Genomic DNA, 61,733 nt, shown 5'->3' with positions numbered 1-61,733 from the left:
AGAGGAAGGCGTGTGTCAGTGAAACCGGCGCCATGAATATCCGGAACGCACGGGTAACCGGGCAATACGGGGGTCACTATGGTGGGGTGAACGTCATGGGAGTGAGTTTAACGCTTAGCTGGTGGGCAGGCTATGGTAGTAAAGCACGCTTCACCCTCTCTCCTGTCTGCCAATTGTAATGGCTTCCCTTCCCATAATGCAATGGGTCGCAGTTGGTAAGCATGGTTCCTGTTAGCTATAACTCACTAGGGTGACATCGGTGTTCTGCTTCTCGCTGTGATGCGCGTTACACGATTTCTATCTCACTGATTGGTTTCATTCATTTGGATGCTGTTACTGGTTCTCATGATATTCACTTAGTTTGGAAATGGCACATGTTTGCCCCACATGTACCCCTGGAACTGTCCCTAGGAATGTCCCTCTTTAGGAGAAACACTTCTTTTTTTGAGGCCCAAATCCCTCTTTTTCCTCCCCTGATCTCCCCTTTCTAGGAGCTCATAACATTTGCTGGGTGTGTTTGTTATAAAAGCTCTAGAAGTTGCCATATCTGTAAAAACAAATAACTTTTGGGTGGAAGCTGGCCTAAAACCTACCTTGACAGTTGCCGTCTTCTCTAATGGGATATGATGTCATTTCCTGCACCCCATCTCAGAGGTGCGTTTGGTACCGGGTGCATGGGGGCCTATTCACTAAAGGTAGCTTTGCTTCATCTCCTATACATTATAAAGGCCCATCCCTCTTTTGCTTCTGCAAGCTAGCTCTCAATCATATTGTGCCGATCCAGCCCAGTCATTCCACCTGGAAAAACCTGTTTTTTTTATTATTTTCACATTTCATTATAGTGAACTGAGATTTAATAATAATAATAATAAACAATGCTCCCTTTAGAGTTATTAATGTCTGAGACTGTAGGTGAAATGAGGTTGTTAGAATACTTTTGTAATGGTCCTTGGGGTTTGTTGTTTGGTTTGTTAATGACCAAGCCCTCGATATTTTTCCGACTGTGCAGGTGACATAGGCTTGACAAGTCGGACCAGATCCAGCTGCTCAAGAGTAAAGGACAGCAGCAAGTCTTTGTGTAGGGCTGTCAGACCAAATGATTGAAAGAGAATTTGTCGTCTCAACAGTGTCTGTTTTGTATCAAATGATGATAATGCTGTAAAATCCGATACACTGAGCAATAATTGAGTAAACAATAGTACGAAAACAAAGATTGAAACAAAGTTTCCGGGTGATGTTGCGGGCAGTGGAAAGCTGTAGGATCTGCTTCTATTGGGACTGGCATAAATAAAAACCTATTTTGCATGGAGACACCTGGAGGTTAATATTCTGTAGGATATCCCTTGATAAGTGCCTTGCGTTCTTTAAGGGAGATAAAGTCTGCATATTGTTTACGGATCCCTCACTGCGCTTGGACTAGTCAGTTCACACATCACACACGTCCCAAAAGATTTCTTTCCTCTATTACCGGCATAAGCTTGATCTTGCCTCATCTTCCTACCTGAGATTTTAGTGTTGATATTCTGATGCAGAACTCTCTGCCTGCTCCATATTTACCGTTCATACCAATTAAAGCTTTTGACAAAAACCAAAATCTCTCAAAAACCAATAGTATGACTTGTTATCCAAGTTAAACGGGTGGCTTTGTGATGCATTTTCATGGCTTTAATGTGAGCCTTTTAGATTTGCTGTCATGGTAAAGAACATCTGAAATATTTTTTGATCCTGGTCTAATCCGCTCTCCGTTCTCTTGCAGCCCGAGGATCTAATGAATATGCAGCACTGCAACTTGCTGTGTTTGCCAGAGAACTACCAGATGAAGTATTACTTTTACCATGGACTCTCCTGGCCGCAGGTATGCGTCGGCTAACCTAAATGTAATGACAGCCAATGTTTTCAAAACGTTTTAGGACTTTAAAACAGCTGTGAAATAAATCTGCCATTGCTTCTTTTTTTATTTATTGATAAAAGCCATAGCCTAAATAATTTAGACTTTTCATGATCTTGTATTATTATTTACAGCTATCTTACATTGCAGAAGATGAAAATGGTAAAATAGTTGGATATGTCCTTGCAAAAATGTAAGTAGTTTTTTCCGTTCGTGTTTTTTACATGCAAGTTCTCTGAAAGAAAAGATATCCCGTTGTGTAGGATAGTGTAACGTTGCCATTGATACTTACAATTTCTTGATGCTGAAGCTTGACACAAGATCTGATAAAAACAATAAAATACCATCAGTTGTTGAGTAGGACATCTTCAGCGAAGCACCTTTCTAGGGAATGGAATTAAATTTGTCTATTTCTGGCAACGCAACCCCTTGTAGTGTTGGTGGAATTTTGTTTCGCACCCTGTAATGATGTGAATTGTTTTGTTCAGGGAGGAAGATCCAGATGATGTACCCCATGGTCATATCACTTCTCTGGTAAGAGAACATTTTTTTTTCCATATTATTACGCTTGATTCTAGAACTATAATCTCATGCTAACAAATGCCACCAAGAAATTGACCCTTTCTTTCCAAACTGGAGCTGTGACATGTTTTTTGTTTTGTTTTGTAGGCTGTGAAACGTTCTCATAGGCGTCTTGGTTTGGCACAAAAACTGATGGATCAAGCTTCTCGAGCTATGATTGAGAACTTCAATGCAAAATATGTGTCTCTTCATGTGCGGAAAAGGTTTGTGATGTGCGCTATGTACGGACTGGCTTTTCTCTATTGCCTATAGCTTGATACGGCTGTCATGAAAATGTCTTACTTTTATTTTTGTTTTGTAGCAACCGAGCTGCTCTGCATCTTTATTCAAACACTTTAAACTTCCAGTAAGTATTGAAAGTCACAAATGCTTGTCCATATTAGAAATTAGTAAAGCAAAACTTCATATTTGAGTACCTGCTGGGAGGTTGTGATGCTGAAATTAGATATTCTGTAAAATTTCTTGACAGAATAAGCGAGGTGGAACCAAAATATTATGCAGATGGAGAAGACGCGTATGCCATGAAGAGAGACCTTACGCAAATGGCTGATGAGGTTTGTATGATATCTTGCATTATGCACTGTGTGCACAATGACTTTCACAACACTGTTTTGTGAGGCTTTTATGTTCCATAGTCACATGGCCTCTTCTCCACCATGTTTGAGGAGATGTTTATACCAGTCTCTTAGTCCTTTCCACCTTGGCAAAACATTGCTAAGCAGAGGAAGCACACATGCAAGGTTTAAGGGAGTTTATTAATTATCATGGAAATACCTGAATAATTGAATAGCACCTCTTGGTGATCTGATTTCACTTCCACAGCAATTGAGGAAGCATCTGGAAATGAAGGATAAGAGCCGTCCTCAGCCATTGACCTCCATTGAAAATAAGTCTGATAACCGGTCTACACATGGAGAATGTTGCCGAGATGAAAAATGTGCTGGAAATGCCGGGAAAAGAGATGGCACAGAGGATAGTGGTGACAGCAAGGACGTAAGCGAAGTTAGCGAGGCCACTGAAAGCACCGATGTGAAAGACAGTTCCGAGGCGTCAGATTCTGCCTCTTAAAGAGACTCGTTAAGACCTTTCCAATGTCTGAATAGCATCATAAAGGATCAACTCTTTCTGCGTTTTCAGCTCTCACCTCTTTTATGTGGTGCCTCATTGATCAGACTTCGATTTTTAAATTCTACATTCTTTAAACCGTAGGGCTGTCCAACCATAAAGTACTAGACATTTGTGCACTGAAAGTTCTTTTTAAGGACACTTCTGTGGATTTAAATGAGATATTATATAAAAACTAAATCTACAAGAATTCCTTTATTATTTTTAACTCCTTCACAATTTGACAGAAGCCTTGGTTAAGTGAGTTTTAATTTGCCTTTTACGTTATTAGATCAACTCTATGTGAGACAATAGACCCTTTAGAACGTATCGTTCTACATCTAGTTAATTGTGGTGCACTGCCAATTTCATTTTGCTTCAACCTTTTAGGGTGGTGTCAGTCCTGAAAATTGCCAAGACTAAGCTAAGGGTAAATATATTGGAAGTATATGCAGTATAAAGGAGGCAGCGGGTGCTGCTACAGTGCATCAGAGAAGCACTACTCATAGTACAAAAAAAAAAAGCATTTATTGGGGTTAAACACTGAGAAAGTATGCAGTTCATGGGCCCAAAATGGTCAATCAGTTTAGAACAGTGATGTCATATACTTTTATAATGGTGTAATGCAGGTGTTCTAGTACGTTGAGAAAACAGTCTCTCTGAGCCACCTAATCCCTCCATTATATGCAGCCAAAGATTAGAGCTTTCGAAAGGCTAGTGGTTTCGGCAAAATAGTGTGCATGTTCTGTTTCTCACACACACAGTCTTAGTTTTGGCAGTATTCCAATAAACGTATTTGACAATTTCCTGTTTGTTTACTCTATGGTCAAACAATAGGAATATGCGACAATTATTGATGCAGAATATATGTATTTCAGGGTTGTACACAAAAGAAAGATATGTATAACCTACAGACTGACGAGAAAGCCCGCTTCTGCACAGCTGTTTAAAAAGCTTTTAGTCGACCAGCATTACAGCTTAAAAAGAGATCTCTGGGCTGCTGAAAGATTATGTGAGTCTACACCTTCATCATGGTGCACCAAAATCAAGCACAGAAGTAATCAATGCAGATAAATGGCATTGGTACTCCTGAACATCCAAAGAGGCTAGTAAAATTACAACTTGGCCGAGTTCGTTTTATTGTCAGTGGAAACTCTGGTTCTCAGCCAGACTGAAATACGATGAGCCCTCTGCGTGGTACATGTGCTTCGACGTATTGAATATAGGGGTCTGTGAGTAATGGCACCCCTATAAATAAAGACTGTAGTTACTAGGGAAATGGTGTGAAAACATAAAACAAAATAATTGGGACAATGGATAACTGACAATGTTACAGAGTAACACCAGACACCCTGTGTGAAAAATGGCTGAAACCCCATCAGCTGTTTGTGTCCTGGGAAATAATGTAAGAGTGTTTAGGAGATTAATGTAGATACAATGCCAGCATCCCACATAAACATTATTACCAGCTGCACAGATAAGGAAAGTATGACTGGTTTACCCAAGTTTAGAGGGTTCCATCATTACCCAATAAAGGAAGCCCAAGCTTCAGCCGGAAGTGCAAGTTTTGTTTGTAAAAAGCTTCACATCTTAGGGGCGTACCCCCCCTCTCCATTTGCCAGCGTTTTTCCCTGCATACAGAATAATTGACCCCTTGCCAGCTGAATGGGGCATTTAGCAAGGAAATGACCCCGCGGGGTTTTCATTCTGGTGGAAATAAAGACAACCAGCCACAGTGTTAACTTCCCGTCGTATAGGCTGCTTAGTAAGATGTCGCAGGCAGGTGACGCAGCCTAGCACCGCTCGCGGCCCTTTCCATTGGTTGATCCACGTGCGTTCCAGCCCTCGCTCGCATCTCTCGCTTCTGATTGGTTGTACAGTTCCGGCGACAGAGTGCGGTAATCTGCGCATGTGTGTTGGTAGTAGACGAGATTGCGATGGCTCAAGCGGAGCGCACGAACCGGGGACCCCCGGAGGATCGTCCGCGACCCCGGAATGTTACCAGGGAGCAGGCGCTGCAGATGGAAGGGTACAAGCATGCCTGCCATGTGTTGCTCTACGCACCCACCCCGGCTAAGCTGTTCGAGCGTGTCCCCATCAGACATGTGCTACTGGTGAGCTGTCACTTACCCTGCGTATTGGTGTTATTGGCAGGTTGTCTCACATGCATTGGATGTAGCCCTACATGTATGTGCAGCATGTGACTCAACACTTTACTAGCATCAGCTTAGAGTGTTTGACACTATAATATCCCCGGGCAGCTGCATACCGGCTATTTGTATGTGTTCTAGATCTGTTATCTTATCACCATATTATGCTGGTAAACAATAGAATGGCTCGGTGTTAATCACCCAGTCAGCACTATGACATATGAAAGTCTATGGATGAACGGACTCCATTAGCATTGCCATAAAGAATCAGCCTAGTGCTGTGTGTGAGCAGGAAGTGTCACCAAAATATCTTATGACTGACAGCAGCCTTGCAGGAAGGTTATTGGACCATAATAAGAGAGCCAGTTTTTTTCTGGTATGTGAAGCTTTCACGTACAAGATCTGTCAGTCTGCTAGATTGTAAGCTCCTTTGAGCAGGCCCCTCCTTACCTGTTGTTTCTCCAAATTAAAATTGTTATGTTATATACTACTTGTTATGTCTTGTCTAGCCATGTACTTCGCTACGGAATATGCTGGAGCTATATAAATCAAATAATAATAATTCAACTAGAGAATTGGTTGTACCTTTACATTTTCATATTTATCTTTTTTTATTATTATTTGGTGACAGATGATGATGCGTTTCGATGGGCGACTGGGTTTCCCTGGAGGTTTTGTCGATGTCAGAGATGCCACCCTGGAAGAAGGTTTGAACAGAGAGTTATTGGAAGAGATAGGGTGCTCGTTCAGTAAAATGCAGGTGACTGAAAAGGATTATAGGAGTGCGCAAGCCCGGGAACATCCGCAGAAAGTGGTCACGCATTTCTACATCAAGGAACTGGAGTTGGAAGACATACAGCAGGTTGAGGCTGACTCCGTGAAAGCCAAAGATCACGGACTAGAGGTTTGTACCAAATCCCTTGTTTTTATATTTATGAACACTAAATAAACTCATGTAAAACAAAGACCTCATTCTCCATGTAAAATATGTACCCACATTACTTATAAAACAAAGCAATTACAAGGACAGTCAAGGTCACTGCTGTAACTTCACACGTGTCACTGTCTGCCTAAGAGATTCTGGATAAAGAGTTTCCTTCCCTGGAAGTGCTCTATTCTAATATGCGCAACCTCTGTTCTAGGTCATGGGTCTTGTTCGTGTGCCCTTATACACCCTGCGTGACGGAATTGGAGGTCTGCCAGCCTTCCTGAGCAACAACTTTATTGGAAACTCAAAGAGTCAGCTCCTCTATGCACTTCGTACTTTGCGTCTGCTTCGGGAGGATCAGATCCAGGATGCCATCTGGGCTAGTCAGAATATCCAGTACTGATGCTGATCATTAAGGAATGTGTGTCTGGGGGGGGGAATGACTTTTACTTCCTAATTGTACTGTACCAAATAATTCCCCTTAAGTCAGTGGACTGCGGCTGATAATTGCAGATATTATCGCTCAAATGCAGCATCGACACCAAACTATACAGTTAGTAATATGTCTGCGATTCTAAGCACTTAATAGTCTCCCTTAGCGCACATGCCTCGATACCTTTAGGACAGGTATTTAAAACAAACAGGATTATGAGTTATATTCTAACTGCTGGTATCAGTTGTTAAAATCTGCAATGTAGAATATCTATGACCTGATATTAGATTTTTGCAGCCCATGCAATTGAAGTTAATCTTGACTCAATAGGTCACTGTTTGCTTTTGCTGTTTCTAAAGCCCAATGCACTATGATTTAAAACTTTAATGTATGAACTTAATTGTGTAAGTTGTTAAATAACTATGCCTCTATGTACAGGTTTAACCAGGGTGATCTGCCTTCCTGTTTTTTTTTTTTTGTACCATATATATTTTTGAATAGGTACACAGTAGACAAAATTGTAAGGCTCCTCCACTAAACAATAATATCCTTTCTCTGCTTGGTTAGGGTTCTTACTGCTCTTGATTTTTTTATTTCTAAGGAAACTGTAATTACACGCTTCTGTCGCACTAAACACTAAGCATGCTTAGGAATTGCATGTGTGGTTTGTCAAAAAAGAGAAATCAATTTACTTTTTCACACTGAATTGTTTTTTCCTTATCCTTTTAATGTTTAGTGAATAAAGCAAAAGAAAATAGGTTTTCTTGACAGATTCAATTTCTAATATGCCTGCCATACAAAGAAACTAGTATGTTAATATATTTTCACTGTAAAAATCTTGCATTTCCAGCGCAAGACATTCCAATATATTCTTTATTTTTTTTTGTGCTATACAGCTTTTGTGTATATAAAGTATATAATGAACTACTTGGATACAGTGTCTTTCTTTGTTTTACTTGTTTGTTCAGATTCACAAATTTGAAAATCAAGAAAGATGGAACATATTGAGAAAAACAACATTTTGTGTAATTTCTTATGTTAAGGTCTAGGTTTCTAAATGGGAAAATGACAAACCATTAGACAAAATTAATATATAATGCTGCATTTAGGAAATGGTTAATATATCAAATGCTTGTTATTGTTTAATAAAGTCCTATAATACTAATGTCCTTAATCATATCCCCAAAAACAATGATGATAAAAGAAATTAAGCATTTTGAAATTTTTATTATAGGTGATTTATAATGAGCTGAATGGATCTGTTATATTGTGGTTTTGCTCCAGTCCTGATTGTGTTGGGTACAATTTATGATTTTCACTAATCCACCTTATTTTTCTGTTAATTTCATAAACCGTAACTGTTGCATATGTTTTTATAAATTGTAACTGATTAATCTTATATTCCTACTGTTTTGCTTTTGCAAATCCCCAATTTATAGTGGTATTTGGAGCAACATACAAGCGACTGAAGTAAAAACATTTTGGATGGATGGATTTATGGATATTTCCATTTTTTAGCCTCATCTGTCAAACGTCACACACTTTATGTGATTATTAATAATGAACTGAGTTCCCAACTGGCTTCCTGTACAGCACGATCAGTGAATTCTGTTTGAGTAATACAAGATATAGTAATGAATCTATGCCACTGAGATAAGGTTTATTGCACCTAAAACATTGTTGGATTAGGTGTAACCTAAGAGTGCTTGCCCCATACCCTTCTTTACCCCAAAGAAGCTTGTAAAATAAAGCATTTTGCATAATTTAAGGGGAAATGAAAATTAAAAAAATGTGCTTTCTTTTTAATTGGGATGTTCCTTGGGAACAAATACTGGTGCAGTAATGATAGAGATTTGTAAATATAAAAAGTCTAATAAATGGTTGGCCATAATTATAGTATTTTTAATAAATGATCCCCATAGCACCGTATTGAGCACCTGCTCAGCATCCAAACATACCTTGTGTGGGCTGAATGGAATTTGTTTGGCATTTAGCATGGCTACCTGTTTTAAAAGTTATGCTAAATGCCATTGATACCGGTTTATATTTAGTTTCAGCAATTTTATTTCTTAAGTAAGATTTTAATCAATGGATTAGTTGATGAGAACAGAGGCGCATAAACAAATCCATGAAAGTTTGAACGTGAATATTGGACAGTGCTGCAGAATATTATGGTGCTATATAAATCATACTATAATAGTATGGCTGTATACTAAAATTTTACAAGCAATTCTTTTGGAGACTGTCTAAACTACTACACAGTGTCTGGCTCACTTCATGAAATGCCTAGCAAAGGGCTAGTTCTGCAGCCTTTTAGGGTACACCCTGGTTGGGCTCCCTCCGTTCCTATGGTTAAACTCATAATTTTTTTTATTGCACATGGTGACATCTATTTTTAGTCAGTAGCATTAGAAACCACAACAGACAAATACCCATTTAATTAGAGTGCATTTTATTTAATATATAATATATATATACACATTATAACATGAAACCCAGATAGTCCAGCTAATTGGCCATAGTGACAGCTACCTTTGGATTCGCAAAGAGTCACCCTTCAGCACTCAGGAGAGAAAAAAACCTCCACGTGAAGGAAATGTCTGGGGAACCATGGCTTGAAGGATTGTCCTTCCCTCTGGACATTAAGTCGCTCTTACAGATCTTTAACTCCTGGAGTCGGGAGACCAATGGTCTCCCCAGGCCAAGTTGCTCAGAGCAGCGGTTGTCTAGGTCTGAGACACCCGCTCTGAGCAACTTGGCCTCGGAAGATCGGGTGTTTGAGTCCCCCTGGCACCAGAGTCGCTGTTATGAATCTTTAACTCCTGTGTTAAAGATTATTTTTGTCTTAGTGTACGTTTACCCACCTCCATATTAGTTTATTCGGTATTCGGTTTGAACAACAAAAACACACCATTCGTGTTCATTTTCATGTTCTCCAGAATACGAATGAACAAGTCTAATAGAAACCCACTGCAAAGCCATTTAATTCCTTGTAATGCAACAATATAGGAAACATGCCAAGGGGGGGGTGAATACTTTTGCAACTTTGGGGTGAACTGGAACGGAGATTGCGAGCCGGACCTTCTCATCCAACATCAGTGTCTGACCTCAAATATGCTCTACTGCAGGGGTGTCCAACCTGCAGCCCTCCAGCAGCTGCAGGACTACATCTCCCATCCTCCACAGCCAGCCCTTTAGCTGAAAGAGCATTATGGGAGATGTAGTCATGCAGCAGCTGGAGGGCCGCAGGTTGGACGCCCCTGCTCTACTGGATGAATGGGCAAAAATTCCCCAAAAAACGCTCAAAAATCTTGTGGAAAGACTTCCTAGAAGAGTGGAAGCTTATAGCTGGAAAAAAATAAAAATGAAAATAGTATTAGAAAACAAATCGTCTACATTGTTCTACAGGGCGCATCTATCATAAGATCCCCTAGATAAAGACTGACACCTACAGAAAACACAACACAGTTATTTTATTCTTGAAGTAGATAAAAACATGTAATTTCACCACCCATATAAAGCTAAATTATACACTGCACTAATTAAGGATGCGTTTGAAAGTAAATAAGACTGTGACAAGTGTTAATGACTATTTCCTTTTTAAATGTGTAAATGTCTAAGAGACCAGGTGCTCTCACCCACACAATCTTCATGTGACAGCTGGTAAACATACGTGCGTTCGTGTTCCAAAAAAATTGTGATCTCTTGGAAAATATAAGCCGCTCATCAGCATCCTCCAACTTTGTCTTCGCATAAACAAGATTTTCAATGTGGACTGTGTTTAGTGGTTTAAAGGGACATCTTACCATCCGACTGAAGAAGAATGCACGTTAGATTAAACGCTTTAATATGCATTCTTCATAAATGAAAGAACACACATACCTGATGTACAAGTTGCAGCTCCTCCGTGGTCTTTGCTTGGCAGAAAAATGCCCCAGTTGAGATGGTTGGGAGTGTTTTCCGTCTGAATAGATCCCTGCCTGGCGGTAGGTATACCACGTGTTTGGCCAAATCCATCTCCCGCATGGCATTTAGCTTGGGAGTCAGGAAAGTACCAAATGCAAGTGCTAAATCCCTGTACTCGCAGCTATCATAAACATTAAGGTGCACATGATGACCGGAGTGTCCCTTTAAAATATTTAAATGGCATTTATACCAACTGCTTAACAGATCCCCTCCAAAACTAACGCTAAAGTTTGTACTCAGGGGTGACTTTCAGCAGCATACCCACCCAATTCATCACTGGGACCAAATAATGTTGCAGTTGCAGGACATCAGTGTCTGTTTTCAGACCTGTTACAAATTCACATGCCAGAAACTGGATCAGACTAGGGTGACCATGATGACCACGTCTTTTACATAGTGCAGACCAACACAGGTAAAGTCCTTCTCGGCTGTGTTCAGTTCCTATATAACTTAGTTATTGGTTTCCTTTCATGAGTTTATACATTCCATATACTACAGGGGGCAGCACGTTACCTGTGCTTGTCAGCAACGTTGGAAAGTTATTTAAAATAACAGAAACCACTACAATAGTGTTAACAATAATAACTATTCTTTTAAGGTCTGGGCTGGGGATAACGAGGCCGCCCTGGCACTTTAAGGCTGGTTGCTGGAAAAGGCTGTGCTTAGTATTGCAATATATATATATATATATATATATATATATATATATATATATATATATATATATATATATATATATATATATATATATCCTCAGCTTCTCTGGAGGAACTGTAGCTTTAAATCCACTATGGAACTTTCTGTAGGTGGGTATGAAACGGAACTCCCGGTGTTATGTCTGAAGGTGATAATCATGGTGTGAATCTTCATATGTGTTAAAAGCTTTAATGAAATTTTACTTCTACGATGTATATCATGAAACACCGAATCATTTATTTTCAGTTGGTGGTTTTATTTATTTATTTTATTTTTAAAATATAGAAAATCAATAATGTTGGATAAAAAAGCCTATGTTTTGTACACAATATTGTCTAATTGTCCCCCAAAGTAAAAATGACTGCCCCTTATGGCTATATGGAAGAGACCATTGCAGCTATGCACAGTGAAAAGAAACTAATGATGTGAGAATCTCTTTAAAAGTAGATTTTTAATGTTCAAAATCTAAATGTAAAAAAAAAATGTGAAAAGCACGGTCCTTTGTGAATATAAATATCAGTAATAGGTCAGATAATGATCGGGAGCGCACATTATTGTTGAAAACGCGCTGGCTGTTCATTGTTCTGACCCTACGGTACTATCCACGATTATCAGGTTGATGTCACCGAGGCCTAGTGCACGGCTTTGCAGTTTGTTCCCGTCGTATAGAAGCAGGTGGTTAATGAGCCGCAGGTCTGTGTTTAAGTTCAAGGTAACAACGGCAATAAACAGAAGAGCTATCTGCAGAGGAACGAGCTCTGAACGCTGATAAGACCATAAAGCACTCGCAGGCCGGGTTAGAGGATTATGGAGTCATCTGTGTGAATAATGACACGTTTATGTGACAAATGTGCGAGCGTGTGACCTGGAGCTCATTGTGAATCGGTAACTCCTTTGCTGCCATAACTAGATTAAAATATGCCCCGGTGACTTGATCTTTCTAGATCGGAGGTGGCCAATGTCACTCGTCCATCGTCCCAGGATTCGGAAGATCCAACCTGCAACAAGAAATGTAGACTTAATGGAACACAAACCGTGAAATGTAATACATATTATCCGGTATCATGCAGAGAGTTAGTGATGCAGCAGTGATGATGTCACGGTTACATGGCAACTTTAAACAGTCTCATAGCTGCTGTATAGATCAAAGGGGCCCTATGTAGTTGCTTATATGCTAGCGTTCTCATATAACTGATGTCCTTTTAAGAAGCAACCTTTCAGTAGTCCATCGAAAAACATATTGCATTAACATCCTTATGGCGGACTTCGTAGTGGTCCTTATGAAAACCATTACTTGTAAAAAGGTAAAAATATTGTGAATCTAGTCACCTGTTTTCAAGCAGGGAGCTGTGATATACCAATAAGAAATTCAACAACGTGGGATACTAATCAGTCGGTAAATAAGAGCAGGATATGAAGCCCGTCAAGAACTACGGGGCCATGAGACTATGGCCATACACCCTGAATCGGGCGTATAAAGTGAATAATTGAAACCCTTATGGCTCCTGGGTATGTTTATACGGTCGCACTGCTTATAAAAGATATTCTACAAATAGTACAGGGGCAGAATGTATAGATAAAATACGCATTTTGAATAAATGAATAAAGAGGGGGAAAAGGACCTGAAGACGACTGAAAGCATCTGATATTATAATCTCTTTTTGTACACAGGCAATGGAATTGATTCCGCGTTAAACGTGTCTCTTATTAGCAGCCATAACAAAGGAATCTTTATGGATAGAAGATGAGCTGGCAGACCTTTTATTAATACTGTTTATGTGAATTGATAAGGACTTCACAGCTTAGAAAAAAACAGCCTTTGATTCCAAATGCTTTGCTTTTTTTTTTTGTTCCCAGTGAGAAATAACAAGGTTTGTGTTGTCAATAAAGACTACAATTCCCACAATGCACTGGCTCCCACTGTGCTGCTGCTGCTGCTGCTGCCTGCAGACTGCTTTGGAAGAAGCTACAGATGATCAGACCACATTACACAGGGTATGATTGGTGCAGAAATGGGGAAGTGTAAGAGTGATGAAGAAAATCACACTGTGTGTGTGTGAAATCTGGGTGGGGGTGTTATAACCGGGGAAAAGAGGGGGGGGGGAATGCAGGGAGGAGGAGAGGAGGAAAAAGAGAATAATGTGCATAAAGGGAGATGATGAATGAAAAGAGCCAAACAGAACAGTAATAGAGAGGCAGGTACCCTGCTCAGTGACAGATGCAGCTATACTGATGCCTCTCAGCACATGCAGAGACCTACATCTACAGCTAGAGACAGACAGCACTCTCTGAGCTCAGAGACAGCTGGAGGGGAGGAGGGGGCGGCGCCCGGGTGTCCTCTCCAGATCTCAGTGCAACAACTCAGCATCACTGCACTCACTGCAGATAGATGTCAGAGGGCACTGCATGCATCTTCACGCCGCTGGACACTGACTGCAGCGCCCCCAAATCCCTGGACGCTGACTGCAGCGCCCGTAGCTGCGGGCAGTCACTGTAACCCTTAGCACTGGGGAGGCAGCACCTTTGGATCAGGGCACTGCAGCCCATGGACATCTGAGGCTGCACTGGCAGTAGGCGCTGGGGTGTGAACGTAAGGCTTCTCTGGACCCAGAAGCAATGCTCTTGCTGCACCCAGTGACTGGAGTCTCTCCTAGGACACATTAACCCCTGCGCGATCAAGCCTGGACAGTACGTCTTCCCTGTGTCTGGCCATCCACATCATCGGGAGCGCGGCGTTTACAGCGATCACTGGATACTATCCCCGGGATTCTCCCCACTTCTTACATTTCTCCCTCCAGGAAAGTGTCCCATGGCTGCTGGTGGCACTGGCAGTGGTATGACAGTGAAGCTGTGAGTGCCAAGGACCTGGGCATACTATGGCATCTCATGGGAAGCCGAGGAGAGACCGGGGCTCAGACTATGAAAGTCAGATTAAAGGTAATGGAGAGACGTGAACGCTGCGGAGCGCTTGGGGTGTAAGGGTTAAAATCCTTAGTGAATATGTTATTGGAATGAAAAGAAAGACACTACAGTGAGTGCGCTGCAAAACCCAAGTCACTGCAATACAGCTTGCTTACCGTGCAGTTCGCCTGTAGATCTTACACACTATTGTGCATTGCTTTCCTGTCACTGCATTCTGCTTGCCTACAGCTGACTTGGTGCACTGCCGTCTCTCCAGTGCTGGCTGCACTGCACATTTATATCTCCAGTGGTGACTCTATATCTCTAACTAGGCACTGCAGGCTCTGATAGCCCAGTACTGACACAGAATTAACTCAGTGCTTGCATTATGCAGGCATTGTCCAGCACTGGCTTCTACAGCGCAACAATGGTCTGATTCCCATTACACTACACAATAATTCTGGCGCTGATATATTCATGCAGTGGTTTGTTTAGTTAAAGTGCAACATTACTGCATTGCTTTTACATTGCTTTTTAAAGCCACGCACCTTTGTGTAGAGGGTAGTAGATAAATGGAATAGCCTCCCAGCAGAATTGGTAGATGCAAGTATAGCGAGGCAATTTAAATAAACATGGGGCAGGCATATGGCTCCTGAATCTAAGACGAGCGCAAGGACTGGTTTAGGTCTGAGTCAGTCCAGCAGGGCAAAAAGGGCAGACTAGATGGGCCGAACGGTTCTTATCTGTCGTCAGATTCTATCCTTCTGTGTTGGTTTTATGTTCATTTTCAAGCATTGGTCTAATATGTCTCTCTGTTCTGATTCCTGACCTTTTACACTGGTTATTTGTGCTTTATTACCCAGTTGCTTTCCCTGGGGGCATCTTCTGGTATTGCAGAGGTGACCTCTGACACCAGCTATACCATAAGCGCATCTCGCCTCTGGTACAAACAAGTGTGCATTCTTTAAACACCTGGATTTTCCAGTGCCTATAAATACATAAACTGTGTTGTTTGACATCATTGATCTGCTACGATCAATCAAAGAAAATTAGCTGGTTTGGCTATACTGTTGTAGTTTAGGGAAACCTTATTGCCCCTATAGAAATGTATATTGGAAGAATGCATTTAATCATTGCTACCCTGCATGATGCATTTTTTATGAGCTAGTTATCATTTAAAGGGGCCATTCTGTCACTCTATGAACAACAATCCATTGTAATATGTACAGTACCCTCTGCTATTCCATGGGTGGTCATTCAGATTTGTGTTTATGTAGAGAGAGTGGTAGATAAGTGGAATCTCCTACCAGCAGAAGTGGTAGAGACTAATACAGTGAGGGATTTAAACATGTATGGCTCCTGAATCTAAGATGAGACCAAGGACTGATTAAGATTCTTTATATCAGACGGTCTAGACGGCCGAATGGTTCTTATCTGCCATCAAATTCTATGTTTCTGTGTATGGTTACAGTAGAACCTTCCTGTTCCTCTGTGGTCTGCAGATGCACTTGAAATTTACTGGCTTTTGAAATTTCATTGCATCATCTTTGCATTTGCTCAGCTCTGCGTTGCTTATTTGCATCAAATCCAGGGATGCATTGGCGAGTGAGCCAGTTGTACATGCATAGGAAAAAAAATGCGCCCATGGTGGGTATATGTGTCGGCGAACACAGGATATGAGTGGGCTTGAGTAAATGATTCCAATGTGTATATATGTGTGTGTGAATGAATGAGACTGGGGTTGGACATGCTTAGGAAATACGCTTAATTATAAATCATCTAAGGGCTCTGAATCAGTGCATGTGAATGAGTAAGCGTGTGTGTGTTTATGTGTGTGTGTGTGTGTCACTGTGTGTGTATGGCACATAGACCAAATATTTGTGTGTAATTGAATGCATAAAATGTGACTACGTGAGTGATTGAAATAATGTAGCCTATGTCTTATTTGAAGTAATCATCTACCGCACTTGTAAAAATACCTTTACATAAATGTATAGAAATATAAAATGTAGGATTTGGGAGAGAGTGAAAGCTCTATTTTTAAGCAACCCTCTGGCCATGTGATAGTTCCGCAAATAGGAAAACTGTTATTGTGGAAACTCACACCTTTTGTGGAAAGATATTTCTTTGTTGTGTATTTAAGGGACAGTTTAATGTCCTTGACACTCCTACTATAAGTATGCATATAAAGGTACTCTGTGAGTAACCCCAACCCTCTCTAAGTAATTTTTTTCAATATAAATACAGTTTAACCGATGACCTGGAAGTTGCAGCCCTGCTGCTGCAGCTGCCCTCATCCTCTATGTTCTGACATTTCTTGCCAGTGATTGGCTGCTTGAAGCAGCCAATCTGTGGAAGTAAAGCACACCCTTTGAAATCAATTCACCATGCATGCGCTCTGGTTTCTGAGTAGGCCCTTGCATTTGCTCAGCTGGAGGTCCCACTGCAGGCATTCACACTGCCCGTTCTTTAAACTGCCACAAAGGGGTCAGAGAACCAAATATAGTTTCCTTTATTGATCTCTAGCGCTAGGCATTATTACCTGTTGCATTTAGTTCAGCTGGTGTTTGACGTCTGTTCAGCTGCACTCGCTAAGGCCGGACCTGCAACTTGTAGAATTCATAAGCAGGCCTGGATTGGACCTAACTTCACATGACCACATGCTGTAAAAGTATAGTGTGTAGACACACGTATGCAGCAGATGTTATTTATTGGCTACTGACCTTAATGTGCGAGGGCCAAATTTGAATCCCAGTCTGATTCTGTTCATGAATATCTATTAAGAAGGGTCAGTCGGCCCAAAATCGTGACTGTTCTGCACAAACAGGACAGTAAGGAGGTATGGCCATAGGTCAATATACTGTAAGTGTCTGTTAATCATGGTATCTGAGATATTTGGAGTGTAGAGATGGCTTGTATGTATCGACCGGCAAATTTTGTGCATGAATGAACATATTTTTGCACCGGGGGAGGGGAATGTGTTTGTTTTGAACACACCTTTCCTACACAACGATTGTGCCTCTCACCTAGAACTTTGGACTCATTAGAACAAGCATTGTTCATTATCATTATCACGTGGGACATTCAGTTGAAAAAATGTTCCATAATCTTCTGTCTAATAAAAGAAGTGAAATAATTTTTTTTGGCTACAACACTTCTTCATTACAGGAAATGTTGCATAATAATAACTATGTGTCGAGCTGCCATCCTGTTAATGAATTATTAATAATTGTAACAGTTTAAACCACAAAACAAAATGTAGCAAAAATGGAAAGGGAGAACACACAGAGCCACAACAATGAGAGAGGCAACATTGAAAGCTTGGGGAGGGGGTTTAATAAAAAGCATAAATGCGAAAGGGGGTCAATATATTACAAGAGAGAGGAACAATAAAGCACATGGGGGTGATATGCCCCCCCCCCAATCCTTATGAATGCATCATGTTCAGTCCTGCAAACTTCACAGGGTAGGTTACCTGGAGCTTTCCCCCTTACATAAGGGTGGGGCTAGTACGCTTTAGTGCGAGGGAACTGGGCAGGGAGCTGAGAAAAGTGGGTGGTATGGGGGTGGGCACAGAAACACCCCAGTTGGATAAAAGGAGAAACTGCCCTGTAGTTTGGAAGATGCAGCTTTCCACGTATGGCCGTGTGGTATGCTGATAGGCTGTATTATACGCCAGATCCGTCACTTTTCCCAAATCATGCTTCTTTTTCTTGTGTGCTCTAAATAAGCAAATGTAATGGTGTTTGGAATAAAATATATATATTAAAAACCTACTAAAAACGTATAGCATGGGGAAAGGTGCCATTGCTTCCTGCTCGTAGTATCTCTATGACCATTCCTCTTGTTAAATTATCTCTCATATTGTTAAGTTGCTTATTATTGTTAATTGGTTCAAGGAGCCTTTGTAGGAGAAGAGACGGAACGTCTGGATGGGAAATTGATCAGGGAATGCTGGCTCTGCCACCGGCTGCCTGTGGTTTTAGCACCCATGAAGTTAAATGATGAGCATATAGGTATACTCTGGTATGTATTATAGTCAAGATTTATGCACAAGCTCTGACCCTTTTTGCATTACAATTTTGTGGTTGGTTGTTGCTTTAAGGGTAGTAGTGTCAATTAAAGGGTTAAGGTTGCTGAAGCCCTAAGTGTTTAAGTAGACAAAATGTTATTAATCACTCAATCACTGGGGTGCATGGTTACTATTTAAACTCTAAAAGATAACTTGTTGCCAAAATTGCCTACATAAACAGGGCTTTGTCACTCAAGGCAGTAGAAGAAGCCCTATGTTGTCCATCAAGTTTGAGATGACCGGTTCTATGCTAAAAAGCCAATCAGCAGCTGTTGTTTGATTTTCATATTGTGTTTTTTACCATGCCAAACATGAAGGATTTTAATGAGCGTGTAGGGTACACATGTTCATCGTTTGCCTAAGGCTAGCACCGTCAGATTGCTGCTCTAAGACCAAACTCTCCCATGGGGTTTGTTTCACTCCTTGGTGATTGTTTAGTGAATGCACATCTGCTCAACGCCGCTCTTAAGTCCTGGAGCAAAACCATAAAGTAAGCCTTGTGTCTTCTAATGATTTTACAGCTTCCTGGGCCAGTCAGGAAGAATCAGAGGATCTCCCTGACCGGCACATGATTCCCCAAATCATGAGTCCCCAAAAACTAGGACTGTTGGAAGGTATGGAATTTTAGCTAATGTGTATCCACTTGTAGCGTATTACTTGTGGAGTATCTGCAGCGTTCTCCTAGCCAGCACTGGAACTGACTGGAGATAAGTATATCACATGCACGGAGATTAATTTGTCAGTAACTGGTAGGTGAGGTAAAGGGGGCAAATGCATGTAGGGGATTCTGTAGAAGAAGCCAATCAGTGGCAGAAAAGTGGTCCCATTGACCGCACATGCGCATGGGGGTCTAAACAGACAACCGCAGCATTTGCCAAGCCAGTGCTGATTGTGCCAGGAGGTAAGTATATCACATGCATATTCGGCCGACCACATCATGTGAATAGCATGTTCAGTATAAGAGGAATGCTTAATTGCATTACCTTACATTTATTATATTATTATAGCGCCTGCAGATTCTGTAGTGCTGTTACAATAGGTAAAATATTTTACAAACAAAATGTAAAAATGACAATAACTTTAACATTTAAATTGGTGTAGAAGAAGTAGAAGGCCCTGCTCTTGTGAGTTTACAATCCATTAATATACTCTGTATAACTATGTAACTGAAATTATAAATTTATTCTGCAGGGTTTCCTCAATTCAATGTCAAGCAAAAGTCCTACTTACTTTACTTTTTTGGTATGATTGCCTAAATCCCCCAGAGAGGAAGGATGTCAGTGAAGTATATTTCATTGAGTGAGATAACATCAGGAAATGCAACGTGACATTTTTTTATTTTAACCCTTTGTTTGAAAGAGAGCCAGGTTTAACTTATTGCTAAGCAGCTTTTCCCACAAAGCCCTTGATCTTTGATTATTTAGTTTTTAATTCTTTTAGATATAAATTGTAGTAACAAATTAGTATATATAATATATATATATATATATATATAAATATACAAATACATACATATATATCACAGATATATACATACACACACACATGTATATATGTATGGAATATAAATGCATATAGTATTTATTTATTTTTATTAGTAAAAAAGTATTTTTATGACCCGTAGACTGTAAGTTACCAAATTTATACACAACCAATTTGGTGCAATTTGCACAATATATAGTAAAATAAGTGTGGTCACTATCTCATTATAAGGCATTATTGATATTCTTCATTGGAATTTATATTTCAGATTTCCATGTTTCATATTCTAAAAAAAATACAAACAGAAAGCCAAGACTAAATCTCCAGTAGTAAACACAAAGTAAATATTGTTTTAGTATAGTGTTTTAACCAATAATAGCCATTGTATCACCCCTGCTTCTCTGGCTACTCGCTTGCTTTACCCCAACAGTCACCTAGTTAGCTAGTGTAGCAGGGAGGCAAAGTGGGAGCTCCTCAACCAGCCAAAGCTCTCCGCTGCGGGGAGCTGTGGGAAGGCTACCTGGGACATCAGGACAGAGCCCGAAAATTGGGACTGTCATGTGAAAACTGGGACTGGTGGGAAGGTATCATAACTGAAAATGGAACATTCATATTGGGTGGTGATGCTGGTTCTCTTAAGATCAGCCATTGATGATGATACTGGCATCTTCCCTTAGTTTACTCTGCAGAGAGTGTTCTCTGTGGTTTGTGCAGCTTCCGGTTTGATCTGTGTTAACATTGTACCAGAGTATTTGTAGTACACAATTATTCCGTGCTTAGAACATGATATTCACTTGCATGGACCTGTCTGACTTTATGATCGGCCGGTAAAATTGTATCTGAATTATACAAAATTAGCATAAACAAAGGAAACAAAACAAAGCAAAAATCCAGTTCATACCTAGTGAATACCATTAAACACCTATCTAAGGCATAAATATTGGGCATTCCGTCATACTGTATCCATACCTGGGAACTCTCCGGTTCAACACCTTAATCCTCCAGGTTGCGGGAGTGGGGTCTTGACACGGCCTAGCCCCCTCCCATTTGGGATTTGGGTGTTTCCCGTGATGTCAGCGGGAACACCCACTAACGTCACCTGGAATGCCCACTGATAGCAGCGGGAACGCCCCCAATGTCAACCGGACTGCACAACGACGTCAGCGGGACTATCCACTGACATCAATTGGCAGTCCTGGCCGCGTCCCGCAAAGTTAGGCCCTGGGTAGCCGGAGCCCACAAGTTCCCAAGCTATATCAAATTTTTTATGGCTATATTGCTTGCCAAGGTTGCTTACCTTGGTAAGCAAGATAACCATAAAAAATAGATAGGACTCGCCTAACTTGGGGTACTTTGACATTTTTTTGAATGGTATTCACTGGGTATGCGCTGAATTCTTGCTTTGTTTTGTGTATTTATTGCCCATTATTATTCTAGCAGCCACCAGGAATCTGAATGTATATGCCTTTCATGCTCTAAAGGCTGTGCGCTCCTCTAGCTTGTATAGTTTTTGGTGATCAACACTAAATAATAGTATTGTTCCAGAAACCTTTACCAGGATGTCCACGTGGCACTTCTGCCCAGGGATGGGTACGGAAGTTGCATCGTTCGAAGGCAGCAATGTTTTTAGTGGGAGCGTCACGGAAAATAAATGTTTTTTCTCCTCGCATACAGTGTTATTGAGAATAAAGCAGTAAGGGAAATTGGGCTTGACTTCCTTTATCTGCCGGCGTTGAGGTCACCATTGTTGGCAGTCATGTGATGTTTAAGGTGACTTTCTTTATACAAACACCACTGTGCGTTTAATTTATTGCAGTGCTAATGCCCTGTTTATCTAATGAGGTCCTTTCCTCCATAGACTTCCAGCAGTCAGTATGTGTGATTAAAGGAGCGAAATAGTTAATAGTCATTCTTCAGCCTGTTATAAAAGAATCGCCTTAAGGAGATGCTGAAGCCCCAGAGCTGCAGCTACCCACCCCAGGTAATCCAGTTTAAAGCAGCTGATCAAGGGCAAAAAGTCCTAACATTAGCATCAGTAGAGGTGCTTTCCACTCATGTGCATAGGGGGGTCATGAGAACCCAGGAACTCTTGAGCTTACAGGCAGTGTGTACGCCATGTGGGTGCAGGCAGCAGGAGATATGTTTGGCTGACTTGGGAGCGGGGCAATGGGGAAGAGGCACATACATGGCGGGAAGACTCTGCAGAGGGGGAATAGATATTTAAAGGCATCACTTAGCTATCATATGCATTAAATTGATGGATAGTGTGGCCCTTTAAGACCGAGACATTCTGTTGTTTTCCACAAGATGGGACGCTGCCTTTTGGCAAAGATAAAGTGAGTGCCTGTGAGAGAGGGAAAGGTTGGGTCCGAAGACAAAACTAGCACTTGTTTTGTGCACGTTTAGATTCGAAGATTTTTTGGTGGGAGGGATGGTTGAGCTTTTTGGCCACCATCCCTCCTTCAAGTCTTCAGTGGGTCTCCTCTCCGGCACTTCCATGACCACTCCTCTGTCTGGAGAAAAGTAGAAATTAACCCGGAGACCCAAAGAAGCAGGGCTCAACCTCGAGACTCTGGGTCAAACCTGGAGACTGCCCAGGTATGATTATGGAGGATGTATCAGATGAAGTAATTGATTTCCTTTCACAAGGGCTCTGACGGATGGTCAGCAACATGTAAAACTTATACGTGTCCTGAAAAAAAGGCCAATATGACAACTCTATATCCACCAGATGTATAGCTAGGACATGTATGATATGTTACCCTCATCTCCCATGATACCTTAGTGTAAGAGTAACTGTGAGAGGGGGAAAGCTTGGTCCTCTGGCCTTAAGACTTTGAAGCTGGTGGTGTGTTTCGGAGCCCCCAGACTTCATGCATCTGGGCTCACACGGTGGTGTTCTTTATGAGGATGCATTGAGCAGTCATTGCTAATGGAGCTGATAAGCACACTGATAGCATCTTGGATCCTTCTTTGCACTTTTTTTTTTTTCCTTACTGGCATGACCTATGACCCCTTTTCATATGTTTTCACACAACACGTTTTGTTGTTTTTGTTTGTATATGATTCTATTTGATATGGATTCGAAGCACTTTTCTTCTTCCAAGCATTTATATGCTGCAGTGGAGCTGTGTCCCTGAAGATGAGGTTTTGATGGGGGAAACACGTTGGGCTTTTGGTCACCATCTTCCCTTAAAGCCTTCAGGGGTTCCCCATATTCCCACGAAGGTCCATGAAGAAGACCTCTTGGGCTTGAGGAACTTTTTAAGTGACCTGACCCTGAGCTGACTCTTGCAAATATTAACCAATGAATACATTATCACAATGGTGGCAACCAAATTGTTCTAATAAGTTTGTCAGGTGAAGACATTCTTAGGTCACCTGTGTTCCAGCAGGCATAACAACTGTGACCTATTTGTAAGAAAAGCACCGTTTTGGGTTGCTTAGATATCTTCATATGAAAGTAGAATCTAAATGAACTCCAGACCGTGCGAACCTGAGAATTTTCCTATTCACTCTGAAATTTGGGTACAAACTTGTCCTGGCTGCTTACTGTGCTTTTGGCCGGTCCTGGAGTATGTCTTCATTCTAGTCACCCTCATGTAGGCACTTGCAGAGAACAAAGGGCATTCTGTATGCTCTTCTGCGAGGACTCTAGCTGTTTAATCAGTATTCTAATGCATTTGCTCTGTTCCTTGCATAACCTTATAAAACGACACAAGGTCATAAACACATACACAGCTTGGTATCTCCATAAATAAACTTTATATAAATCCAGAGAGCAAGAATAAAGCTATATTTGGTGCGATGATTCATATACATATATATATTATTTATTGTTTTATATAGCGTCATCATATTCCACAGCGCTGTACAATGAGTAAACAGGAGATAACAAGTAGTGTATAAGGAGAGTCCTTACAATTTATATACAGTATACATATATATATATATATATATAAAATAAGAGAGAAAGAGTGGTGCTCTTAACCTGTAAGCGCATGCGTATTTATTAATAGATGCATGTTTCTATGCCGCAGGGTCTGTATGAGTCTCTTTCTTCATTCTCTAGTACATTGTGATTGGATTCTATGCAGACCAAGCCACTGCCTGGCAGTGAAATTGTCAGCACTGAGTCTAACCAGCGACATCTCCGACTGGCTGGGATGTTCTGGACTCTTTCTCCTGATTGGTCCATTCCTAAAGTGCGAGGAGGATGCCCCTATATGTAAATACCAAATATATTACTGGGAAATTATTATTTATGTGTGTGTTATTTCGGTTATGTGTTATTTCGGTTTATATATTCACTGGGTCATAAGAAATGTTTCTACCTATTGTATTTGAGGGGATTATATATATAATATATGATATAGGAAATGATTTTGGCTTCTTAGATTAAGATTTGAAAAGGAAAATTAGGATGTAAGCAGGGCGGGTGAAGCGTTCCCTGTGTCCATAACTCTGCTTATTTATTGTGCTCTGCTAGACAAGCGCGGCTCTGTATGTGTTCTGTAAGGTTTTCTGTGGGATCCACACCACCCAGCACTATGGAAACCTCTTGGCATGCAGCAGTGTGACTACCCAGCGGTACGATGTGCCTGGAATGTTTACAACCGAGGCATCACGCTGCAAATATTTTCAGAATTACTAACCCGAGGGTTCAATAACAATAATATTGCACATGGAGGGTGGGGGCGAGAAGGTACCTTGGGGGGTATTCAACAGCAGGTTGGGGAGTCATTGTGTACGTATGGTTAGTCTTCCCATATCTGCAGTGTATTGTATCCATGTGCAGTGTGACTCCTTAACACCTTCAATGCCACGCCTCTGTGGTGCCACTAAATGGCTTTTCTTTTGGCCTCAACGTTATCACCGTATGCAGTTTCACTGCGTAACCCTTTCCTTGCTAAAGTCTCTGCCAGACTCTGCATCCATATTACCGTATGTAACCCTTTGCCTGCCAAGGTGCGTATGTGTATAATAATTTCCCTGCCGGTGTCACTCTGTAACCATTTCCTTGCTTGAGACCAAAAATGTTACCGTGTATTTATAACCCTTTATTTACCACCTGCGAGGCTATTTTACCTCTTTCATATAGTGTGATTATTTAACCCTATCCCGCTGCTCCGCAGTCATGTATCAGATTTGTAGCTTTGTAGAATGGCAATATTTAGCAGATTCCCTTCCATATAGGGTATCCTTAACAGGTAATCTATCAAGTGGTCCCTAAACAGAAGCCCATGGCCACAGATAACCCTAAGGCAGCAATATTTGGCTTACGCGTTTTTATGTCCAAAAAATGTGGCAACCCCTGCTTCCATATAATATTACCCCTCCAGGACCAGAGAGCAAGGCTGTTTTTCTACCCCCCCTCCTCCCTTCTCGGTTACTACAACTTGTGGGTGATGCCAGAACCGCCGGCCTGTCTAGGCCATCAATGCCTTATTCATGTCGGTGAAAGTGGCTTCCTGTACGCACACACAAGGCCCGGTCTGTATGAGACGGGGAGGATACCTGCCGAAAAAGCACCGCTGGAGCAGCAAAAAACCTGCCAAAGAGCCTCTTAACCCATTCAGTGCCGAGCCGGATGCTTTAGCAGCTCACCTGAATACCGTATCACGTAAAAGTGATGATATGAAGCGTGTCGGCGAAATCCACCGGCTATGGCGGGTACCAGAGACCCCCAGCCAGCGCTCTGTACCTGGACGTGCTGTCTGCTGCGAAGCATAAAGGGGGTCCTTGTCTTCCATGCCTCCACTATACAGTTAGTGTAGGAAATGCATTGGCGTGACCTAAGGGATTAAGTACCCTTCCCCCTCTCCCTTAAGAACAGCCATCTAGTCTCATAAACAATGCTAAAAATCACAGCTCTTTTAGCACTGGATTGTGGAACGACCTCTCTGAAAGTGGTTTTTTTTTATTATTTTGGGGTATATAATATATTTATATATATATAAACAGAGCTACGGAATTTGATGGAGCTATATAAAACAATAAATAATAATAATAATAAACATATATATGAGAGTGGAAAGTACTTGCGATTGCTACCTGCCTTATTATTATTTTTTAAAGAGCACCGACAGATTCTGGAGCGCTGTACAATGCATAAAAAGGAGCACCTAGCTAGCAATTATGATATTTAATATTTTTGCAATTACACTCATAACTTCATCACCCGCTCTAGTGGGGCAAGTTTGAAATGCCTCAGCAAATTTTTTTTTTTATAAATAGCTATTTTTCATACTATAGTAGCCCATTAGATTTATTCTTTTGTGTGAAATAATAAATGTTTTGGGCTTATCACCATAGTAACTCATACAATGGTCTGGTCAGCAGGAAGATTCCATAGGTTACTGTTGTGAAAAGACCACTTTTATGTATATAAACACGCATTATCCCACCATTTTTCTTCTGTGGCGATAAATGTATTATTATATATATTTGGACAAAAGTATAGGGACACCTCTTCTAATTATTGAATTTAGGTGTTTCAGACACACTCATTGCTAACAGGTGTATAGAATCGAGAACACAAGCCAAATATCACTATGAGCAATACCAGGCGTTGTCTGGAGTAGTGTCTGGAGTAGTGTAATGCCACCGCCACTGGACTCTGGAGCAGTGGAACCGTGTTCTCTGGAGTAATCAATCAAGCTTCACCATCCGAAAGTATGATCCATGAATCTGGGTTTGGCGGATTCCAGGAGAACTCTACCTGAAGGAATGTATAGTACCTACCTTGGAGGAAGGATAACGGTCTGGGGCTGTTTTTCAGGTTTTGGGCCCCTTAGTACCAGTGAAGGGTTAATGCTACAGCATAAAAAGATATTTTAGACAGTTGTATGCCTCCAACTTTGTGGCCCCAGTTTTGGGGAAGGTTCTTTCCCATTGCAGCATGAAGCAAGGTCCATGAAGACATGGTTTGGCGAGGTTTGTTGTGGAGGAACTCGAGGGGCCACACAGAGACCTCACAACCCTGCTGAAAACCTTTGGGATGAATGGAGATCGCAAGCCAGGCCTTCTCATCCAACATCAGTGCCTGACCTCACAAACGCTCTACTGGATGACAAAAATTCCCACATTCCCAAGTCCTTGTTGGTGTAATGGTCAGGTGTCCCAATACTTTCGCCCGTATAGTGTATATATTTATATATGTATGTATATATACGATGTCAAAAAATAGAGTATTGCAGAGTATGCGGTGATACCTTTTTTATTGGACTAACATAATATTAAAAAGACAAGCTTTCGAGAGTTATCCTCCCTTCATCAGGTCTGAAGCAATACTAATCAACATGATAGAGGTTACAACTTTAAACAAGTGATGGTATAAGGGGGGGGTTGAGTGGGGTGTCGTAAATAATAGGTCTGGAGGTGAGAAATGCAGAGAGGTAGAGAGATAACCCAGGGACAGAACAAATAAACTTAGGGAACCAATAACCACAGTAAAACATCAAAGATAACAGCAATTAGACATTGGATGACTAGATGAAGTTCATATGAAGTTCTGGTAGTGTGTAAGGAAACCAGAATCCACATTAAGTCCCTCTTTTATGGTGTTAAAATGTGTAATCATTTTCATCTCAAATGTTTTTCTTTCCTGAGAGTCTCTGAAATTTCCTTTGAGTACTTTAATTTTTAGGTTTTGGATGGAGTGATTGTTCTGTGTGAAATGATGTCCTACCGGGGTGCAATATTTTTCTTCCTCATGGTTTTTGATGGAGCTTCGGTGCAGGTTCATTCTAAGATGCAGCTTAAGCCCAGTTTCTCCAATGTAGCCCCCTTTGTCACATGCAGAGCATTGTATGATGTACACCACGTTTGCCGATGTACATGAGTAAGAGTCTTTGATGCTGTATGTTTTGTTGTTGTGACTGGCTGTGTTTCTGTCACATATATGTTGGCAAAGTTTGCAGCGGGATTTGTTGCATGGTACGGTGCCATTCTGTGTATGCTCCTGTTCTGGGGCCAGTTTGCTGCGCACTAATCTTTTCCTCAGGTTTGGTGGTTGTTTGAATGCCAGTATTGGGGGCTGAGGGAATATTTTTTTCAGTATGGGGTCTTCTGAGAATATCGGCTGTAGGTCTTTAATAATTTTGCGGATTTCCTCAAGAGTTGGGTTGTAGGTAAGTACCAGAGGGATCCTGCTTGTGTTATCCTTTTTTTGTATTCTAGAAGCCTTTCCCGTGGTGTCCTTACAGCAGATTTAATTTTTTTGGATATAGTTTTTCCTTGTAGCCCTTCTTCTGAAATGACTCTGCCAGCGCGCCCAGGTGTTTGTCTCAGTCCTGAGTGTCAGAGCAGATACGGTGGTATCTGATGGCTTGGCTGTAAATGACACCTTGTTTAGTGTGTTTGGGATGAAAGCTTGAATTGTGAAGGTAGCCGTACCTGTCTGTGGGTTTTCTATACACGGAAGAGTGAAGAAAGCCAGAGGTGACGGTTATAGTGCAGTCCAGGAAGCTCACACTGTGTTTTGAGAAATTCATTTTGAGTTTTATAGATGGGTGGAATGAATTGAAAGATTCGTGGAATTTTAAAAGGTTTTCTTCTCCTTCTGTCCATATTATGAAGATGTCGTCGATGTAACGGTAATAATTATGCGGTTTGTGGGGGTGAGTGGCTAGGAATCTCTGTTCCAAGTCAGCCATGAAAAGGTTGGCATATTGCGGTGACATTTTGGTGCCCATGGCTGTCCCGGTCATTTGTAGGTAGTTAGTGTCATAGAACTTGAAATAGTTCAAATATATATACAAATACAATATCTAGAAATGGAGATTCACACTAACAGGTCTTTACTTTATTCAACACATAAGAAGAATCAACGTTTTCATGGTTATATATATATATATATATATATATATATATATATATATATATATATATATATATATATATATATATAATATTTTTCATTCCATTGTAAGGCTACCCTCTTTTAACAGCTGCAGAAAATATGAACTTTAAGTTACAAAGCAAGCTGGTAGTTCCCATTTGGGTATTATTACCAGAATTACATTTAGAAGAATTGCAGTTAATTCTACAAAACCACAGGCTGTTATGAAACAGATGAAGCCTAATCAGCATTTTCACTTGATGTTACTTTCTTTTCTTTTTTCATCTTTCTTTCTCAATTCTGAGATTTGGTAGGGGCTTAATTTGGTAACCTTTAAAAGACTTGGGTATTTGCATGACCCCCCCCCCCCAGAACGCCAAAGGAGCTTAGGACTTTTTATGTACTTCTCTGGGGAAATAACGTTATGAAATTTACTTTCACATCCTTTTTCTGAGTTTAATTTATCTCCTCCTTCAATTTAAGTTTACAGTTTTACAATTTAATGTACAATTTAAGTATGACCTACTCGCTAGTTTAAAGAATGTATATTAAGCACTTTTTAAGTACTTTACTTTTTTTTATTTCTTTCTATTCCTACCCCAAAGTACTGTATTGTAAATGAAGCTGTTAACCAAACTAAATCTGTAACGATGGATTTATGGCTTATTTAATATGGTGGGTGCTACCCTTTGCGTGATCGTCAAACAATGCCCATCCTAGAGCAAGAATAAAATTGATTTGGGTACTTACATTCAACTTAAATTGGGGTACACTTCTTTGGTGGTCAAGCAGGGCAAGGAGAAGCTATGTGTTTCTTCTTGCAACGACTTTCATCTCTTGCGTCCTCAAGTGGCTGCATGGTGCAGCTCCCAACTCTCTGCACCATCCATGGGTGGCCACCTTGGACCTCTTTCTTATTGCCTTATCTGGATGCAAGCAGCTGTATTGAACCATAACAGAAGAGGTGAAAGAAGTTTTCCCTCTTTTCTTTAGGTCTCGGTACAGTTCAGTGAAAACATTTATTATATTTGTTTGGTAATATTTTTGGAAATAGTCCTGGGACAGTCCTCCAAGTAAGCAAGGTTGTGAAGGATTAGCCAAGCTCACGTCTTCATCACAGTACTATAGTCTTTAAACAGCATGGTTGACCTGTTTTTCCTATGATAATTTTATTTAGTGATTGGTGCTCGAAGTACCATTTTACTAGTTTTAATACAATTTTAATCTATTTTTTTGGGGGGAGGTCAGGGAAGAGAGCACCATTATTATTTTCCCACTAAGTCTTGTTCCTTGCACATGTCAGAAACAAGCCACAGCAAAATTTACCGTGCAGCAGATTAAATTATACTGTGATATTGTCTCCTAGAAGGGAAGTAATTATTTTATTTTTAGAAGTGACGGGAAATAAACCATACTTGACCAGAGAGGACTGCAAAACCCAGCCATTGACTTCTTATGGACTTTTCTCCGATAAGCATAGATCGAAACTTCCTAGGGTTGCTGTAAGGAATGAATACATGGAGATCTTATTGGCTTGTATTCACATGTTGTTTGGTTCTGAACAAAATATGATATATTATATAAATAGGGTTTTCTTATCATTACCATTTTTCATTAACTATATTAACGGGAAAAAGGCTATGCAGCGCAATGATCAGCTCGGTTCAGACAGTTAAACATGGCCGAATTGTATTGTTTAGAGAACACAGCCATAAAAATATGGAAGGAAACATGGAACAGTATAAGTCATAATGGTAAAGAAAAATTGTCTTGAGAAGGAGAAAGGATGTACGTAAGATTCTGCCATAATGTATCTTGAGATCATAGAGACAAGATATAAAGTAAATCACTGAAACCGATGTAAATTGGTGATCGTCTCCACTGCTTCAGTTAATTAGCTACAGTAAGTTTATTGACATCAGACTCCATTAAGTACAGGTCAGAGGAAAGATGGGGGATGTGGTTTAGAAGTCAATGCCCTAGAGCAGGGGAATCCTGCACTTAAGACAAGATGACATTTATGGCCCAAGGGATTTAAGAGAAATGCTACTGAATACTCACAGTCCTAAATGGGTCAGGCTAAGTCCTTTCTTATCCCTAGAGATGAGCCCTTTCAGCTCTTGGTGAATAGAGTATTTAACCTGATGGAATATAGTGATCAGATGTCAATACTTATTGTCAATTAGCTGATGACTTAATAGAGCGATCTGTTATTATGTAATAAATTCATTATTTGATCAGCCCTTGTGAGTATATAGAATGGTCAAATCCATTGCCGTGGACCAGAAATATTTAGCAGTACCCCTGTAGATTTCCTATGAAGGTTTCCCTGTCTAAGATCTCCTTCTACAGAGCAGTACTTCATGGTGGACCCCACCATTTGTAATGGCAGCTTCATATTCCCCCTCTATCGGGTATATGGTTTTGTTAAACATCCTGGGAGCTCAGGCTAAGCCCTAGAGAACCTTGGATATTTCTTCAGTATTCTAGATCCTGGTGAGGTTCTTAGTTTGCGAATATCACAGCCTCCACTCTTGTGGGAAGGCTTTCCACAAGATTTTGGAGTGTTTCTGTAGGAATTTGTGCCCATTCAACCAAAGACCATTTGTGTGGTCAGGCACTGATGTTGGGTAAAAGGCCTAGCTTGCAATCAGTAGTTAGCGTTCCTTTTGGTATCAGCCAAACCCAGATTCAACAGACTTCCAGATAGTAAAGAGTGCTTCATCGCTTCAGAATCCAGTGGTGGTATGATTTACACCATCACCATACCTAGGCTCTTCTCGGAGAGTGGCTTCATGAAAAGGTAGGGCTGACCCAGACATCTTTTAGTGGGATATAAGTGGGTGGGGGTAGGCAAACTACCCAGGAAATGGGAGTGCCAAACCCTTCTCCCCCTCCTGTAGAAAGAAGAAAACTGACCCGGGGACCTGGGAAAGCTGGACTTCACCCAGAGACTCCAGGTCAAACAGTATGGGCATGACTGTAATCTACACAACTAAAGGTCACAATTATGTGTATGGAAACAGCTTAAAATTTGTTTACAAATCATATTGTGTGGATAAAATACATTCTTGTTCTGGTTCTAAATGCATTGCTCAATTACATAAATACTGTATTTAGTGATGCACCCCTAACCACACTCCTTAAACAAACGTCTACGGCCATTTCTGATGATGGAAGGTGTGCGCCTGTTAATACCCACCTGGTGATGTACCTGTTCAATACTGTACCAAGGAGGCACTGGGGATCAGTATGACAGTGTACTGGTATTCATTTGAATCTTTCCTTCATAGAGAGTCATAAATTATGAATGTGATGCATTAATACAGATGAATGCATTTGCTCTTTTAGTTTTGCTCTTTGTTGAATAATATGAGCCATGGGTTGTGACCATAACCCCTAAGGTGCTCTGTTTTTAAAATCCATCTTGTGTATACATTAAGAGCTGGTAGTGAGATCCGACTGATTGCTTTATGCATGAGTAACCATTTACCCCCTTTGATAATTAATAAACCAAACGTTTCGTTTTATATACAGAATTCTGTTTCCTGCAGCTGTGAAGACCCTGACTTAATAATGCTGAGATATATAAAAAAATGTACTTCTTTGATTCAGGTAGCACCTGAGTTCCAAGGTTATTTCTGTGGGTGAGCTGAATTGTCTAGATGAGTGGCTTCATGTAGGGATGAGTGGGGGGGTAACTGGACGGGGAGCAGGGAGAATATGCGGGGAGAAGATATAATGTGGGTGAGATCACTCGCTTCTTCTCTGCCCGAAAATAGAAGAAACTGACCTGGAGACTCAGGGAAGCAGAGCTTCATTCGGAGACTCTGGGTTAACCGCAGGGAGCTCCGGGTTATGGTGGATTTAAAGAATGGGACCAACCATATGGTTTGGATATGGGTGCTAGGTAGTGATGCGTAATTGGCAACAATACTAACCTGCAATGCTATGGAATATGATGGTGCTATACATAACTTGTTATGGATTGTGCCTCTGATAAAATGGCTCCTTGTTAAAGCCTGAATGGCCAGTGGATGAAATATGGTATGGCACCCCAATCCTGGTGATATATGCCCCTGGGATAGGCATGTAGAGGCAGTGTATTTCATACATACAAAACATGTCGTCTCCTTGCAGCCGTGTTTCTGTGAAAGAGAGCGAAAGAGGCTACATTGTTCCCTGCAGGGTGACACTGCTCTGCTAATCAGCATCTTTATGGCACAGAATAATGGAAAGTGACAAGGGACTTTGCCGAATATGGCCCTGGGTGGATATGGTGTAGGTTCTTAGGATTTAAATTGGTAGAAATGATTTAGGATCTCTACTTAATCTGTAATGTGTATGTCAAACCTTTGTACTGGAAACAATACAGCCGATACCAGATCTGGGGTTACATGTACAAAAAAAGCACAACAGTGAAAAAAACAGTAATAATATTGGGCAATATTTGGTATTACAGATTGATACACACACATTCTCCATAGATTTTGACTGCCTACATAATAAGAAGATCAGTTGAAAAAGTTGGCTGTCAAAGAGGGACTGTCCTTCCTAAAAATGGGATACTTGGGAGATATGCACATATATATTCTTTTGATTCTCACACTTACCTCCTTCTGGAATAGGTTAGAATAAGAAAAAAGCAATATCTATTCAGCTTACCTGGTAAGTGCTAGTATACTGATGGAAAACTTGATCTCTACTGGAAGTGACATTCCTGTAAGTGTGCCAGAGTCCCGACAGCTGGTCGGCGACTTATTGTTGGTGATACCTGGAAACTCTCTGAGTCTGACCCAGAGAACTCTGGGAGAAGTGCCGCAGGGCCCTGGCACGCTCCACTCCCCACCCATTTCCCTTTTAAATGGGGGTGTTTCCTACAACGTCAGCAGGACCGTCCACCATCATCATTGGGACCGCCTGCTGGCGTCAGTGGGCAGTCCTGGCCGCGTCCTTCAAAGGTATTCTCCAGGTAGCCCGAGCCCACAAGTTCACCGGTATGGTGATTGTTGTTGATTGGTTCAGGCAGCCTTTGTAAGGATAGGGAGAGAACTTTGTGATGTGAAATTGATTAGGTAATACTGGCCCTGCCACAGGCTGCCACTGACTTCAGTTTCCAAGAGGTGACCTTTTAAGTGGAATATCTCCAAAACAGTCACGCTGGTTTGCAAAAGAACCACAAGCTATAAGGAACTTAATGAATGAATTTAGTTATGCTAAAAGCAGTGATGCCTCTCTTCCCTGCAGAGATCCGCATTCAGCTTGTGGAGCAAGTCAAGTGCATCGATGGCCAGGTGGATTTCCGTCAGCAGCTTCTGCAGGATATGAGTGAATTCCTGCGCAGGAAAGCAGAGATTAACCTGGAGTACTCCCGTAGCCTGGAAAAGCTGAGCGACCGATTCTCCTCCAAGATTCGCAACTCCAAGGAGCACCACAGTTTCAGGTCGTTAAGGACCCCTTTTATTATTCTGTGTTGGGGCAGACTAGATGAGCCACATGGTTGTTAATCTATTGTCAAATTGTATGTTTCTATGCTCTTAGTTGTACTATAAATATAAGCAATTGGTCTTTTTTTTTACTTTTGTGCTTCTGTGTACTCATCATATAATATCTATTATTGTCCTATTTACAATCATTGCTCCTTTTTTTTCTTCTGCCTCCTTTCTCATTTCTTATTTTCTTGCTGTGCAAGCCTCTTATACCTTTTCTCCTGTCTTCTCTTTAGGAAGGAACAGCACCTGTTATCACCTGTCAATTGTTGGTACATGATTTTAAATCAGACGCGCCAAGAGAGTCGAGATCACGCTTCATTGAGTGATGTGTATACCTCGCACCTTATCCCACGTCTCGCACATATTGGAGAAGACATAACGCGCCTTGCTAAGAAGGTTGGAATCTCTAAATTAACTAAATTTCATGGCAGGATTCAACCTCATTTACCAATCAAGGGATTTGGCTGCTCTGAGCCGGTTCTATGTGAATTGGGATATTTCATATTTTGATACCCCATGTCTGTCTCTCTATTAATAAGATCGTCGGATAATTTTCCCAGCACAGATTATCTATACTGTTCCAGATAGTATACAGATCTATATGCCATTCCGCTACAAGATTCTCTCATCCACATCCTAAATATAGAACCTACTTCCCAATACAGAGAGATAACAAAGTATCACTGATTTACGATAATACTGAGTTCGCTCTTTCTTGTTCTGTTTATTGTGTCTCCCCACAGAGTAAGGAAGTTGGAGTGCAGCAACAAGAAGACTTGCTGAAGTTGGTGTCGGAATTACAAGGGGTGAGTGGTTCCAAATAGACATTCTAAAAGAGTTTCTGCCACCCTGGGTTGGGTTTCATGGTGTTTCAGACAGTATACAGATTACTATATCAGTTAATTTTTTATGTTTTTATTTTATTTTGTATGAAGTCTATCTGTATTCGATCAGCGTGGGAAAGCAAGCAAACAGAAACTGTGCAAGCGTAACGCGTCTCGCGCATCACTGGGCGCTTACTCATACGTCTCCCTGGCCTGTTCAGAACGCTGAAGCATATATATACTAAAATAGATGTTGCCCATTTGTTTCTAAAAACCATATTTTTCATTTCTGTCTCCATACTCCTCATACTCCTACCTATCAGCTCCCCTTCACACCAGGGTCCTCCACAACATTCTCTTCCTTAGCACCAGAGTGCTCCTTCTTCCGTTCTTCACATTAGTCCTCCTCCACCGGACTACCTTCTTCCACTTCATACCGGGGCCCTCCACCTGTTGCCTCCCCTCTCCCACTTCACGTGCATACGAGGGACCTTATACATGTCTTTGGCTAGTGGCTTTGAATTGCAATGCTGGACTGAACCTTTACCTTTTATACCCCGGCCGGCGTGATTGACGGTTTCCATGCTGACAAGGCTTAAATATATATATATATATATTAATATATTTATTTATTACTCCAGTAAAGAAAAATATAGAAAAAATGAAATGTCTTTATTAGTAATACTACTCCCGGATACTGTATGCAGAAGAATACAATTTACACATAAAAATTATAATTAAAAGGACAGTTTACTGTGGCAGGAAAGTGCTCCTGTTGAAATCATTGGGGGGACTTTCCACACAGGCGCACAGTGGTCTTAAGGATATCTGGTCGCTGCAGCTTCCTGGCGCTGGTGGGGTTTACACTTTATAACGGTTTCCCTTTTTTTTGGGTTGCAACAATGGGATGAAATGAGGAAGAAGCAGGGTGAGCAAAAAGACAAGTAACATGGTGATAACTGACGGGGTAATAGCTTGAATGTCGAAGGCTCAGTTTACAGCAATGTGCTGTAATAGGGGACATGGGTTTAACGTTTCCACGCCTCTCGAGTGTCCCTCTTTAGTAGAAACAGTCACGCTTTTGGAACCAAATCGACCCGTCCCACTTTCCTCTCTTTTCTAAAAGCTAAAAAGGTTTGTTAGTGTTCTACAGCCTTAAAAACTCACAGTAATATATGTTTATAGACAAGAAAAAACGTAATGATATATTAAATTGTAATAATAAAAATAAAATACACCATTCTCTTTAGAAATCCATAAGATGTAGCCATCAATATGTCACAACAGGTATGGAGTCTTCATAAAGCCCCGCCCTGGCCACACCTCTAACACACCCACTAAAAGTGCCCCTCTTTGGACATTTAAGATGTTTAGAAAGGTAAGCCTTCCTGGGGAGGACCAAAGTTAAATTGTGTAGCCATTTAAAGAGCCGGAAATGAGTAGGCACCAACAGGCTTTAAGATGGATGGTAAATGCATGACTTGTGACTGACACTAGTGTCTTCATACGGGCACTTTACCTACACCTGGGAAGTAGACAGTCCAACCATCATGTTCCTTCCTTACATTCCATTATTTCCCATCCATCCCCAGGCGATGAAGACGTACCAGTTGTATCACAACGACAGCTTGAATTCTGAACATAAGTTAAAGGAAGCAGAAAAGCAAGAAGAAAAGAGGACAGGAAGAGTCAGCGAACAGACTGCAAGCTCCCCAGTCGCTGATAGAGGACAGAGGCGCAGCTCCCTAAAGAAGACTGAGAGACTTGTAGAGAAGGTAAGGCCTGTGGATAAAGTTTTATGTTTCAGTTGGATCTGCTATGCTCTAAAAAAGTTCTTTGTCAGGGGTTTGCAGGTAACTGGAATAGCCTTCAAATGGGAGTAGCATGGATAAGCACACTTTTAGAAGTTGGGGACAGCTGAAAATGTGCATAAGCTTAGCTTAAGATAAAGACGTGGCACGTTTGGGGAACCCACCGGCACGGAGAAGGAGAATATTTGGGGAATTCATCTTTCTGCAAGGAACTTCCAATGGGAATACCTCTGTTCTCAACAAAAGTTAACCCAAAAGTGGTTATGTAATATGAAATGTTAATGTGATATGAAACCCATTAATTAGACGGAAGGTAAAGTGTTTGAACCCTTACAAATTATGTTCTTTTCTCAGAGACTGAAGAAATATTTGGAGAATAGCCAGAAGTGCAGCAAGGCAAGAAACGAATATCTCATCAACCTGAACACTGTCAACGCCAACATCAATAATTACTATATAAATGACGTCAGTGACCTTATTGATGTAAGTGAACTTTACATTCCATATGGCTTTATGGCAAGAGTAGGCAACCTTCAACTGTTTGGCACTTCACCAACCTACAACCTTAGTATGATGACAGGTGTTAGTAGAAGTTGCTTATCCTAATTATATGTCCAGCAAATGGCATGGTTCCTCAGTGATATATCTTTTTTTTTTTCTACTGCAGTGTTGTGATCTTGGCTTCCATCTCTCCATGGGCAAGACCCTGCGTGTGTACCTCCAGGCTGAGGAACGCGTCCAGGCCTCACGGCAGCAGGGCTTGCAGTCCATTGAGGGGGCTGTTGATAACCTTGATGCCCAGGCAGATAAAAACAAGATGATGGAAATGCGCAGTGATGTGTTTTGTCCCCCACCACGCTTTGAATTCCAGCCACACGAAGGGGATGAGGTACGGGGGGATTTTGGTTTTGTTAATTATCTAGAGGTTAAAGGTCTAAATCTTGGAGTTTATATATAAACATATAATTTTTCCACATTCTGTTCTTTTCCCCAGGTGTCTGAAGTGCGATCGGAACCTTTGTTACACCAAGAGTTAGTTACTCGCTTCCAGCACATTCAGTCCAGATTGTCAAGTGAAAACCTGGAAACTGAAGAGGTGACATTTGAGGCTTTAGCCTCACCACTATTAATGGCAGCAACAAATAGCAAGAATTTGGACCTCACTCACTTTTAAGCTGTGGAATTGAATTTAGTGCAAGGCAGGGGCACCTGTGAGGAAAAGGAACCTTTCAAAGCACCCAGGTTAAGGGAAGACATTTCTCCCTAGAACAAATTTCATAAACAGTTTCCACTCCTTATCCCATGGCCACGTCAGTCTGTAATGCATTACATGGTTAGATATGAGGCTTAAGCCCTATCTAGACAGAAATCCTGAGCAGCCTGGCCTTTAGCTATTGACATTTAAGAAGATGTTCCACTGTCACCCTCTACAGCCAAAGACACATCATAGCCCGTCACCCTTTATAGCTATGGGGACAAGTCACCCTATGACCAATATAGCCATTTTTACCCTGCAGTCTCCATTAGACTTGGAACTTTCCTCCACTCTGTTGACTGTTTTCAGTGTAGCTGTTCTGTTGTCTTATTACCAGGTGAACAAGACCCTTAAGGCTACCCTTCAAGCCCTACTGGACATTATTGGAGCTGATGATTATGATGTGCTGGATGCTTTTCAGTCTAGTCAGTCTACGGAATCGCTTAAGTCAACAGGATCGGACACCAGCAGTAAAACAAGCACAGCAAAGCGACGAGCCAACCAGCAAGACACGGAAAACTTCTATGTCACTGTGAGAAAACTGTGTTCTAGCAGGGAACAGTATGAATGTGTGTGTGATAGAGTATAGTGTACGCCAAATAATGTGGGCGAGAACCATAAAGAGTACAAGAGAATCCCGGAGAAGAAGAAGACACAATGTAGCACAGCGGGGTAGACTATAGCCTCTGTTAGGTAGTATGTGAGTTGGACATTGTGACCACTGAATGTAGTAAGAGCAGAATGCACAGTGGTTTGGTTAGAATGGACTGGGATGTGTTTTTGAGTCTTTTTATCCTTCATACATTAAATATCCCTTAATGCAAATTATATCATTTTCCTCCTTTAGAAATTCCAGAAATATCTCGCTGGGAGAAGCACCATCTGCAAATTGCAGGCAAAGCGCGACCAACTGAAGGAGGCCATAGACAAAGGTCAGTTTAGTACAGAATATGTTAGATTGTTTTAGTGTTTAAGAATGCCTGCACTGTGCACATTTACTTTCGATACGCCAAACAAACTCTTATACAAAGGAACTCCTGTCAATGTGCATGGATTGTGTATATCCAATACCAACAACTCTTAGACGTTACATCACAGACTTACATATCAAAACTATTCAACTGAAGCATCAGTTAGTACGAAGCCTTGATAACGTTCGACCATAACATGGAACTCTCGAAGTTAAAATACAAGAGTTTGGCTCCTTTCCTCTACTTCTTCAGTCCCATCATCCCTAAAGGCAGCATGCAGTTTTCCAGGCAGTGGAAAATTAGATTATTGTATCCGCATCATGAAGGGCAACTATCATGTTTTGGCTTTGCCTTTGTAATGCCTAAACAAAGCAGAATGTTCAGATTAAATACTTTGGAGTCAAGTGAAAATTACACTTTGCCTATAGCATACATGTCTGGAGAAAATAGGGTCCATTTGATATGGTGTAACTGTTTAATCGTGTTAATCGCGTGCACGTTTAATGCTGACATCCTTCTTTCTGTTCCTCTACAGCAGCAATATCGGAGAGTAATGTATCAGGGTATGTACCTCCTGGGATGGGGGGAGTAGATCTTGATGACGTATGTATATATATATATGTGTGTGTGTGTATATATATATATATATATATTGCTGTGAAAAAAGTATTTCTCCCTTCCCAATTTCTTCTATTTTTGCATATTTGTCACACTTAAATGTTTCAGATCATCAAATTAATTTTAATATTAAAGATAAAGCTAACCAGAGTAAACACAAATTGCAGCTTTGAAATGATGGTTTCACGTATAAAAAAGATGTACAAAAAGCAATGCAACTCTGCCTGGCCCTATGTGAAAAGTAATTGCCCCCTTAATTACTAAATCAACCAATTAACCAAATGGAATTGATAATTACATTCAGTTTCACTAGACACACCCAGGCATGATAACTGGCAGCCCTGTTGAATCTAAGCATCAATTAAATAGCAAAGTTTAGCAAAGTGAAGTTGACTAAAAAGTCTCGAAAAGACTTGAAGATGAGAAACACGGTCATTGACAGGTATCAGTCTGGAAAGGCTTACAAACCATTTCTAAGGTTCTGGGACTCCAGTGAACCATGGTGAACCATTACCTACAAATGGAGAAAACTTGGAACAATGGTGAACCTTCCCAGAAGTGGTCAGCCTACCAAAAATCCTCCAAGAGTCCTTCAGCATGTTAAGAACTGCAGGCCACTCTTGTCTCAGTTAAGGTTAGTGTTCACGATTCCGCAATAATGGCATCCATGGGACAGTTGCAAGGAGAAAACCACTGCTGACCAAGAAGAACACAAAGTCTTGTCTCACATTCAAAAACACCTTGACCCTCAAGACTCAGTTGGGTTATGCAGCAGGACAATGATAAGCAGAACACAATCAGGTCCGCCTCTGAATGGCTCAAAAGAAACAAAGTGGAGGTTTTGGGGTGGTCTATTCAAAGTCCTGACTTGAAGCTGATTGAGATGCTGCGGCATGACCTTAAAAAGGCAGTTCATGCGCACAAACCCTCCATTGTGGCTGAATTAAAACAATTGTACCGAGAAGAGTGGGACATAATTCCTCCACAGCGAAGTAAAAGGGTCATTGTCGGTTATTACAAACCTTTCATTGCCTTTTGTTGTCGCCAAGGGTGGAATTCCAGTTATTACATGAGTATACATCATATGCAGTAGGTTTTGATTAACGGTTTACCTTTAATAAATTAAATCATCATTTCAAAGAATAATTTAAAATCATGTGACAAATAAGCAAAGAGAGAGAGAGAAATAGAGAGGGTGAGAGGAGAGGTAGAGATAACTCTGTAAAAGTGGTGTGTGTCCGTCCCTTATATAAAATTTATTTTATTTGATCTCCGACTTTCTAGTTTGTTCCCTCGTTGGGGAAAATGTGTGGCTCGTGGGGGAAATGGATGAAACAAGTCATGCCCATGGAGGCCAAATGGGTGGTATACATGGTAGTTCCACTTATCTCAAATAATTTTTCAAACTTCTTATGGTTTTAAGCGTATGACCAACCAACACATTTTATTTTTTGGGGGGAGTAGATGGCTCCTGTGGGTTTTTTGCCTTGGAGCACCATAATTGTAAATCCAACCCTGGTTTATTATTGTATTTATACTGAGGTCCCTGAGGACTCTACTCATCTCCTGTTTTGACCGTTACAACAAGAATTCATTTGTTGGATCAAATTGTGATTGATAGACAAAGAGACCAAGACATAGCTGTCAATATATTCTTTCAAAATAATCACATAGCAACAGTTTCTGTTCCCATGGCAACAAAACTCAACCGAAGAAATCCTTTCTGTTCTATGCAACAAAGCCGAACCTATCAGCGCATTCCTTTTGTGCCGCATGACTGTAAGATATAATTAAGCATCCCGTACGAAAATAAGAATAGGCCCAAATTTGATGTAAACAGAGAAATATGTTTCTAATGGCCTTGTGCTTCTGAGAGTAATAGTTACAAAAGATAGAAGGGTGGAATGGGTGATACGACACTAGTTTTTAGAATGGTTTTATTGGCACATTATTTCAGTGTTTATACTTAATCATGTCATTTTCTTACTACATAGATCTTACCAAGCTTTCTATGTACCACTTGATTGTCCTGTTAACTATCTTGAACTGCCTAATGTTTTCCAAAGAGGAGAACAAGTTATGTTATTTACTATCCTAGAAGATTACGGAAGAACATTTCATCTCCCTGACATCACTATTATGAAGGACTGATCCTACTGATCTTATGCAAAAAGTGCCCCTGTGCAATGCATAGAGATGAAATATCCCATCTCCTCCTCTCCTTAGCCCTTCTTGCTGGTGAAGCTCACCAAGGTTGAACCTTCGTGTGGTCAGGGGGTTGAAATGTCTCAAATGCAAACTTCAGATCTAATGAACACAGCCGTTATTAAAGCATTACTAAAGTAGAACTGGGTTTTGTGTGAATTGTGTGTCACACGGTTGGTTTCAGGCTGCAGTCAAGCACCAGTAAGTCTCAGCGTGTGAAAAGGCAGCGGTCGTCATCCCAGTATAACTACAAACTGTTTAACGGGGATTTGGAGGAGTTTATTCAGGTACCTCCCCGTGTGCTGCCCCTTCCCTTGCTTTCTGAGCTGGCTTGAGATGAATTGGTGACAGTGTTTTTCCTTTCCCGGAAGCCTCTGATGTGTAAATACTAACGACAAGCTGTGGGAATTCACCTTGGTGCCAGAAGAACTTACAATCTGTTCCGCTTTCTATGTTTTCACGGTGTTCTGATTATACTGTAAGCCTCACAGTTTGCTTCTCAAATAATTATTCTGACTAGAGTTGTGCAAACATCTCCAAGGTTCCCAACAATTTTGATAAAATAATTTTTCCGTTCTCTGTTCAGAACCTCCTGGGTATACCGTAAGTCTATTCACCAAACAACCCATTTTGAACTCTATGGGCTATTAGCTAAAACCTTGATCCCATAAAGCACATCTTAACCCCATTTTATGTCTGATGTACTTTTTAGTTTGTTGAGCTTTGTGAATACGTGTCCAGAGTTGACCCCCCATTTACTTCCATGTGGGCCCAGGAGCTCAAGTACCCGGTAAAATTTGTTTCCTTGATTGACAAAAAGAAGAACCTTTGCATTTATTTAGCTCTGAACTTTGTAGGCACAGTTGGTCCTAATTTATCTTTTGTCTTTCTCCCATTGTCTCATTCTATAGTTTTCCTATACACATAATATACACTATATAGTTTTACCTATGTACACAAAACAGAGCAAGAAGTCAGCGCTCACCTGAGATAGTTTTCCCATAAGGGCTCTCCTACTCCCTGTCTCATCTTCTGATGTTGACTAGCCTCTCAACTTCTCTCTTAAATTTTATTTCAGTTCTTGTTCTAGATGTTCTGCATCTCATTTGTCCTCTCTCTTTACTCCTTTATTGAGTTGCATTTTTTTTAAGACACGCTAGAACTTTGGTGAACATCACCTAACGAGAGACCTTTTTCTCAAAGGTTTGTGGACCTACTCAAGACTTTTGCACAACTCCGCATTAACCATTACTACTGACCATGCTTACTTCTAGAAACCAATACCGGCTTTTGCTCCTCTGTGCCCCCTGTGTTACTTCTCGGGCCAGGCCTGGCCCTGCTGCGTTTGCTTGCTTGTCCACCCTTATAGACCCTTCTTGTTTTGTCTTTTTGTGTTTGGCTCCTCTTCAATGCTGCCAGGAGACGGCGGTATCTTTCCCGTGCTCAGGTACAATTCAATGGTTCTTTTAATGCAAATTGTGCAATATAACCTCATTAGCTACCTAGTTTGGAAAGGTACACCAACGTTTAACTACTGGATCACCAACCCTTTTAAGATGAATGATCGGTAAAGGAATTTCCCATAAAAAAATAAGTATTTTTATAATATTAAATACTTTTTGATATAGCATAGCGTAACACATACCATTCATTTATTGTCACATTAGGTTTTCTTTATTTGCCCTTATGAGTAAACATGATAGGACATGTCCCTTTGTATATATCTGAATTGGAGTGGCATAAGAGCATGGAGTATATTTAGCATATCATTTGTCTCTGTCCCCCACAGAGTTCTGGAGAATCTATTCCCCGGGTTGTGTCCAGCTGTATCCGATTTATCAATCTCCATGGTGAGTAGGTATAGTGATATGACTCTGGGTCTTTGCGTTCCCTTCTGAGATTGCAAGATTTAACAGATCAGAGATTAACGTCAACAAGCTTTGGCGGTAGACTGAATGCCCATAGGCATCAAAATCAAATTGTTATGTTATATGCTACTTGTTATGTCCCGTTTACCCATTGTACAGCGCTGCGGAATGATGGCGCTATATAAAACAATAAATAATTATTTAATAGAAAGAATAAAAGGATCATCAAATATGGGGCTCAGGGGAGAAATCCTTAGAGAATAAGATGTCGTAGACCAGCATTGTAGAAAAACATCTCCTTTGGAACTGGGTTTTCGGATCAACTCTGTTATTAAAAACCACGTCGTCTGAATTGCAGGTTTACAGCATGAGGGTATTTTCCGTGTCCCCGGATCGCAAGCCCAGGTGAATGAAATCCGCAGTGCGTTTGAGAAAGGCGAGTATATCATTTTCTTAAATATATAGGGGTTCCCATGCAAATTTATGGTACAGGACGGTAGAAGAGGCGCTATTACCATAGCAACCAGAAAACAACCGCCAGATCCGTCCTTTATTTATAACCCTCATTGAGTGTAACAAACAGCTGGGTTTGTGATTTCGCTCCTATCCATTACCATGTGCCTGTGTCCATTACATTAATAGGTTTGGCAAGAGAATTGGATGATGGATTGCCATGTTGCATTATAAATATATGATTCAATAAACATGATAGAACACTGAGGCAGTGAACTTTATTGTATGCCCAGTTATAAACTGGAGATCTTTGTCTTTATAAGTCACATATAAGATATGCATATGATATAAAATATGTTTCTTGGTGCTTTGGTGCCCTCTGCTGGTTGAATAGATGATGACTTGCATTGGGAATAAGTGTGGGTATTTGCGTGTGTATACTGTGTATGTATGTAAGTACTGTATGTGTGTGTGTGTGTGTGTGTGTGTATATAATGCAACATTTTTCTCAAAGTGTATATGACCCAGGAGAATAAAAGCAGAGGCAGTTAAGGAGGTGTAATTTGCAGTTGCCCTGTCCTGTAGGTGAGGATCCACTGGATGACAGCTATTCTGGGCACGATGTGGATTCTGTGGCTGGGGTTCTGAAGCTTTATTTCAGAGGTCTAGAGAAGCCGCTCTTCCCAAATGAAATGTTTAACGACCTGCTATCCTGTATCCGTAAGTACACAGACGCGGCTTCGCTATAATATAAAGCAAGCCGTATGTTCTATACATCGTGCTAGTGAAATAACTCAATGGTTGAGTTAGTATTTAACATACATATGTTTACTGTACTGACGATAAGTCCAGAACGGTTGGGAGATCTACAAAATAAAATGTCAAAAATGTTTGTCTCTGGCTTTATGGAGATTTTAGATTGTTATGTTTGGGCAAACCCCAACGAGCTTCTCCTGCTATAAGGGTAAATGCATTTAAAAAAGGGTCACAATCACCTTTTTTATGTTTATGTATCACATTTAAAGGTTTATGCCAACGTATCCATAGTGTTACTGCTACGGTCTAAATAATGTTGCCATTTTAACTTTTGTGCACAACTTTGTGAATAAACTGACAGAAGTGAAAAAAACCCAAACAAAGTGATTAATTCTAGGAATGGTATATATTTTGTACATTTCCCTTACTGCATCTTTGCCAAGTATATTAACTTTTTTTAATCTTTTCCACAGAGCTGGAGACTGCGCAGGAGAGAGTGTTACTTCTCAAGAAACTGGTCGCTCAGCTCCCTCACTCCGTCACTTTAGTTCTCAGATACCTCTTTGCCTTCTTAAATCAGTGAGTAATATATGGATCTGTTAGCCTTTTCAAGACTCTAGCCTGTTGACATCATTGTATTGAGAGACTCTCATACTCTGATTTTTTTGGTATAATAGTGTATTCAGACACGTAAAAAAAATCTTAAATAACATGCTACGTTATCTTCTTGTGCTAGAGAGATGTGTTCTTTCCTATAAGATGCGGCATGCAAAAAAATACACAAATGCCTCTATAGGTATTTCCATACGAATCTTGCTTTAAAATCCAAAACTTGCTAATTTTCCAGTGCACTTTGAGGGTTCTAAGCAGAAACACATGAATAAGGACGCAAAGTCGGATAATTTCACTTTAGCCTGTAACGTTGTATTGAATTTGTCATGTGTTTGCAGTAATTCCGCAGAGTTATCTGTTGATACTGGTCGAGCTTTAATGGCCGATGTTCTAAACCTTTACACTGTGTTCTTCCAGTCTGTCCCACTACAGTGACGAGAACATGATGGACCCTTATAATCTGGCTGTGTGTTTTGGTCCAACCCTGGTTTCCATCCCTGAAGGACAGGACCCTGTTTCTGTTCAGGCCCGTGTGAACGAGGTTGTGAAGACCATCATCATTTACCAGGAGCGGATTTTCCCCGGGCCGGCAGAACTGGAGGGTCCGGTATACGAGAAGTGCATGACTGTGGAGGAAGATGAGGAGTACTGGTGAGGCAAAGCAACGTATGATAGAAAGGGCCTTGTCACTGTGAGATTGCACATATTAAGAACTGCTCGAAATCCAAGTGGCTTTATGGGACCAGTTTGGTCATATAATGGCTGCAAATCTGCCATTGGCTACATATACCTCATCAAATGCTCTTAGATGCATTTTGTCTGGATATTTAGAATTTTGTCTTGGGTTTTGTAAAATATGTTGAGTGTGTAAGGATTGATGTCATTGGTTTCTAAATCCCTTAAGTGTCACTGTCTAACTATAACATGCAGTATTCTGCACAGGTTTGATCGCTGAAGTTATGTCTTTATACTATTAGTGAGGCTCTAGCCCTGGATCCCACAATTGAGGAGTGCGACCAAGAGGTCCATCATGACGCAGCTGGAGGAGAGGAAGGTCGGAAACGTTTTACACTCATGTTTAGCCATGCATGCTAAAAGCTATAGATGATTGTTCTCTCCAAACTCATCTTAGCTCTCTTGTTTCCTGTATATTTCCCAGACTTGGACTTCGTGGAAGGAATTGCAAGGTTTGACTACACAGCTCGGACCCCCCAGGAATTGTCATTTAAAAAGGGGGACACATTGATTCTCTACGGGAAACCATCTGGTGACTGGTGGAGAGGAGAGGCAGCTGGGAATCGAGGTCTCATTCCCCACAAGTACATCAATGTCCCTGAAGGGTGAGTGGATAACTGAATAACTTAATTTAATTTGCAGAGAGTCACACCAAGGGTCACATGGTCACACCAAGGTATTTTACCTTAAAAAAATGGAAAACCAGTGAGGGGGTCACAGAAGAGGGGTCACTGGGTTAGCTACAGGAAAATAGTGTACCAAAAAAGTGAGGCTCTCGAATAGTCTGACATGGGTTCTATGGGTTAAAAGAATGCTCTGAACCGGAAGGGGTACAAAGCGGTGCTCAGGCTAGGAAGGGGCTAAACAGACAATATGTTGATTTTGGAAGAGAACTGATTTCACAAAAAATCCTTGGCCAGATAGGTGTCACACAGGGGAGAGGCAGCTGAGAAGAGGCACTAAGTGGTGATATGATGTTGGCAGTGAACCCGCTGCTGAGCGTATCGCAGGAAAATAGTCACACGGTGATTCTGTGACCTAATTGTAGGGCAGAGAAGCGACTGGAGCAACGAGGATTGAAGAAGGATGGAGAGCCTGGCCCACCACATACCCCAGATGAGCCGACTGTAGAGCCGAGCAGGTAAGAAGGGGATATGCAGGGAGCCAGCAAGTGGATCAAATTGAGTGGTGATTTTTAGTATAATGGCTAAGAAAGGTAGCTCTAGATTGAAGAGCTTCAACCTTCTTTACATACGAACACTTTATAGAACTCAGGTGACTAGGAATGAGTGGGGTGGTGTGCAATCCTTAGGTGGAAATAATCTATTTCTTCTCCTGCATCACCAACATCTTAGATAAAGATAGAATTTAAAAATTAGGGTCATCTGGTCCTTGTGTGTTGAGTGTTAAGATACTGCTCCACTCCCAGAAACATTAAGGCTTTCAACTTTTCATGATGCAGGAATTAGAAGAAAATGATCCTTGCTAGGTTATAGTAACAAGAACCCCACCAGAAAAAGTAAGGTAACATAGCCAGTTGTTTCAGAAGAAGAAAGAATCTCCAACTGTATACAATAAACAGCATTGGTCAACGGATACTGAATAACATTTGATTAAATTGTCAGGGTACGTGTAAACTCAGACAGCGCCTGCTCTCCCCGAAAACGCAGCGAGGGAAGCCCAATCAGGAAATTGAACTACCAAATCATAGAACCGGCTCGTCTTCCATTCGCCATCAGTCACCCTGGACCCATACGGTTCCTGGGGCACATGGAAAGGTAAGTGAGAGCGGGGGTTCTGAAGTCCCAATGGGCTCTTTAAGACAGCTCCAGGTTATAAATATAATAAAAATAGTACAATTTCAGTGGAGGTGATGAAAAAAAATGACTCTGTTTTGATTCCATAGGATTTCCAGCGCAGCAGGGGAAAAGAGGAACACAGACGGCCCGCAAAAGGGGACAAAATCCTGGCAAAGCGACCGTCCGGGGATAGAAGTGGATAGGGTAAGAGATGACAAAATATCCGAACATGTATGCTGTTGATGTAAGGGAAACGACCAGAAGACGTTTATTTTGTCCTATTCTATTCTTTTAGGATGTAACAAAAAACATGGACAGTGTCTTCAAGGAGCTGTTGGGAAAAACGATTCAAAGGCAGGTGGGACTGGAGGAACATGCAGATCCCACAAAAGCAGGGAAGCCACGGGAAACTAAACCCCCTGCACCCAGTTCCTGTGAACCAGTTCGTGGGAGCCCAGCTGGGAAAAAAGGGGCTCAGGGAAGAAGTGGTTTTGGGGCCAGGAAATGAATTTAAACTTCTTATCTTGAGCCTGGGATACAAATGAGCCCCCAACAGATTAATTCTCCGTGGGACCCCACTTTTCTCTCCTTCGGCCTAGAGCACAATGGTTTTGTGGTCAAGAGTTTTAACTGCGCTGACGATATTAGGACGCGTACTGAACATTCGCGCTGTAAAGGATTCGGTGTTTCCCCGAGCTCCCCTAACATGTCCTTTGTTATTATGTGTCCGTGTTTGTTATTGTCATAAATATAAGCACAGCTGTATGACGCCAGCTGGGGCTCCTTATCCTTCCTCTTTACGTCAAAGGAACCAGCAGAGGCCTTTGGCCTAGCCAATCTGAGAGTGAAGGGTACAGGTGTCCTTATTAAAAAAATACATTGACTTGTTGATTGCTGTAAGTGTTGAACATCATTTAAATACCTAATTCATTATGCATCCATCTTTTGTTCTTCTTCTGTTTATTTCCTACAAGCTTTTGACCTTGACTGCTGCGTAGAATGAAGAGTGAACCCAACAAGGTATCCAACATCAAAAGCACAACGCCCTGTGGGTGGGGATCGCCTTAAAGCCAGCATAGAAAGCTCAACATGGATGCAACATACTAGATACCCACTGTGTATCTGTAGTAGGAGTTTGGAATACTTTTCAGCTTATTTTAGCAATGGGCGAAGGAACTCCCCAGGGTTAAATTTTTACCTTACTCCAGGAGTAATTTCCTAGAAGGAAAATAGATAGCTGACAGGCAGGGGCATAACCAGAAACCACAGCTTATAGGTGCCACCTTAACTCCCAAACACCCTTCCTGTGCCATCTTTGCCCCAAACAGCTGGTCTGTGCCGTCATTGTCCTCAAAGAGCAGCATGTGTGCCATTCTTGGCCCAAACAGCTTGTTTGTGCCATCATTGACCCCCAAACAGCTTGTCTGTGCTATCATTGCCCCCAAACAGCTTGTGTGTGCCTTCTTTTGCCCTTGCAACATACACTCGTATAGATAACCATACTTACACAAATTTACACATGCCAGCACAAATACACATACCTACACATACACTCGTACACACTCCCTCTCACACCATTTATATATACACATTTGTGCTTACACACAAACACTTACACACAGATTCATGATAACACACACATACATACACATTCATGTTCACATACACTTATACATAGACATTACTGCTCACATACAATTATACATACAAACATACATACCCCCTCCCTGAATACGTGATAACAACTATATTTGCTACAATTTAACACAGAATGGTGAATGCCCATTCATAGCCTTCCACTAAGCACTTTTAGTGATATCCTGAATGCAACTCTTTGATTGGTGCTCGGCAACGGAAATATTCCATGTGAATTAAGTTGCTGGAAGAGATGTCCGACAATAAACGACTTAGTCATTGAACACTGACTATCCTCACACCATTACTTCCTGGTTATACATTATTAGATAAAGGCTACCTCAACCTGTGTGCCAACATTGCGCGCCAGTCCAGGCTCTAGGTGGCCTCATGACATGGTTCAGCTGCATTGCCCATTTGTAATGTACTCTGTCTCAATGTGTGTTTTAGAACCCAAAATACTTGTGCGATTGTTCTGTTTGCAACATATTGGCTTTGCAGGGCTTCTGTCCTTAGGAAGGGGCACATGGGGTCCTATCTACCTCGTGCTTAGTGCTAAGCACTGAGTGAAACGGAGCATTGGAGTATGATGTCATGTCTTATGCTGTGCTTCATTCAGCAATGCAAACGCAGCAAGTGTGAGGGGGAGAGTAGTAAGCAGCAGCACTTGGGGAATCCTGCTACATATAGGGCTCGAGGTGTAAGGGTGGCCCTGACCCGTTTGGATATGCCATTAAGCTTTGCCAGGGCTCCAGTTGATCCGTGCACACTGAACTCTAGATGGGTTGAGGGAAAAAGACATGTCCTGTCAACGTGAACACAAAGGCAAGATTTTATAGGCTGTTGCCATAGTAATTGACCAATAATTCCTAAAAGTCTTCTTGTCGTTTTTGTGTAACTAAACAACCTCTAAGGGAAAGAATAAAAGCACAGGCATGCTATTTGGCTTATCATACTTATCATTTAATGTTATGTCTAAATGGAACGGCACCTTTAATCAAGTTGAAGAGCTGGGAAAAAAGTTTTTATAATTTATGATGGATACGCATTGCTAGTTAAATTGTTTTAAACCATAGCAAGGTCTAGATTAAAGAAACCTGGAATCGATAAAAAGGCATTGATCAGATTTACTAAGAAAAAGAAAAGTTTGATGGACATAAGTAGATAACGTGTAACAACTCTGGGGAGAAAAAAAATAATATTTTACAGAAATCTAGCATTTGGTATGAGTTTTGCTCAAACATATAAATATGGATCATAGGCTCGTCACACATGAATGGATCTTGGTCCTTTAAGGTTATTAAATTCTGTCCCCCCCAATGGAATTGTGAACGTCTTCACCTTTTACGAAGGTGTAATGCACCATTTGTCCAGAAGGGGTCACCGCAACATCACCAGCAACATCTTAAGAATAGTTGTTTGTTTTTAGAGGAATGAGGTCCGCGGGGCAGCTTATTTTACCACTTTAATGGCACAAAAGGCAACCGAGCTTCCCGCAGATCTTACGTTTGTCTGTTCTTGTGGCTTGCGTCAACCCTCTGCTTTCGTAATAAATATTTTGCTGTTTCTTCTGCTGTCTCCGTGTCAGTGCTGCATCCCTTTGTCACTGCTATAGGTTGAGTTATTCAGAAGCACCCCAGCACTTGGGTTACCTGCTCATCGTGAGACACGTAACCCCCTGCTGCGTGCGACCCTATCTCTCTGTATCAAAGGAGAAAAGCCGTGTATTTCAATTGTCTTTCCTTCTCATGAACTTGATGATTGTGGATAACGTTGAGAAGAAGGGCATGTACATTTGGGCCTACTGGCTCTGTAAAGATTTGGGGGGAACGTTAACCCATTCTAAGCTGATCGCTGCATCCTTGGAATTTCTGCCATTGTAAAATGATCTGATAAAAGGCCGTGTGTTCTTTAATACAGATCCAATTCTCACCAAAATGCAGCTACTGGTGCACACAGAGCCGTGCAAATAAAATGTGGTATTAGTATCTTATTGTTGACCAAGTTTTTATTTGTATCACTGGTGAAGAGACAATGCTCTCACAACCGAGTAATGGTGAAGGCAACCGGTGAACCTAATCCAAGGGGTTTCCATGGCCTTATGGTGCCAGAGGGAGCGGCAATGCTTTGAAGATGAATGCATTGCTGGTCCCTCTGGGGATGATCAGAGAAGCCACCTTCAGTGGACATAGTACACCACCTCAGGGGTTGGACACCGATTAGGAAATAACCGGGATCCTCTGTCTTCAGGCTTCTTTCCTCAGTGCCACTCGTATCCCGCTTAGTGCCTTTCCCACAGCCTCGAAAATAGGATCACAGAATGTACGGACGCAAAGAGAATAGAACTGGCCCACGCACTGCACCTCCATCAGATAGCTCTTAACGCAGGGAACCACCGCCCAGATGTGGCAGAACGATAGGCAAGCAAACAAGAAGCCCCAGAGCAACGCAAGAGGCAGGCCAAGAACTGCAGAAAGGATGCGGTAGCACCAGTACTTTGTGACTGTAAAAGTGGTGCTGCTGGCTTTCCACACCCCGTCGAAGCTGTGAGTGCCATCTGGTTCAGCGATCACATCCTCAAAATCCACCTGGAAGGCAAACACAAAACCAGGTCAGAAGGAGCATTGTAGGGTTCCTCAGCAACAGCACAACAAAAAAAACTTAATTAGGTTTCTTTAATGAAGACTTCTTCTTGTTCATAGTCAAGAAGTCCTGTACACTTTGGGTGGCTTTGTGTAAAAATATCCACATTTAGAACACAAATGGCATCCTAAGCGGAAAGATTACAGTAAGCCTTGGTAGACTGGGGTAAGACGGGGCCAGCACAAGGCATAAACAAGCAGGTGGTGCATAAAGGGATGGTTGGGGCATTAATGGAACTTGGCAGACATCTGGAATTTAGTCCTCTATATTGTGGTCCCCACCTCGCCCCTAAAACGTGTGTTGCTGTAGTCAGTCCGGTTTATTGGACTCTGACCTATTTAAGATGGAGAAAGTACAAACTATATGTCCCAATATCATAGCTTCTCTACTTGTGGCATGTATACAGCCAGAGGATACATCAATACCTGCTTCATAGTCGGTGTTATATGGTATGTGGTTGCTATTAGGTTTGATTTCGGTACTTGGTTGCTCGTGGGAAACATGACCTTTCATAACTTCCACATGTTTTTTAGAGAGATACTTTATTACCTATTATAGCAGTCCCATAAATGTCCATGCATTTGCAAAGAGGACACCACATACATTTAAAGGGACTACTCAGCTATCAGATGGGTTATGGGAATATGAAAATCTGGAATGTCCCATTAAAGCACTTACAAAATACTTTAATATGCATTATTTATTGGTGTGGCTGCATGGGACTCTAGACTGCCATTTCAAATAGCATTACATTCTGTAACATTATATTTCACCATATTATATTTCATTCTATTTCACCAGGCCAAAGGAGCCGTAATACCCTGCCCCATCGATACCTTTCTTTCAGTAAAATAAGTGTTTTTTTTACTGGGCGTGAGTTTAAGGCTGTAAGAATTTGTTACTTTCTACTTGATCTTCTGTGAATAGGAGTGTAAGAATTGGAGGGCCACAAAAAAAAGTGGGGCATAACAAAACAATCGAAGAGAGCGTATTACGGTTTTTTAGAGGAGAAATTCCTCCGCATTTAAATTGGGATAACATTAATTCCCTCTATGTATTTATTACCACAAGCAGAGGCGGATAAATGCACAAGCCCCAGCTGTCTACTCTACTCTGTCGTGCTTGACAGTCTAACACTCCCTCCTAAGCTAAAGTTACATTGCCTCTCACCAGCTTCTCGTGGATCTGAACCTTATTCCGTGTAAAGGGTTAACATATGCCACACAATGCTTCTGGAAAGGGACATTCACTCTTTGGACACTACAATCATCATCTCATTACGCAAAATGGAAAAAAAACAGGTTAAAATATGTTAATTGTTATAAGGGATGATCATGTGATTGTGACTGTCCATGAAATTAGGTAGGATTCTTGGCACGTCTAGGTTGGGTTTTGTTTTTGTCATTTGGATCAACTTATGGAAGGTTAAAATTTATTGGCTTTTTTCCTGTTGGGTAACAAAGTTATTAGGGTTATTACTTGCTTTGTAGAGGTATGTTGCCCAAAATGTAGCGTGACCAGTGGTGTAGTTATGTGGGGAGCGGTGCTAAGCCTAACCCAAGGCAGCACCCCAGCCTGCTTCCAGGAGCTACCTCACGTAGACTTCTCCTTCTTGTGGCACTCTGTTTTTGGTGCTCCACCATAGAAGGTTATAAGGGGAAAGGGATACCTTTTACCTGGAGTCTCTGGGAAAAAAAGCCCTGTTTCCTCTTTCTACGGGCATGGGACCGGCATTTGGCCGTGCCCATACCCGTCCCACCTCGGCTGCTACTCTCTGTGCACTTAGGATATACTGGGGCTAGGCCCACCGCGCCCCATGCCTTGCCTCCATGTGAAGCTACTCCCCTAGAAGAGGGAAAGCTCCTGGTGGCTCGCTCTCAGAAGTTCCCCAGTACGTAAGCATAGAAGCTGCCACCCCCAGGACCTGCTGCACTTTTTATAATGCCCTTTTAAAGTCCGTTCCTTTTGTTAAGGCTGCCCCCTCTCACAAATGCCTGATGACATTTCATGGACTGCAGAAGATACAGCGACAGGGGCAATGTTACAAATTGTCGCCATATGGTTGTAGTAACTCTACAGAAATCATATATTCTGATTAATGACAAAGAACATAGGTGTGAATAGTAAACATTTGGTTGGGACTGGCCGGGAAGCCACACTTGTGTCCTGCTGATAAGCTGTCTAGAGAGGTGGCCTTTCTACTACTGCTTTGTACCTGTCTAGCAGTGAATTAAGTACTGTGTGTGAATGAAGTGGATGAGAGCCTGAGAGGAGAGTGAAGAATATCATGTGTGAGAGATGACAAAAAAGATGTCCAAGTGGACAGTCGGGCAGAAGAAGGGAGGAAAGCTCTGACCTACCAAACTTTCCTACCAAACTATTATAATGTGCTTACAGCAGTTATAGTGAAATATTGTAATATAATTTAGGTATCTTAAAAAAATTAATTGTATGAAACACAAGTGTTTTATGCTTAGTCTGTAAAATTCTCACAGTTCCTTTGTAAGAAAGAGCAGGGCTTTGTAACATTAACAAACATGCACTACATTTATATTAAACATGTTTGGTGACTAGTTTCTATCTATACCATTTATGGTCCCTTTAATTTTATTATTATTATTATTTATTAATCTATATGGCGCCATCATGTCTCTGGAAAATGGATAAGGAAGTCCAAACATGTGCATCTCGCCTGCGCAATCCAATGAAAAAAGGGTTAAATATACCATTGGACATTCTGTACTCTCAGCATCTTCAGACAAATGTTTACTTGGGGAAGGTCCCCAATATTCTGATCCCATGGACGTGCAAAATACCATTTCGCTGATGAACGTTAGAGGCGTAAATAATTTACATATTTGTGTTAACTTACACACCTGGATGTCTCCTTATATAGCGCACAGATCAATGTGTTCATGTTATCTAATGTTTTGTCTACTTACACAAAACTTAAAAACATTGCTGTTTCATGTCCATAGCTTCCAAACGGAGGTCTTGTCAGATTTTTGAATCTCATCCTTTAGTGTGAAAGTATTTAGACAGTCAATCAGCTCTTTAAAATATAATTGTGTAATTACCTTTATAAGGCAGGCAGTCATCACAGTTAAGGTGTGATGGAAACCTGAAAACCTTTGGATCCCACAGGTAGCCTGAAAACCTTTTTTTTCCAATTAGACTTTATACAGCTTAGGGGCAGAATTGTAGGGACTAGACAGTTGATTGTCTAATACTTGTTATGAAACTTTTGGATCCCTTTCAGGCATTGTTTGTTTGGGACCTGCGATGATGAGTTTTCCATAATGCCTAAGCTCACACATATGGGTGATCTAGAATTAGGCAGGAGAAGATATTTCCTATGGCCACTAGTGACACCAACCTTTAGTCCACCATCTATCTGAATCTAGGGCTGGTGTTGACATTCTGACGCACTATTCTTAAGTTTACTGGGTCTAGAGCTGTCAATGAGGTTGAGGATTTTGCTCCGTTCCAACCATGAACATGAGTAGAGTATCTGCAGTAAGGAAACATGTTCTTTGGTTTGTTGGTGCTAAGTTCTACAACAGCTTTAGGATTTCTCAAATTAGCAGGCAATCTACCCACTAACTCAACTTTAATATCTCAACGTGGCTTGTCTGCAACCCTTCAAATCCAGTCCACACATATATTTCACCAAATATCTTAGCTTTATATTACAATGGTAAAAGAGTGGCACCCCTCTTGCATGCCCACCTCACCTGGACCACATCCTGGTTGATCTTCTTTGGATCTCTCTGCACCAGGTCAATCTCCTTTGTTAGGGTGTCTGCCTGGGACTTATCCACCTTCGCCGGCTCGGGTTGCTGGATTTGGGCCATGTCTTGTGTCCTTCTTCGTCTTCGCAGTCTCCACTGTCTCTGTCACTCTTCTGCTACTTGCTTCCCTCTATGTGTAGCTGACCAGGGGGCTGGTAATATCCAAAATGAACCTCCCTCTCTATTTAACCCCTTCTTGTCCTCAAAAAAAAAGAAGTATGTGAGTGTTGAGGGGTTCAAGGCGTACATATTAATTTATCTATGTTTATCTATGTTTCTATTTTGCACTATAAATCTATAAAAAGGTAACAATTTATGCCCAGGAACGTTGGAAAAAAAACCCATATTCCCGACTGGCCCTTTTTGGGAGTGTTTGTTCTTTTGTTAACAAACCAATAAAAATAAGCATGGTTCAATATCTACATTTAAATGAAAATAGATACATTTTGGTTAAATCGTTGAATAACAAATTCAGCCAATGTTTCAATTTTCAAACTTACAAAAATAGACTATACTGAAAAATACGGAGATAAAAAACATTAATAGTAATACATATATCATGGATTTTCCCCGTTATCCATCGCTCTAACTAATGATGTCATCAGAAGAAGGTTTAAATACCTATACTTTGTAGAGGGTGGTTTATCTCTATAGGGGAACACATTTACAGGTTTCTACTATTGATCCTAGTAGTGATATACGTGGTACAGTGAAAGTAAACCTTTCTGTATGACACTTGTAGCAGAAGCTAATGCATTATATTATTAATTATTTGGATTATCTGTGACTATCTGCTTTATTTAGCCCTGGTCTTCCTACGTGAAATGTGAGCCTTGTCTCATTGCTCTCCACCTCTTGTGGAATGGTTTGAATTCTTCACTCTCATGCGACATTGCTGACTTGGGATCGGCCTCTGGATGTGAAAAAGGGCATCAGTGATGGGCCCCAACAGACAGCTCCATGGGTGCTCTTGGGAGTCTAATTGCTCTTCTCAGAATTAAAAAGTTTTAAAGTAGAGTTTGGCATTTGAAGCACATTTACTGTTATTAGTTATTACTTCTAAAACATTTTTTTCCCCATGGGTTCACTGTAAAATAGGTAGCCAGCTTCTATGTCACAGTATCCAGTCCATGAAATGTCAGAACCTGAGCTATAGTGGCCTGTATATCAGATTAATGTCCAGTGTGTTTAAAAGGGGGTCTGATTGACTTCCATGGTAATTAAAACAGGTAGGATAGAAAAGTGTTATTAACGGGATGATGATGTCGGCGACAAGACTTTTTGAAGACATGTGTAGGTATGTGAGCATGAGTGTGCAAGTGTGTATTAGCATTAATGTGTAAGTGTATATTAGCATGAATGTGTATGTGTAACTGTTGTGAGATGGAGTATGTAAGTGTGTTAGCATGAGTGTATGTGTGTTAGTGTCAGAGTGTGTGTGTTTTTGAGTGTTAGGGTGAGTGTGTATGTGTAAGAGTGTGTGTAAATTTGTGTGCTAGTGCATATGAGTTATGGGGGGTTACTCACAAGGGGCTGATGGGACCAGTTGGCTTTACTTGCCCCCCTGAGCCAGAAGGTGCCAGCCCTCCCTTGCCCACCTGTATGTGGTACTCCCTATGAGAAGAAAGCTCAAGGACATTTCCTGTATGCCCCTTGTTCACATCATTCACGTTGATCATTGAATGTAAAGTGACATTGATATGAGAAGCTAGATGGTCACCTCCTTTACCATCATTGTGAAGTGATGTCCATAGTTACGACATGGCTTTGGACCCTTAACGCTTTGAGCAGTAGATGTATGTTAAAAAACTGTAATTGTTTTCATTGTAGGCAAACCATGCATATGGTTTTGATTGAATTACTCAGTGGGATGAGTACCCACCAGTTGTTAAATTATGTTTTAATAAATGCTGAAAGAAGACATATGCTTCTGATAAAGGGAAGTGTCAGCATTAGTATATGTTTTAATTTAAAAATAATCATCACTTCTACAAACGGGAGCCGAGGTACACAAGCGGCTATGGCCACGGACGTCATGCCAATCTGTATTATCATTCCAACCGGCAAATATGGTTTTCCTCAACTTTTCCTGGGACTTTCAGGATTTTCTGAAAATTCTGGGTTGCACAAAAGTCACACAAAAGGGTAGCATGGAACATTTTTACTGGTAACTCGTAGTATTGTAGATCTACTAGTATCTCTAGCTAGGAAGTTTTGATGTTGTGGAGTGCATACAATGTCCCATGGATTATGTTGAGGTTCATACTCCTGTGCCCGTAGTGAGTAGTGAGTGCTTACTTCTAATGTCTACTGTTCATATTGATTACAGCTATGGTTTGCCTCCGACGTTTCCCTTAATAGAGGGTTGATTGTATGCTTAAAAGGTGGATAATTCATTGAATAGTATATTATTTAATGGGATTATGGCAGTCATGAGAATTGGCGAGGATAAAAGGCTGGGGTCCATCTGCAAGCGTTTAGAAGGGTCCTCTTATTTCGTCACTGGAAAAGCATGTTTTTTTCTCTATTGGTTGGCAAAGAGTGCTTTCTTCTGCCGGGAAGAAGAGGGGTGAGGTATTATTAAAAAAAAACAACTAAAACCCTGGACTAATGAAACCCAGCATAGAGACCTTAATATTGTGAGAATGGCAACTTTAGGTCTATCAGAGTCTACCCCGAGTCTCAGGGGTTTAACCCCAGTCCCAGGTACTGGGTAAATGGGCACACATTTTAAAACCCATAATCTACTCTAATAGTATCTGAGCATCACAGTCTATGCCCGTCACAAAGCCCTCCTTGAATACAGGTGAATTCATTCAGAATATATTGACCTCCTAAATCAGAGTTAGATGGTCCATTATTAGAACCCTTCCGTTTTCATCGTTACTGAAATATAGTCTATGTGATGGGTCAGAAAAAACTGGTATATTATGAGCTACCAGCTTCATATCTTGATAAGTGCAATATTATTTTACTATTGTTTTCAGGGTGATGTCATAGAATGTACAGCCTACGTTACTGTGTCACACCGACACAATGCCTATCAATGAAGAGAAAAAAAGATGAAAATCCAAAGCCATTTTATTGTATTTGCTCCTTTCGTGCAGCACTTTATAGAAATTATAAATATGCCAGAATGCGCTGCTTGACAAGTAACCTGGATTCAGTCATTCTCGTGTCCCGTGTACGTTGATCTCTGCTCAGCTATTCCCGCTGCTTGGTAAAATGTATGTAAATGGAACTGCAGCAGCGTCCCAAGCTGGCACAGAGAGGGGCAAGGAATATGTCCAACACACTGGCCCACAGGGTCCGAATGGGGGGCATGCAGATATTGCAGAGCTGGATACACGGCATGGCACACCTGTAGAAAATACGAGAAATCTACTAAGTTGCCGGTCAGCTTTCTTGACATTTTAACTTTATTGTATTACTGTATAAAATGTGGTTTAATCAGAACTTTTACAATTTACAAAACTCATTTAAGAAATTAGCTTTTTTTGTAATTTCCTGCAAGTTTAGCCTTGGTGCATTGGGTACCTAACTCAACACGGATCTCTCTGTTGATGGACGGTGCAATGGACTCCACCATTACTGTCATTACTCTTGTTAATAAGCCTATTGCTAAAACTACCACTGTCTTTGTTCTCCTGGCTATCCACAATGTGATCAGGGTTACCATATGTGCAGACATCCCAGGAACGCGAAGAGGATGCCGGAAATCAGAGAAACTGGCACGGCACACAGGAGGGATATGATTCGGTAGCACCACAGCTTTGACGACTCAAACAAGATGTCACTCCAGGTCCAGACCTTGTCAAAACTGTGAAATGAGCTAGGCTCTGCCAAGACATCTGAGAAGTCCACCTGCATTAAAAAAAAACATACCTAAATGATAAGGTTACAGAGAATAACTCCCAGTTTAAAAAAAAAATAAAAAAAACAATAAAAAAAATAAAATATATATATATATACATACATAAAACAAAGCAAGAATTCAGCGCATACCCAGCAAATTAGGGATTCCTTCACACCTGGCTTGGTGGCCAGCTAAGCATTATATGGCAACATAGTGTGATGGAATCCCAAATATTTATGCCTTTGTTTGTATATTTTTTGTTTATATATATATATATATATATGCCTATTGAGGCTATGGATAAAAAGGTAACATGAAAGGTTCAAATTACTTACATTTACTTATTTTTACTTCATTTTAATGTTAATCTCTAGATATCTAAGAGAAGAGAGACAGGAGCTCATGTACAACACAACAGAAACCAACACCAAGACCCTCCACTACAGTTTTGTCCACTATTGTCCCTTTCCATCTCGTCCCAAAGGCTGTGCCATAGGGAGTTGCACCTAAGCTCTTCCAGTCATCACATGGAGCTTCTTTGACTTTAATGGATTCCACACACCTCTCTATAAGTTTTTTAATGTTTTATTAGGGTGTCAAGAAATGAGGATGAGCCCACAGGACAACTTTAACCCAGGCTTCATTCATAAAAAAAACCCACTCTATGAGTTCTATTTAAGTGGATAACCCAACTCTGAGGCTGGATGTATATCAAAGATTTTAGGAGGCCATCCATATAAAATTATCAAGAGCGTGTGAAGCCCTCTACCCACCAGCATGTGAACATAAAGTATACTTCTAGCACCTAAAATCTTAATCACAAATTAAGCAAACTCTCCTCCATCAAGGAGAAATGAGGAATCCCTTTTACTGTAAGCAGTGCAACATGCGTGTGATGTTACCTTCAAGTGCTTGTTGATGCCCCGGGGGTCCCGTGTGTCTTGTCTTGGGGGGACTTCTGTATAGAGTGTGGTATTTTGAGGATTCTGCAGATATTTCTGATCATAGTCAGCGTCCATCGGACATTCTATTAGATACTGGTCTTGAATCATGTTGTCAATTTCACAGTTGTGTTCTACTTGCGCTGAATTGTTCCCTCGTGAGGACGCAAAAGGCAGGATTTGTATATCCCTTCCTTTGTTAGTCTGCGTGGTTCTCCCCAGTTGGTCCCTATAACGCTGTAAATCTCTCGCTATTTCTGGCTGTGTGTGCCTCTCCCTTTGAGAAGTGCTGTGGATACAATTTCAGACCCTCTCTTGGAGCCATAACACTTTTCTGTGACATGCCAGACCCAACTGTCACTGCGATATAAATATGGCAACCGCTATTTGCAATACGTCGCTCTCACCCCAGCTGTGCTGGATT

At 41.1% G+C, this 61,733-nt stretch overlaps 5 protein-coding genes across 9 annotated transcripts; 3 read left to right on the top strand and 2 right to left on the bottom strand.

The window, feature by feature from the left end:
• The first annotated feature begins 32 nt into the window (after positions 1-32).
• LOC149284888 (N-alpha-acetyltransferase 10-like) lies at positions 33-3,538 on the top strand. Of its 5 annotated transcripts, none has more exons than XM_089496140.1 (8): positions 33-53; positions 1,757-1,855; positions 2,023-2,067; positions 2,381-2,422; positions 2,558-2,673; positions 2,772-2,816; positions 2,940-3,024; positions 3,293-3,538. In XM_089496140.1, the coding sequence occupies exons 1-8, from the start codon at positions 33-35 to the stop codon at positions 3,536-3,538; spliced, it is 699 nt and encodes a 232-aa protein (XP_089352266.1). The 5 variants fall into 5 exon arrangements, with proteins under 5 accessions (XP_089352266.1, XP_089352265.1, XP_089352264.1 ...); XM_089496139.1 differs by having other exon boundaries at positions 2,023-2,081; positions 2,377-2,422; positions 2,940-3,019; positions 3,291-3,538; XM_089496138.1 differs by having other exon boundaries at positions 2,023-2,081; positions 2,377-2,422.
• Positions 3,539-5,511: 1,973 nt separating this feature from the next.
• On the top strand, positions 5,512-7,055 carry LOC149284887 (U8 snoRNA-decapping enzyme-like). The gene is made up of 3 exons (XM_089496135.1): positions 5,512-5,688; positions 6,356-6,628; positions 6,867-7,055. The coding sequence occupies exons 1-3, from the start codon at positions 5,512-5,514 to the stop codon at positions 7,053-7,055; spliced, it is 639 nt and encodes a 212-aa protein (XP_089352261.1).
• A 27,217-nt stretch (positions 7,056-34,272) lies between these two features.
• Positions 34,273-48,951, top strand: LOC149284886 (rho GTPase-activating protein 4-like). The gene is made up of 22 exons (XM_089496040.1): positions 34,273-34,487; positions 34,770-34,932; positions 35,280-35,342; positions 36,953-37,135; positions 37,526-37,654; positions 37,839-38,060; positions 38,166-38,267; positions 38,764-38,958; positions 39,274-39,358; positions 39,933-39,960; positions 42,405-42,507; positions 44,010-44,070; positions 44,447-44,524; positions 45,127-45,261; positions 45,771-45,876; positions 46,327-46,560; positions 46,887-46,963; positions 47,069-47,249; positions 47,693-47,785; positions 48,270-48,422; positions 48,551-48,647; positions 48,739-48,951. The coding sequence occupies exons 1-22, from the start codon at positions 34,273-34,275 to the stop codon at positions 48,949-48,951; spliced, it is 2,916 nt and encodes a 971-aa protein (XP_089352166.1).
• Positions 48,952-52,324: 3,373 nt separating this feature from the next.
• LOC149284885 (caveolin-3-like) lies at positions 52,325-56,575 on the bottom strand. The gene is made up of 2 exons (XM_089496136.1): positions 56,456-56,575; positions 52,325-52,666 (listed from the first exon to the last, which is right to left on the bottom strand). The coding sequence occupies exons 1-2, from the start codon at positions 56,573-56,575 to the stop codon at positions 52,325-52,327; spliced, it is 462 nt and encodes a 153-aa protein (XP_089352262.1).
• Positions 56,576-59,716: 3,141 nt separating this feature from the next.
• On the bottom strand, positions 59,717-61,420 carry LOC149284884 (caveolin-2-like). The gene is made up of 3 exons (XM_089496039.1): positions 61,271-61,420; positions 60,189-60,376; positions 59,717-59,873 (listed from the first exon to the last, which is right to left on the bottom strand). Exons 1-3 carry the CDS (start codon positions 61,418-61,420, stop codon positions 59,717-59,719), a joined length of 495 nt encoding a protein of 164 aa, XP_089352165.1.
• Between the last annotated feature and the right edge of the window lie 313 nt (positions 61,421-61,733).

Source organism: Sceloporus occidentalis, unplaced genomic scaffold (assembly GCF_023333645.1).
Source record: "Sceloporus occidentalis isolate IW3139 unplaced genomic scaffold, rSceOcc1.0.p SCAF_87, whole genome shotgun sequence".
Classification (NCBI taxonomy): Eukaryota; Metazoa; Chordata; class Lepidosauria; order Squamata; family Phrynosomatidae; genus Sceloporus; species Sceloporus occidentalis.
Note: the sequence above shows the minus strand (reverse complement) of the source record. Positions and strands in the feature narration are given on the sequence as shown.

Bases quoted from the DNA above. Each gene is read 5' to 3' on its own strand.
- LOC149284885 (XM_089496136.1), bottom strand. From the start codon at position 56,575: ATGGCCCAAATCCAGCAACCCGAGCCGGCGAAGGTGGATAAGTCCCAG. The intron at 52,667-56,455 runs GTGAGGTGGGCA...TTTGCCTTCCAG, and splicing joins TCAACCAGGATGTGGTCCAG to GTGGATTTTGAGGATGTGAT.
- LOC149284888 (XM_089496137.1), top strand. From the start codon at position 33: ATGAATATCCGGAACGCACGG. The intron at 2,423-2,557 runs GTAAGAGAACAT...TTTGTTTTGTAG, and splicing joins ATGGTCATATCACTTCTCTG to GCTGTGAAACGTTCTCATAG. The intron at 2,817-2,939 runs GTAAGTATTGAA...ATTTCTTGACAG, and splicing joins TCAAACACTTTAAACTTCCA to AATAAGCGAGGTGGAACCAA.
- LOC149284884 (XM_089496039.1), bottom strand. From the start codon at position 61,420: ATGATTCAAGACCAGTATCTAATAGAATGTCCGATGGACGCTGACTAT. The intron at 60,377-61,270 runs GTAACATCACAC...TTTTTAATGCAG, and splicing joins GCATCAACAAGCACTTGAAG to GTGGACTTCTCAGATGTCTT. The intron at 59,874-60,188 runs GTAACCCTGATC...TATTTTCTACAG, and splicing joins CTGGGATGTCTGCACATATG to GTGTGCCATGCCGTGTATCC.
- LOC149284887 (XM_089496135.1), top strand. From the start codon at position 5,512: ATGGCTCAAGCGGAGCGCACGAACCGGGGACCCCCGGAGGATCGTCCG. The intron at 5,689-6,355 runs GTGAGCTGTCAC...ATTTGGTGACAG, and splicing joins CCATCAGACATGTGCTACTG to ATGATGATGCGTTTCGATGG. The intron at 6,629-6,866 runs GTTTGTACCAAA...CCTCTGTTCTAG, and splicing joins CCAAAGATCACGGACTAGAG to GTCATGGGTCTTGTTCGTGT.
- LOC149284886 (XM_089496040.1), top strand. From the start codon at position 34,273: ATGCCTCTCTTCCCTGCAGAGATCCGCATTCAGCTTGTGGAGCAAGTC. The intron at 35,343-36,952 runs GTGAGTGGTTCC...ATCCATCCCCAG, and splicing joins TGGTGTCGGAATTACAAGGG to GCGATGAAGACGTACCAGTT. The intron at 37,136-37,525 runs GTAAGGCCTGTG...TTCTTTTCTCAG, and splicing joins CTGAGAGACTTGTAGAGAAG to AGACTGAAGAAATATTTGGA.